Source organism: Oryctolagus cuniculus, chromosome 7 (genome assembly GCF_964237555.1).
Source record: "Oryctolagus cuniculus chromosome 7, mOryCun1.1, whole genome shotgun sequence".
Classification (NCBI taxonomy): Eukaryota; Metazoa; Chordata; class Mammalia; order Lagomorpha; family Leporidae; genus Oryctolagus; species Oryctolagus cuniculus.
Genome location: NC_091438.1, coordinates 155,616,425 through 155,686,342, shown reverse-complemented (window position 1 = coordinate 155,686,342; position 69,918 = coordinate 155,616,425). Strand labels below are relative to the sequence as shown.

General features: G+C 53.8%; 1 protein-coding gene across 2 annotated transcripts; it reads left to right on the top strand.

Moving 5' to 3' along the window:
- Positions 1-34,590: 34,590 nt before the first annotated feature.
- On the top strand, positions 34,591-67,101 carry PDPN (podoplanin). 2 transcript variants are annotated; one of them, XM_008275368.4, is made up of 6 exons: positions 34,591-35,044; positions 57,725-57,861; positions 60,081-60,210; positions 64,218-64,256; positions 64,790-64,895; positions 65,695-67,101. In XM_008275368.4, exons 1-6 carry the CDS (start codon positions 34,975-34,977, stop codon positions 65,699-65,701), a joined length of 489 nt encoding a protein of 162 aa, XP_008273590.2. In that variant the 5' UTR covers positions 34,591-34,974; the 3' UTR covers positions 65,702-67,101. The 2 variants fall into 2 exon arrangements, with proteins under 2 accessions (XP_008273590.2, XP_008273589.2); XM_008275367.4 differs by having other exon boundaries at positions 34,609-35,044; positions 64,790-64,901.
- Positions 67,102-69,918: the final 2,817 nt, after the last annotated feature.

Genomic DNA, 69,918 nt, shown 5'->3' with positions numbered 1-69,918 from the left:
TCCTGCGGCCCGTCCTCCTCTGCCACTGACCGCTGTGCGGCCGGGCCTGGTGGCTCTCAGCGTCTCTTCTCATTGACTCTTGTCTCCAGGCTCTGCCACCCCCCACGTCACGTTCCGTGACCCCGCCATCGTCATCTTCCTGGAAGAGACCTGATTGCTGCCTAAAGCCTGCTAGCGGCCAAGATGTTCACAAAGATGTTCAGCCCGTGGTTATTTACAATGGCCCCAAAATGGAAACAAACAAACAAACAACACAACAGAAACAACCTGAAACCTGCACGCAACGCAATTCTTTGCAGCTCTTAGACAGCTTGCTTACGAGAGCGGCTGACGCTGAAAGTCACGTGATGGAGTGAAAATAAGCCACCTACAGAACCCTGTGGCCGATAGGCACACACAGAAGGAAGGGACATTAACCGAGTTTATCTGTACGTGGGGTTTCACAAGCCAGAGAAAGCCGCTGCCTTCTGCTAACCCACGCCCGCCCGCAGTCGGTCCGCTCACTGACCAGGGAGTTCGGCGTCCGGGGGTCGCATCCGGCTTTGTGCTTGAGACTCCAGTTGAGACGCCCATGACCCACACTAGGGAGCCCGGGGTTTGGCGTCCAGTTCTGGCTCTTGACTCCAACTTCCTGCTAACACCGACTCCAGCAAACAGCAGCATTGGCTCAAGTGCTTGGATTCTCACCACCCATGGGGAGCGCCCGGACTGAGTTCCCAGCTGCACCCTGGCTGCAGCCGTCGCAGGCATCTGGGGCATGAACCAGCAGATGGGATCTCTCTCTCTCTCTCTCTCCCCCTGCCCCCTTCTCAATGATATAGGCAGGCAGATAACATCGAATTTATTAAATTTTAAAGCTTGAGACCACGCCCCTTGTGTGCTCTCACACCCCTACCTGACCTCACCTGGATGCCCACCTGCCAATCAGACTACACAACCACTCCCCTTTGGCGTAGATAAAACGCCTGGAGCTCGGTGGGCCCCTCCTTTTTTTTTTTTTTTTTTGACAGGCAGAGTGGACAGTGAGAGAGAGAGACAGAGAGAAAGGTCTTCCTTTGCAGTTGGTTCACCCTCCAATGGCCGCCGTGGCCGGCGTGCTGCGGCCGGCGCACTGCGCTGATCCGAAGGTAGGAGCCAGGTACTTATCCTGGTCTCCCATGGGGTGCAGGGCCCAAGCACTTGGGCCATCCTCCACTGCACTCCCGGGCCACAGCAGAGAGCTGGCCTGGAAGAGGGGCAACCGGGACAGAATCCGGCGCCCCGACCGGGACTAGAACCCGGTGTGCCGGCGCCGCAAGGCGGAGGATTAGCCTAGTGAGCCGCGGCGCCGGCTGGGCCCCTCCTTTTTTGCGCCCTCGTTGCCCTGCGCCTCGTGGTGCAAGGCCTTCCAGTCTCAGCCCTGCCTCTGTTTCCCTGCCCGCATGCTGGCATGCGGCAGAGAGGTCTGCTCTCTGCCTGTACGGACCCGACTTAGCTTCTAGATCTCTTTCTTCCCTCATTAAAGCCCTCACTTTCCTGTGCATTCCTCTCACTGAATAAATCCTTAAAATCTTACCATGCCTGGTCTACTTGAGCCACTATGCAGAATTCTTCTCTGAATAGGCGGCAAGAACCCACAGGATTATTAACATTAAAAAGTATTAATAAGCAGGACGATATCGTCTCTCCATCTCTCTCTCTCTCTCTCTCTGCTTTGCAAATAAGTTGGAAAAAAAAAAAGATTCCTGTGTCTGGATATGATCTTGGCCTGGGACTTTCCACCTGAACCTCCAACCCTCCCCTCCCCGACCCGGGTTCTCCGGTGCTTGGTCTCCCCGTGAGCGCCCTGGTCACCCATCTGTGCTGACACATCTGTCTCCTGCACAAAACCACGAGCCCGTAAGGAGCGGTGCGCCGGCTCACTGCTGCCAGCAGCCCCAGCACAGCTCCGGCAGGTGCAGTAAGGTCTGCTGCCCTCGTGCCTTAGGGACCCCCACTGTGAGCCAGGGTGCCTGCAGGGCGTCTCCATGGGGTCGGACTCAAAGGAAGGCCACTGTGGAGTCTAAAGTAATTAAAACAGAAATTCAATCTTTGCAGGCACTTCTTGAACCACATTCAAGATCTGAATAACAAGCCACAGCAAAAAAAATTTTTTTTTGACAGGCAGAGTTAGACAGTGAGAGAGAGACAGAGAGAAAGGTCTTCCTTCCGTTGGTTCACCCTCCAATGGCCGCTACGTCCGGCACACTGCACCCATCCAAAGCCCAGAGCCAGGTGCTTCCTCCTGGGTGCAGGGCCCAAGCACTTGGGCCATCCTCCACTGCCCTCCCGGGCCACAGCAGAGAGCTGGGCTGGAAGAGGAGCAACTGGGACAGAATCCGGCGCCCCAACCGGGACTAGAACCCGGTGTGCCGGCGCTGCAGGTAGAGGATTAGCCTAATGAGCTGCGGTGCTGGCCAGCAACTTTTTTTTTTTATTTTAAGATTTATTGATTGATTTGAAAGGCAGAGCCACGGAGAGAGGAAGAGACAGAAGGAGAGACGTCTTCCACCTGCCACGGAGAGAGGAAGAGACAGAAGGAGAGAGGTCTTCCACCTGCTGGTTCACTCCCCGAGTGGCTGCCATGAGCAGGGTGCAGCCAGGCTGAAGCCAGGAGCCAGGAATTCCATCCAGGTCTCCCGTGTGATGGCAGGGACCCAAGCACTTGGGCCGTCTTCTGCAGGGTCTTAGTCCACCCGAACGAGGGTGGACTGGGTCCGAAGAAAGGTAAGTGTGCTGCTCGCCCGTTCCCCAGCCTCCCGATCACGGAGACAGTCAGACGCGGCGGGGAGTCAAGTCAAGCAAGCAAGAACTCGGCTTATTGCGCACATAGCAAAGCCTTTCAAAGCACAAGACTGCAGTTGTCGTCACCTCCCCTGATGCTGCGCAGGCAGTCAGCTTTGGCGGTAGACAACTTCGGATACTGCCCACCTTGCTTCCTTTGGACGCCATCTTTGAATTGCCACGAGTGCCTAATTTCCCTGCAGGTGCCATCTTTGAATTGCCTCCTGTGCCTAATTTCCCCACAGTCTTCCACTGCTTTACCCAGGCACCTTAGCAGGGAGCTGGATCAGAAGTGGAGCAGCCAGTGCCTTTACGGGATGTCATTGTCCCAGTGTTAGCAGGGAGTCAGACATCAGCCTGTGTGTGTAAGAAGCACTAAGGGTACTGACGCCCACAGCAGTCCAGCTTCTGCGTCTCCAAGTCCTGCCCAGACCCTGGAAAGCTCCCAGGAGAATTCGCTCCTCAGGACCAAGCGGGTCACCGGATCTGATAACCCTGGCCCTAAGGGAGGCCCCCCGCTCTGCCCTGTGCCGGCCAGTCTGGGGAGGAATTTGCTGATTCTCACCCAAGGAACCCTTTGGCCAGGGTGTCACAGGCAGGCCTACATGGGCACACACTGTCACTGCGGAGAGCAATTCCACCTGTTTCCGGGATGGTGATTCCTCTCCCTTTCCAAAGCGGTTTCAAGGCTTTCCAGTTCTGTTCGCCTTCTGTGCCGGTATCCCGCCCCATCATGCTGGGCTGAAGAGGAGCACCGCTCACGAAGCTCAGCGACCGGCTCTGGGGGGTGCCGGGTGCTCCCGCAGCCGTCTCTGCCCCTACACTTTTGTTTCTGTCGCTCTCAGCGGTGCTTGCTCCTCAGGTCCCTGTTCGGGAGCCACTGGCCACCGTCAGGGCAGGAGTTCTCAGGGAGACAAAGACAAGAGAGGATGGAAAAGCCAGAGGGATGCTTGCTGAGGGTTAGGAGGAGGCGCCTCCCTCTGCCTTGTCCCGCAGCGTTCACTTCTGCAGTTAGTGCTGGCCATTTCCGCTGACACCAGGCCAGGTTACCGTGTAGCCAAAAGCAGCATCCTCTAAGCCATCTGGTAAGCAAGCTCTTTGAACCTGTTATTTTGCAAGTATAATGTCCACATGCCCTGGAGGCAGAGGGCCTTGTGGGGCTGCTGGTTCTCCACGCAGAGACGCCCAGGTCAGACTGCTCCCATCTCCGCCAGCCTCGGTCCACCGGATCCCAAATGGCGTCGGGCAGAGACGCCATTCACCTAATTTATTAAAGTATATTGTTACAGCTAGTCTATGTCATTATTATTAGTGTCCTATGCCTGATTTACAAATTAAACTTTACATTAGAGATACACATCCAGTAAAGAAAGCATAGCTCAGATAGGACGTGCACCTCCAGTTTCAGGCATCCACTGGGAGTCCTGGAACCCCTCACCTGTGGATGAGGGGAGGGTACCATGTATAGGTGTTCCCTGTAACCTCCCCCCTGGGGCAGCCTTCTCCATCTCTGGGCATCATCATCGTTAGAAAATCTATTTTTGGCCGGCACCGCGGCTCACTAGGCTAATCCTCCGCCCTGCACCCACATAGGAGACCAGGATAAGCACCTGGCTCCTGGCTTCGGATCAGCACAGCACGCCAGCCGCAACGGCCTCTGGGGGGTGAACCAGCGGAAAAGGAAGACCTTTCTCTCTCTCTCTCTCTCTCTCACTATCCGCTCTGCCTGTCCAAAAAAAAAAAAAAAAAGAAAAAGAAAATCTATTTTAAAAATTTATTTATTTGAAAGGCAGAATGAGAGAGAGAGAGAGAGAGAGAATCTTCCATCCACTGATTTCCCAGATGGTCACAACGGCTGGGGCTGGGCCATGCTGCAGTCAGGAGCCTAGAACTCCTTCTGGGTCTCCCACGTGGGTGCAGCGGCCTAGCACTTGGGCCATCTTCCGCTGCTCTTCCAGGTGCATTAGCAGGGAACTGGGTCGGAAGCCCAGCAGCCAGGACTTGAACGAGTGCTCACATGGGATGTCATAGAGGATGCAGGAGTCACAGGTGGTGGCCTAGCCCCGTTAGAAAATTCATAAAGCGATTTCCCTTCCCCTCGTTTATCTTCTGCCTGGAGTTCCAATCTGGTTTTCCTTGAAGTTGTACAAGGCTAGACCCAGTAGTCTCTCCTCTGAGCCCCCGTTCCCTTTCTTTCAAGCACACTTTCTTTTCATGTTCACGAGTGTGGGGTCCCCTCTCCCCTGGCCCCTGAGGACAAAATACCTCCATCCTTCCCTCAGGTGTGTGAGAACAGAAGGGAGACACGTCTGTTCTCTACTAAGAATCACACCTCCCCCCTCCCACCCTGCCCTGGGGGTGGTGCGATGCATAGGACAAGCTCTTAGGAGGTGGGGAGAGGGCGCGCTGCACCGGTGCTTCTGTGAACATCAGACAAATTCTCTAAAAGTTCAAGTGCCATTGATAAGCAGCAAGGGACCTATAGGTTATTTGGGTGCCACGGAATTTTCCACTGAATTTGCTGCAACATATGCTAACCAAAATGCAAGGTTAGTTGCTTATTCATTAAAACATCAAACAACTGGGTTTTTGATTGATCTCCAGGAGGCAGGGAGATTTGAAGAATAAAATGCAGACGGGCGTCTGAGTGGAGAAAATGAATGCAATTCCTCTGGCGGAGAGAAATAAATTGAACATATTTTTCCAAGAAGTGCCAATCCCCCTTCCTCTCCAGGCTTTCAGCATCCTGTTTCTGGGTCTTAAGTATAATTCTTTTTTAAAAGATTTATTTTATTTATTTGAAAGACAGAGTTACATAGAGAGGCAGAGGCAGAGAGAGAGAGAGAGAGGTCTTTCATCTGCTGGTTCACCCCCCAAATGGCCGCAATGGCCAGAGCTAAGCTGATCCAAAGCCAGGAGCCAGGAGCTTGTTCCAGGTCTCCCATGCAGGTGCAGGGGCCCAAGCACTTGGGCCATCTTCTACTGCTTTTCCAGGCCATAGCAGAGAGCTGGATTGGAAGTGGAGCAGCTGGGACTTGAACCGGTGCCCATATGGGACACAGCGCTGCAGGCGCCACAGCGCTGGCCCCAGGCATAATTTATGACAGTTCTGGTGGGTTGTCGCACTTGTTATAAGTTACCCTGATTTAACCTGGGCCCCATAGGGCCTAGAAATGCGCTGTGACCAGCAATCAGCCAGCATAGAAGACGCATAGCACGTGATTCACAAACACTTATGCATTGTGGAATATTCATTATTGTAAATTTCATGTGACCAACTGATCCTCACAGACTGTTTTTGCTTAATTATTGATTTGGTTTTTGCTGAACCCTTGATCTGCAACCCGTCTACAGATGCATTTCAACCACGTCTTGGCAAAACTGGACTTCCGACGGCGGATCACCATCCGATTCAGCAAAGACCTGAGTGAGTTGTTGACCCCGAGTGCAGCCCAACGTGAGTGCTGAGTGAGTCTCCATCTGCAGAATAGACGGGCGGTGAGACACGTGGCCGCTTCATTCATCTGAGCCAGCTACCTTGTGGCTGAATCAGAGGACAGTTATCAAATACTAGCCGAGTCCCTCAGTTTTCAAACACAAAACACCTCCCGGTTCATTGTGAATTCTTTCCTCCATCATTTTCTTTTTTAAAAAGGGGGAGGGGAGGGGGATATGTAGCTTGCGATTTCTAGTATTTTCCAATTGCCATGGTGCAAGCCCTCCCACCACGGTTGATGTCAAGCTACCGCTGTGACTGCCCTGAGCAGGGAGCCAGGAAGAGGCCTGCAGTAGCTCCCCATTTAGCAGGGTTTCTGCTGTCCAGACACAACAGATACAAACAACCGCCAATGCGTAGACAAGGATAAAAGTAGGAAAACTGCTAGGAAATGATGAATTTCGAGTGTTTATTGCATTTTTCCTTCCATCGGTACCACTTTAATGCATATAATTCAGTATCAAACACTTTCATGGTGTTGTACAGTCATCACCGCTGTTTGCTTCTAGAACTTCTTCTTTGTCACCACAAATGGAAACCCCCTACCCCTTAGGCAGAAACACGTGCCCCCTTCCCCCCAGCAACCTCTGGGGTGCTGCATCTGTCTGGATTTGCTTGTTAGAGATGTCACACACATGGAGCCCTCAGTAAGTGGCTTTTGTGTGTGACTTCTTTCCGTGAGCAAGATGTCCCCAAAGTGCACCTGTTTTGCAGCGTGTATCAGAGTTTCATTCCTTTGCACGGCTGAAGAACGTTCCATGAACGGACAGACCACATTTCGTCCAGCTGGTCATCTGTTTGTGGATATTTGGGTTGTTCCTGCCTGTTAGTTCCTGTAAATAATAGTGCAGCTCTGAACAGTCAAGATGACCCTCGTTTTTAGTATAATTCATTTAGTCGTAAGCTTCCGTACTCTGATTTTTAATAACGGCTGTGTTTCCCAACCAGCTTGCAAAATTCCTGACCGTTCAATGACTTTTTTTTTCTTTTTTTGGACAGGCAGAGTGGATAGTGAGAGAGCGAGAGAGAGACAGAGAGAAAGGTCTTCCTTTGCTGTTGGTTCACCCTCCAATGGCTGACGCGGCCGGTGCACTGCGCTGATCCGAAGCCAGGAGCCAGGTGCTTCTCCTGGTCTCCCATGGGGTGCAGGGCCCAAGCACTTGGGCCATCCTACACTACACTCCCTGGCCACAGCAGAGAGCTGGCCTGGAAGAGGAGCAACTGGGACAGAGTCCAGCACTCCGACCGGGACTAGAACCCGGTGTGCTGGCGCCGCAAGGCAGAGGATTAGCCTATTGAGCCGTGGCGCCGGCCCAATCACTGATTTTTATGAGTGGACAGCACTGGCCCCTGCACATCACCAGTTGTCCCCATTTCTACCACTCTAGGCAGATGACAGAGCCTGGAACTTGAATCAGCAGATGCACGATGTAGGGTCCCCGCCACCCCTGCTGCCCTGTGTCATTTGAAGCAAATCGCTGGCCTCCCTCATCCTGGGTCTCAGCTGACAAATCAGGCTCCCGGGTGAGACGAGGCCTGAGCTCCTGGCCAAGCTCCTCCGAGGCCCTGGTGGGTCAACTGGTGAAACAAAGCCCAGTAGCCCCGCCCCCAGCAGCTCAGAGGGCTCAGCTCTGTCCCAGACGGCTTCATGCTGCCATCCCAGAATACCTGAGACCAGATAAGAGAAGTGTTGCTTCCAGTTTTGGGGGCTGCAAGTCCAAGGTTGAGGGGCCCGTATCTGGTGAGGGTCTTCTGGCCATGTGAACTACGCCAGGAGGTGGGAGAGCAAGGGAGCACGTGCACAGGGGAGAGAGAGAGAGAGAGAGGAGAGAGAGGAGAGAGAGAGGGGAGAGAGAGGAGAGAGAGAGAGAGGAGAGAGGGGAGAGAGAGGAGAGAGAGGGGAGAGAGAGAGGAGAGAGAGAGAGGAGAGAGGGGAGAGAGAGGAGAGAGAGGGGAGAGAGAGGAGAGAGAGAGAGAGGAGAGAGGGGAGAGAGAGGAGAGAGAGTGGAGAGAGAGGAGAGAGAGAGAGAGGAGAGAGAGAGAGAGGAGAGAGAGAGAGGAGAGAGAGAGAGAGGAGAGAGAGAGGAGAGAGAGAGAGAGAGGAGAGAGAGAGAGGGGGGAGAGAGGAGAGAGAGAGATGAGAGAGAGAGAGAGGAGAGAGAGGCAAGGAATGAGGCAGGGTCCAGCTCATCCTTCTATCAGGAGCAAACCCCTAGGACGATGTCCCACACTGGTTGAACCGCTGCGGTTTGAGTACTTGTGTCTCAGAACAGAGGCTGGGTCCCCAGACTCTTGTGTTAAAGGCACTACGAGGCTGGGAACTTAATCCAGGCGCAGTGCCCGTGGGGAGGTGATTAGATCAGCCTGAGTCATTAGGCTGAATCCTGGTGGTTTCAGAAAAGGCCACAGAACAGGAAGCAAAGACCAGCACACCTGCTCCCTCTCTCACCGCGTGACGCCCTGGGCCACCCCAGGACCCTGCCTGCAAGAACACCATCCGAGGCCAGAGTAGCGGGGCCTGCCCGACCTTGGGCTCTGCCCCTCCAGAACTGTGGGCCAAAATCAACCTCTTCGCTTTATGAAGTTACCCTGTCTTATGAATTTGGTTATAGTAAAGAAAACTGAATAATGTGAGCATTCATTCATTCATTCATTCATGAGGGTGGCCTCAATCATCTCTCTAAGGCAGGTAGATATCAGATAACATGCTAAGACACCCATGGGGGCTGGCATGGTTGCACAGCGGCTAAAGCTGCAATGCTGGTTCAAGTCTTGGCTGCCGCACTTCAGATCCAGCCCCGTGCTAATGGCCTGGGAAAAGCAGCAGAAGACGGCCCAGGTGTCTGAGCCCCTGTACCTACGTGGGAGACCCGGATGAAGCTCCTGGCTCCTGGCTTCAGCCTGGGGTAGCCCTAGCTGTTGCGGTCATCTGGGGAGTGCACCAGCAGATGGAGATATCTCTCTCTCTATAACTCTGCCTTTCAAATAAATAAATAAATCTTAAAAAAAAAAAAAAAGAAAGAAAGAAAGAGCACCTGTGTCCCACGCTGATGTGCCTGGGTTCTGAGGCTCTGGCTCTGACTCCAGCTTCCGCTAATGCAGACCCTGAGAGGCAGCCATGACGGCTCCAGTGGTGGGGTCCTTACCACCCACATGGGAGACCTGGATGGAGATTCCAGCTCCTGGCTTCCAGCCCCAGCCATTGCTGGCATTTTGGGAGTGAACCAGCAGATGGGATTTCTCCTTGTCTGTTTGTGTGTCTCTATGCATCTCCATTTTTTTATTTTTAATTTTTTGGGAAAAGGTTCCACCTCTCCACACTGTTGCATGAGCTCTGGCAGACACGTTCAGACCGCAGGAAGCACCAGCCTCCCACAGTGCAGGGGCCTTGGTCCCATCCCCGTGCTGGACAAGGCTCCCCCACCCTTCCTCTCTTCTCCCAGCAGTCTTCCTGCTGATGAACTCACCCCTCCCCCATCCTCAGCCACGTGCTTTGGGTGCCTACCTGTCCTTGACCAAAGCCTTGGAGGTCAGGCTCCTCCAGGCTCTTGTTCAACAAGGCCTGGTCCTCGGCCCGGAGCCCAGCCCCTGCCAGCCCAGTTGAGCCAGAATCCCTGACTCTCCTCCTCCTGTCACCCTGGCTCCTCCAGCAAGGGTCCTGTTGTCGGCAGAGCCAGTCTCTCCTTACCCCTGCTGTGTTCTCTTGGGAATTTTCCATCATTCCACCCCCCCCACACACACACGTACTCTGACTAGGAATGCTCATTTCTCTGCAGCTCGATTCACAGTGCCTAAGCTATGGAATCAACCCAAATGTCCATCAACTGAAGACTGGATAAAGAAAGATGGGATATGTACACCACTGAATACTATATAGCAGTTAAAAAAATCAAATCCTGTCATTTGCAAGAAAATGGATGAAACTGGAAGACATGATAGTTAGTGAGATAAGCCAGTCCCAAAAGGACAAATGCTGTATGTTCTCCCTGACCTGTGATAACTAGAAGGTCGTCTGTAGAAGTGAAATTGACACTTGAGATGTGATGACTCTGAACAGCCCTTGTCTCGGCTGTTGAGGAAGTTTCTTTTTCATACTATTTGTTGAACTCTTTGTGTTGAGTTAATCTTATGTGTATAATTGAAAATATATCTTAGTGGCTGGCGCCGTGGCTCAATAGGCTAATCCTCCGCCTGCGGCACCGGCACACCGGGTTCTAGTCCCAGTTGGGGTGCTGGATTCTGTCCCGGTTGCCCCTCTTCCAGGCCAGCTCTCTGCTGTGGCCCGGGAGTGCAGTGGAGGATGGCCCAGGTGCTTGGGCCCTGCACCCCATGGGAGACCAGGAGAAGCACCTGGCTCCTGCCATCGGATCAGCGCGGTGCGCCGGCCGCGGCGGCCATTGGAGGGTGAACCAACGGCAAAGGAGGACCTTTCTCTCTGTCTCTCTCTCTCACTGTCCACTCTGCCTGTCAAAAAAATTTTAAAAAAAGAAAATATATCTTAGTAAAAAATAGAAGTGAGAATGGGAGAGGGAGGAGGAAGAGGGGTGGGAGGGTGAGTATGGTGGGAAGAATCACTATGTTCCTAAAGTTGTATTTATGAAATGTATGAAGCTTGTATACCCTAAAAAAAGGATTCTGGGAAAAAAAAAAACAAATTCCCACTTCTCCTTATCGACTTGGGAATTAAGCCAACAGCTCTTCCTACCACCATCACGGTAGCCCCGATACCGTGATGCTGCCTGAATACAGCCGGCCCAACTGCCTTAACAGGTGTCACGGATGAGTTCACTTTCCTTACCACAACCCACCCCATCGCTAGGTGATCGGGTCAGGCCTGCAGCCATGACCCAGCTGGCTCCAAGAACAGGCAGGCAGGGGACGAGTGTGGGGGCTGCTGAGGACACGCAGCCCCGTCCCCCGCACAGAGACACTGCGGTGTGGTGCTCACGACTTCCAAGGCCACTGTGTGACCGCAGGGAGCAGTCCTTAGGCACCTGTGTGTGCTCAGGGTCCTCCGCAGCGAGAGGCCGTGTGGTCTCAGCACCGTGAGCCAAGCAGGTCCCGCGTTCCCCTTCGGCCACTTGGCAGTGGGAGCTGGGTTTCCTGTCGCTTGCGACTGGAGAGAGAGCCCGCGGCCCACAGCCCCTTCGCTGTGTTGGTACTGTCCCTAGGAGACGTCCTACCGTCAGTGCTCTCCCAACGGAGAGGTCCTGGGGGAAGACACGGGAGTCTCAGAAGAACCACAGGTCAGGTGCACTGTTGGAGTCCAGGTAAGCTCTGGACACCGTGTAGAATAAAAGAAAGTATAATTGTTCTTTGTTCTAAAAATCTCGGGGTGATAAGAGGAGTGGCTCTCGGCTCTTATCGCTCATAACAAGCCCTGTTAGGTCACTCCTGACTACATGCTAACGAGGTGACCTGGAGAAGGACCCCTGGCCAGCCCCTGGGTGGGAGTGGGGGGTCCCCTGCAAGATCAGGTGATGAGTGAGCGGGACTCAGCTGTACCCCGCTGACTTCCCTCTGGGGAAGGGAGTGTTTTTCAAACGGCATCAGGAGGTCCTTCAGAAAGCAGGACTTGCGCACACCTGGATCTGCTGCCCGGGTCTGAACCCCGAGTCAGCCCTCCCGGGCCTCTGGACCAGCCAGCTAGTTCCGTTGTGTCCAGAGAGCCCAGATGTCCAAAGGCTACATGGCTCTCATGTCATGGGCGCTTTTACTACATACATACATTCTCTTATTTTCTTTAATCAGTCGTGCAGCCCTGTTCTTTCTCGACGTCCAACAATAGTTTCCTGCAAAGGGAGTTTCATTGCTTTGTCATAAGCCAGCACTGTGCGCCTGTATGAGCTGCCCCTGCCCCGTCTCCTTCAGAACACTCACCAGTGCTGTCTGAATCTGTGGCTGCTGCTTCACAGTCCCCAAGCCCCCAAGCAACGTTCTTTGACTTTCACAGTCTCAAAGCTCGAGGGATTGATTGGATGATTGGCAGGTGACAACATAGATTGCTGGTAGGTGGGCACGGAAGTGCTGGGAGAAGGCACGGAATCTCCGCCCATTCCCCCCCCCCCAACACCCTTTGCCCCACACATCTCTTCTATTTCCTTCCTGAGTTGTAGCCTTCACAATAAATTGGTAAAAGTAAGTCAAGTGTCTTTCCAAGTTCTGTGAGCCATTTAGCAAACTGTCAATCTTTTTTTTTTAAAGATTTTATTTTATGATTTATTTGAAAGGCAGAGCTACAGAGAGGCAGAGAGAGAGGGAGAGAGAGAGAGAGAGAGGTCTTCCATCTGCTGGTTCACTCCCCAAATGGTCACAATGGCCGGAGCTGAGCCTATCCAAAGCCAGGAGTCAGGAGCTTCTTCCGGGTTTCCCATGCAGGTGCAGGGGCCCAAGGAGATGGGCCATCTTCCACTGCTTTCCCAGGCCATAGCAGAGAGCCAGATCAGAAGTGGAACAGCCGAGACTTGAACCAGCGCCTATAAGGGATGCCGGCACTGCAGGCGGAGGCCTTACCCGCTACGCCACAGCACCGGTCCCGCAAACTGTCGATCTTGTGGAGTGGGTGGTAGGAACCTCCGATTTACGCCAGCTGACCTGAAGTGCAGGCGGTCTGCAACTTTGCCTGGTGTCTGAACTGGGGGACGGTCTTGTGGGACCGGGCCCCTCACTTGCGAGATCGGATGCCTGCTCCAGGCGGCATCAGAAGACAACTGAATTCGCAGACACCCAGGTAGGATCAGAGAAAACGCACAGGAGACACAAAAAAGGGTTCATTACAGTCCTTCCCGTCACTGCTTTCTAATTCACAGTCAAATTAACCAAGTAAAGAGACGTGGAATCAATAACTGAGAGTTTACGATGTGCCCACAATACCAGAAATCAAGATCAAGATCAACATCGTCCCTGGAAGCAGGACTACCTCTGACTTCTCCTCTTCAGGGACCGCCCACGTGAAGGCATCCAGACTCTGAAGTCGCTGAGGCCCCGGCCGGGGAGTCCGCAGGCCCGGTCCTCGTTCCTGCCCTCGTCATTTGCTGGTTGTGTGACAGAGGGAGCCCAGGCCACCCAGGCTCACACGCAGGGGCGCACAGCCCGCAGAGACGGCTGCTGAGGGTGCGCTCCCCCGCTGTGTTGCTGTTACAGAACCTGCAGCTGGTAACTCACAGAGCTAACGGTTTCTTTGGCTCCTGCGTCCGGCAGCTGGAGGGTCCAAACAGCGTGGTGCCAGCCCCCTGGAGAGGGTCCCTCGCTTTGACCCAGCCTGGTGGAGACATGCAAAGGCAACGGGCTGCACGCAGAAGGAGCATGAGGGTCCTAGCTCACGCCCATCCTCCTCATGAGGACGGACTCCTCCACGGCCTAATGACTTTCCCCGGGACCCTGCCTCTCAAGGGTCCCACCCTCTCCACAGCGCCCCCTGGAGGAACAAGCTTCCAGCACACAGACCATGTCAGGACAAACTACCCAAACCATAGCAAGAGGATTCAGCTAAGCCAAGCCAGGGGTGTGTGTCAGTGCCACTCCCTTCTCTCCCTAGTCCCCATCAGCCACTTCATCCCAGGCTCACGAACGGTCCAGGCCCCTTTAGTGAGAATAAGCTTATCAGAAGGGGACAGGAACTCATGGCCTCTTCTGTGGTCATCAGACCAGCTGTCACCCTCGAGGCTTACTGGTGAGGTGCATCTGGACTTTTTTTTTTTTTTTTAATATTTATTTATTTGTTTGAAAGTCAGAGCCACACAGAGAGAAGAGAGGCAGAGAGAGAGAGAGGTCTTCCATCCACCTGTTCACTCCCCAAATGGCCACAATGGCTGGAGCTGCACCGATCCGAAGCCAGGAGTCAGGAGCTTCTTCTGGGTCTCCCACGTGGGTGCAGGGGCCCAAGCACTTGGGCCATCTTCCGCTGCTTTCCCAGGCCACAGCAAGGAGCTGGATTGGAAGTGGATCAGCCGGGACTCGAACCAGCGCCCATATGGGATGCCGGCACTGCAGGTGGTGGCTTCACTCGCTATGCCACAGTGCTGGCCCCTGCCCGCTTCTTTAACCAGCAAATGACCTCAGCAGAGAGGGGATTTTATCCCCTGAAGGGAGGGGAAGGGTGAGGGCATGCCTCGTTGGGAGTGACACCTGACTTACCAACTTCCCATCCTGTGTCTAAGGGCTCACAAGCAGAGGTCTTCCGGGGATCTGGTCTACCTGCCACTCCCAAATGCAAGAGACACACAGACAGAGAAGGCGAATCAGAGAGCCTTCCCTTTAGCTTCATCACAAGCCCTGTTAGAGCAGAAAATTAGTTCTGCCTTGTGACGCTCCATTTCCCGCTGCTGAGCCATGCGGGAGCTGTTGGGAGGTGACACTCGTCTTGCAGTTGTGACTTTCAGTGTCCTGAGTGTAGAACTTAGCGGGGAGTCCTCTGCACAGAATGACAATGCATTTCGGGCGAAAAAAGGCAAAATCACTGCCTTGGAAGCGGGAATGCGTCTGAAGACAAGGCACCTCGCAGCCGAGACGCGCAGGAAAGGTATTTCGAGGCGACTGTCTCTGAGACCCCTACCTGGGGACGGGCAGCTATTTGGCCAAAGGACACTCTTGCCCGACAAGGAGGAGTGAGTGGACAGACACAGAGAGGAGGGCTACACAGCCATTCACCTTGGGGACGAGGCACCTTCCTGAAAAGTTAACTGCAAATTGGAATTTTTACAGCCCAAATCATTGTTTCCATTACTTTTTTTTTTTTTTTTTGACAGGCAGAGTGGACAATGAGAGAGAGAGACAGAGAGAAAGGTCTTCCTTTTTCCATTGGTTCACCCTCCAATGGCCGCTGTGGCCTGTGCACCACGCTGATCCGAAGGCAGGAGCCAGGTGCTTCTCCTGGTCTCCCATGGGGTGCAGGGCCCAAGCACCTGGGCCATCCTCCACTGTACTCCCTGGCCACAGCAGAGAGCTGGCCTGGAAGAGGGGCAACCGGGACAGAATCCGGCGCCCTGACCGGGACTAGAACCCGGTGTGCCAGCGCCGCAAGGCAGAGGATTAGCCTAGTGAGCCACGGCGCCGGCCTCCATTTCTTTCCTCACCAAAACGGGTCCTCTGAATATTCTTGGGCTCCAGGATGTGATTAAGGCCCAGAGGAGGCTGTGGCAGACCTGGGACCATCACCACTTCCGTGGCTGGAGCTGACCACCCTCGTCTGTTAAGAAGCCACCTGGAGAAGAACAGCTGGGGTTATTGCTGTGTAGGGCACAACGGTTCTGATGTGCACGGCCACTTACTGGGTAGCTTCGAAGTCTGGGGTCTGATTTAACTCTCACCACAATCTTGTGAGCTAGCTATTACCTCTATTTTTAATGCAATAGTCAAGTTTAGGGAGATTAAGAGATTTACCCATGCTGTGAACTGGAAGTCGTGCCTTAGCCGGTTTCAGTGAGAAAAGCGACCTAGGCAGGAGGGGGGCTCACAGAAGATAGGGCGCTCCATTCGTTCAGCATCTGGTGAGGGTGGCCACGGTGCAGAGTGGAGCGTGGGCAGAGGGACCCTTTTATAACCAGCCTTCTCGCGAGACCGCCTTCCAAGACACCCCCAGTGACCTACGACCTCCCAGTAGACCCACTTCCTGAATATCAATGACTGGGGCAGATTTCTACCCTAACCCATTAGCCATTGACATTAACCCACTAACCATTAACATAAGCCTTTGGGGGCTAAGTCTTTAACATACGAGCTTTTGGGGGACCTCCAAACTACTATCCAAACCATTACAAGTGGCAAACAACTGAAACCAGGGCCAGCTGGCTGTGTGCTTGGTACCCTGACTCTCCACCCAAACTACCTAATTTAAATGTCTCCACTAAGAAAGCCAGGAAACAGTAGCCCCAGCCACCACCCCCTCACAGCCCCAGTTCCCAGGGGCTCCTTTCTCAAGGATAGGAAACAGTTCCCACTTGGTCGCGTTCACACCTCAGCTCCGGTGCCCCTAGGAAATCTGCTTTTCTAAGGTCAGGGAGGATGAATGGGTGATGAGACAAAGACCCAACCACTCAAACCAAACGAGGGGGGGTAGGGCCGGGGGGAAGCACAGCCCACCAGGAGGGTTAGAGCTCTCAACCGCTGGCCCTGCTAAAGCCTGCACAGTCGAGGCAACCCCCGGGGGTGGGGCCAGCCACTGGCTGCGAAATGATATTTCTCTGTCCGCATTCCTGCTCCCCAGCTGGGTGGAAACCAGCCCCCAAGCTGGCCCCCAAAGCCCCCTCCCGGGATTCACACCCTTGTGTAGTTCCCTCCCGCGCTGTGCCGGGGTGGCCTCTGACACGGCACGTGGCTTCAGCTTTCTGTGACTCTAACAAAACGCCTGCGGCCGGGTAACTTGCAAAGAAAACAGGTTCATTCAGCTCCCACGTCTGGAGGTTTGAGGGCACTGGTTCCTGCTCGGCTCTGCGAAAGGCCTCACGGCAGACAGCACCACACAAGGGAAAGATCAGGGGCCGGCGGTCTGGCGCAGTAGGTGAGCCGCCTCCTGCAATCCGGCATCTCACTTTGGAGCGCCGGTTTGAGCCCTGGCTGCTCCACTTCTGATCCAGCTCCCAGCTAATGCGCCTGGGAAAACAGCCAATGATGACCCAAAGTGCTTGGGCCCCTGCACCCATGTGGGAGACCCGGATGGAGCTCCAGGCTCCTGGCTTCAGCCTGGCTCAGCCCTGGCCATTGCAGCCACTTAGGGGGTGAACCCGGTAGATGGAAGTTTCTCACTCTCTTTCTGCTACTCTGTCTTTCAAACAAACAAAAGTGAAAAAAGAATAAAAGGGAAAGGTGTAGAGTGAGCCGGGAAGCCAGCACACAGGGAGGGGCCAACACTGCCGCAGCCAGGACCGCGCCTCCAGCGCCCGCCCCTCGCTGGAACACAGCACACCCGGACCGCAGCGGGCCAGCTCGGACGTCTCGGCTGTCACACGGGAACAACACCCGCTGGAGGACGCAGCGATTCGCACACATGCTGTCCCCCGCTCGGGGTCCACACCTGGACAGCCGCCACGGTCAAGGTGCTTCAACGGTTCGTGGAAAATGCAGCTGATGAAAAAAAAAAATCTATGCACAAATTCCCAAAAACTTTCACACCGAAATACACCGAACATTGGTTCCATTTATGCACGAACTTGCAGTAGTCTGCTCCCACCCCCACGGGAGCCTTCCACTCCGCTGCCCCGAGAGCGGGTGGCAGAGAAGGATTTCTGGGTAAATCAGCAGCCACTGCTGACACGGATGATGATGGTGGTGACGGCGATGACAGTAGTAATGTCACCCTCTGAACACAGTTTAACCCAGCGTCTCACAGCCAAGCCTTTTCTTTTCTGTGCTGGAGAAACTTCCAGAGAAATTTCAGATGTCAGCAAGACACAAAGCCAGCAGCAGCAGCTGTGCGGTCCCAGCGGCCCCTTGGGCTCTGCTGCCCGATGATTCCCGCGGGAGAGGCGCCCGCCCCGGCTCCAGCCTGCATCTCAGCGGCTCCCCGTGGCACAAGGGGTGCACAAGGCCGAGGTGACGCAGGTGGAGCTGGAACTGCCCCTGGCACCAGACGGCCACCTCCGGGCTTAACTCGCACCCGGTGCCCCTCTGCAGGGACGCGCGACTCCGCCCTCGGCCCAGTTCAGAGCGCCCTGGGTGATACCCCGGGGGGCGCCCACCCAGGGAGAAGCTGCCCCCCACCCTGCCCCGCCACCACCCGCCCCCGCCCTGCCCCGCTGCGCGCCCTACTCCCTGGCAGCCAAGCGCAGGCCGGGTGCTTGGGGATCCCCTGGCAGGGGAAGGCGGGCGCGGCTCCCACGCGCACCTTGGCCTGCCAAAGGAAGCTTTTGCTCCCAAACACCCAGCACCTGTCCTCCTCCTCAGAGGGTAAACAGGAGCCCAGAGAAGGCAGCAGCTGGCGCGGGAGCCAGGGCACCCAAGCTGCCCCCGCCACCGCCGTGCACCCCGCACCCGCCCGGTCTCCGGGCGCCCCCTCGTGGCCGGGCGCGGGCATTGCACAGGCGTGTCGCCCAGGATGGAAGAAAGAAGGGACCCGGGCGGAGCTCCAGTCTGCAGGCCAGGAGGGCGTGCCGCGGGCCTCTCGGGCTGCTGGCCTCCGTCCGCCCGGGCTGTTATTGATCATCCCAGGGTTGGCAGAATGCTCAGTAGCCGGCCGCGGCCCCGAGGACCAGGCCGTGAGCCCTTAGAGTCCCGGCGTGGTCCCCTCACTGCGCCGCTGGGTGTGCTCGGTGCGTGGGTGAAAGCGTGGAACCAGCACGTCCCTGGCCGCGAAGCGCGTGATGCATGCCCAGTGAGTGCAGCGCTGGGTGTCCGTGGCGAGGGCAGCCCCGGGGAAGGGCTTAGACACCCCGCGAGTGCGAGCAGAGCCCGCCCTGAAGGGGGACCAGTTGTCCCCAGCGGCCTCAGCCCGCGCCCGCGCGTTCAGTCTCGCCCCGTACGTGTGGTTCTTCGGTGGCCTTTGAGATTCAGGGCGGCTGCACCAGCCACAATCGGATTTGCTCTTTTGTAAACTTCGCTGGGGCTTTCCTGCTGTCTTCTCCCAGTCCCAGGTAGGGCGGGCTGGGGGCATGAGGGGCGTGTCTGCCAGCACCTCCCCGGAGCTGGTGCCAAGGTGGACCAGCACCCCGGGGAGCCGCTGACCGGGTGCGCCCGCACTGGGTCCTCACGACCCTGTTACCAGGTGGATGCCACGGTGCGCACCTACCGCATCTGGTGTGTGTGTGGTGGGGGGGCACTGAGGTAGAGGAGCCGCTCCGTTCCTGCAGGAGGAAGAGCTGGCAAAGCCGGCATGCAAGCTCAGCTGTGCCCATGGGTGCTCAGACGCCAGCAGGGTGGAGTCCAGCGGGTGTCACAGCCCCAGCCCTGCCCGCCCCTGGAGTTGTGTGAAGCTGGTCGTGCCCTCCCCTCCCCTCTGGGGCGCAGGAGTAACAGAGAAACAATCTGTCTCCATTAGCAGTTGCCACCAAATGTATCATCCCACCAGGCAGTGGTGCACAGTGACAGATACTTATTGTCCCCTGGTCTTTGAGGATGGAGGCTCTGGGGGCGGAGTAGGTGTGTGACGGGGACGCAGGGTCCCCTACAAGGTTGCAGTGAGGGTGAGAGCCGGAGCTCTCAAGGCCCCAGGGAGGCTGCAGGGCTCAGTGCTAAGCTCACCCGCAAGGCCCTGCGTGGGCTTCTCCCTGGGGCTGCTCAGGGTTTGGTTGTGGCTTTCCTGGAGCAAGGAAAGAGAGCGCTAGGGTAGGACATCCGATCACTTTTGCCATAAGCTTACTTGCAGACCGCCCCAGCACAAGGTGGCAGCCCTGATGTGAGGACACGGAAACCAGGAGACCAGGATCCCTGGGTGCCCCTTCGGAGGCTGCCGGTTGCACAGAGAGAGTAGTTGGAAAGCTGGAGAACTGAGAGATGCTGCGTCAGAGGAGGTACCACAGGGTGTGTGTGGCCACAGGGGCTTCTTAGTACATCCTCCGTGAAGTAGACCCACCAGCCCCTGGTCACACGTGGGGCTGCCGAGCCACAGCTCCCTGGAGGGGGCAGCGGGCTGGGTCATTTCAAAGCGCGGGGCAGGAAAGGATGCACCCTGAGGATGAGGCATTCTGCAAAGAGCAGGGGCACAGCCAGGCGCTCGGGGCCACCGGCCCCAACTGCCCCGCCCACGCTGGTCCTGTGCCCCGAGACTGGGACTGTTCCTTCTGCAAACTCGCCCCATGTGAACTTCCGGCCAGGAGCAGAGTTCTCCGTGCATCATCCCCGGCCCCACCTACTCTGCTTGACCACTTCCTGCTGCATCTGACGGGCTATTTTATAGACACCGTGGGCAAGAGCCATTGCTCATCAATGCTGGCATCCCCGGAACCTAGCAGGTGCCCGCCATGCCGTGTCATCACCATCACGACCGTGACCATCACCACCACCCTCCTCCTTCGCCATCACCGGGTGCTGAGCAGTCCTGACTCCTTCCCACGTGAGTTCCCGCTCTGTGGCAGGTGCAACTCCCATCCCCGCTGCAGGGGGTAGCAGGAGCTAGCACATCTGTGGACACACAGGCAGCAGGTGGCAGGGGTGGCTCCGAAGCCAGCCGGTCTGCCACCACAGCCTGGCTTTGCCAGCCCATGCTGTAAAGGCTGTGCAGTAAATATTCGTGGAAACAGACGTATCCAACAGCAGCTACTGACTTCTGAGAGCAGACAAAGCTCTGGAGAGATGCTGATCCTCACAGGGCTTTTCTGGCTCTCAGGGATGAACTGAAGGTTGAACAAGGGAAATCTTGGTAAATAGAGAATTAGTCTCCCAAAGCAGGAGCCTGGGACAGGAAGCCACTTCCTTTCCAGCTCACAGTTTCTCCTTGCCCCCAGTGGCTTTCCCAGACGCAGCCTGCAGGATGAAAACGAGGGCTGAGGGCTGTGGGGTCCTTGCCCAGCCGGCATAGGGAGAGCCTTGATCCCCTCAGCCGTGGTCAGTGCTGACAGCTCGGTGGCTCCAAGCACCAAAATGGGGATGGGTTCACACTGTGCTTCCCAGACACAGAACTGCAGAGTTGCTTATTCATGGGAGGGATGCAAAGCTAGAAGACTGCCATTTAGGGTGCACTCAGGTTGTTGGTTCGTCTGGAAGCCACAGCCCACTTACATCACGTCACCCGAGCTGTGTCCGGCTGGTGAGGCCAACTCATTTTAGTGTCCAAACCCAACTAGAGGTTGGTGACCCCTGCCACCTGAGCGCCAGGTTATGTGTCGGGCTCACAGCAGAGGTTCTCGAGGATACAAGGTGTCGTGGAGACATGGAGAGATGAGGTGACACAAGGGGACAAAGAGGCCTAGGGGAGCACTAGCTGAGCGGAAGCTGGATGTGTCAGCAGGAGCCGTCTTCCATCCCGGGGTGTGGTGCACACCACGGAGGGACGGAGGGGCGGACGGATGATCGCAGAAGTGGGCGGGGGGGGGTGGCTGTGGCCACAAAGCTTCTGGAGTCGTTGGCAGGAGGGAGGAGCACGAGCTGCACTGGGAAGGCAGCTCTGACCCGGCTCAGGGGGTGTGAGCAGCCGGGGGCTCACGGACAGCTGTTCCCCACCCGTCAGTCCCACGAGTTTGGCGATATCCGACGGTAACCTGTTCTGTGCTTCATCTAACCGCTTCCTTGCATGGAGTCATTTTTTGTGTAGATGCTGATTCCTCGCTGGTGGAAATGTCCTGTGACAGAGGTAATGGAAACCCAGCGCCATTCGCTCTAAAAGGCCGTGAGCGTGGAGTAGGGACACCATTAACAGGTGGGCGCTACTCCTCTTCCCATCCAACCTCCTGCCAATGCACCTGGGAAAGCAGAAGATGGCCCAAGTACTTGGGTCTCTGCCATTCAAATGGGAGACCCGGGTGGACAGCCTGGCTCCTGGCCTCAGCCTGGTCCAGACCTGGCTGTTGCAGCCATTTGGGAGTGAACCAGCAGATGGAAGACCTCTCTCTCCCTCTCTGTCTCTTCCTCTTTCTCTGTTGCTCCATCTTTCAAACAAATAAACTTTGGAAGGAAGGAAGGAAGAAAAGGAATGAATGAAATAAAAAAGAAAAGAAATGAAATGAAACAAGACCATTTGGTTTGCAAAAAGATAAGTCCGAAGTCCTTGGAACCATTTTAAATTTCAGGAAGGCACACCAAAAAGGGATTAGTAAGAATGATTAAACAACTCCTAATTTGCCTTTTATTCTTTGACTTAGAGGCACTTTGTTCCATTGGATATTCTCAAAAATGATTGGAAAAATAAACACACTTCTCATTTCAAGAGATTTTTGCTGATGTATTTAAATAAATTGATTTCCTCTCATCACCTGCTTTATATTTATTTTCACAAAAACCCATGGAGCTGCAAATCCAGTTCATTAAATTAATGGAAAATCTCTCCCACGACACCTGATTTTTCAAGCCAGTCCTCTTTATCACATCAACCAGACGAGACTTTCTTTGTTAAGAGTCTAACTGTATGTTTAATTCAAAATAACAGGCTGCGGCATCTCTCCTAAGAAGTCTGGCACACTAGCTGGATCAGGCCGGGAGCCTAGGCTGTGATTTGTCTCCTGTTTGAAACAAGGGGCTGCCACCTTCCCCTCACTTGGGTCTCCCCGAACTCTCCCTTGGCAGCAATGCCTCTGAGTCAGGAGTCAGGGGGAGGGCATTTGGCATAACAGCCAAGACCCCACCTGGGACGCCTGCGACCCCCATCACGGTGCCTGGGGGTTGAGTCCTGGCCCTGCTCCTCACCCCAGCTTCCTGCTAATGCACCTCCTGGGGGCCAGCAGGTACTCGCCCAAGTATTTGGGTCCCAGATTCCCATGTGAGAGACAAGTGCTTGGGCCCCTGTATCCACGCAGGAGACCTGGAAGAACTTCCTGGCTCCTAGTTTTAGCCTGACCTAGCCCTGGCTGTTGCAGGTGAATAGCCAGTGGATAGAAGTTCTTGTCTATCTCTGTCTCTGTATCTCTGCTATTCATTTATTATTTATTTAGATTTATTCATTTGGGGCTGGTGCTGTGGTATAGCAGGTGAAGTTGCCGCCTGCAGTGCATCCTGGTATGGGCACCGGTTTGAGACCCAGCTGTTCCACTTCCCATATGGCTCCCTGCTACGGCCTGAGAAAGCAGCAAAAGACAGCCTGAGTGCTTAGGCCCCTGCACCCATGTGGGAGACCCAGAAGAAGCTCCTGGCTCCTGGCTTCAGATCAGCCCAGCTCCGGCCGTTGTGGCCATTTGGGGAGTGAACTATTGGATGCAAGATCTTTCTCTCTCTGCCTCTCTGTAACTCTGCCTTTCAAATAAATAAATAATTTTTTTAAAAAAAGATTTATTCATTTATTTGAAGGTCAAAGTTATAGAGAGAGAAGGAGGGAGGGAGCGAGAGAGAGAGAAAGAGAGAGAGATCTGTTGGCTCACTTCCCAGATGGCTACAATGGCCAGGGCTGGGTCAGGCCAAAGCCAGGAGCCAGGAAGTTCTTCCAGGCCTCCTGCGTGGATACAGGGGCCCAAGCACTTGGACTATTCTCAACTGCTTTCCCAGGCACATTTGCAGGGAGATGGATTAGAAGTGGAGCAGCCGGGACTCAAACCGGCTCCCACATGGGATGCTAGAGCTGCATCTGATGGCTTTACCCACTACACCACAGCGCCAGCCCCTCTCTCTGCCTTTTAAATAGAAAAATGCAAAGAAATAAAAATTTTGAAAAAAAAAAGAAAGAAAAAAGGGCGTCAGGATGTGCTAGAGGCCAAGCCGTGGAATTAAAATTGCTGTCACCCTTGCTGTGGGAATGAGGGCTCAGCCCCCGGACCACGATGCCCCAAATCTAAAATCAGGCTTCACAGCCACTGGAAATGGCCCCCAGCCAGGCCTGCGGGGCTCTGTGGGCGGGAGGCTGCACACACACCGGGTTCTACCCTGCTCTTTACAGGCCGCAGGTTCTCATCCCTTACACAAGGCCCCCGGGGTAGGATTAGGGTGGCTAAGACCGCCCTCTGCAGCCATGTGGAAGAATGGCAGGGAGGGGCCGCGGCTGTGGCCGGGAAGTTTAAGGCCCCATCTGTGGTGCAGCCATCCTACCTATATGGGCGCCTGTTGGAGTCCCGGCTGCTCCACTTCCGATCCAGCTCCCCACGTTAGCGTTAGCGCCTGGGAAAGCAGTGGAAGATGGCCCAAGTACTTGGATCTCTGCCATTCGTGTGGGAGACCAGGACGGAGCTCCAGGCTACTGGCTTCAGCCTGGCCCCGCCCTGGCCATTGCAGCAGATGGAAGACCTCTCTCTCTAGCTCTCTCTCTCTCTGTCTCTCCCTCTCTGGAACTCTGACTTTCAAATAAATAAATAAATCTTTTTAAAAATAAAGAAAATGTTATGAAAAAGAAAAGAACAGCCAGGAAGGGGAGTAGATGCATGGGAGAAGAGGAACGCGCGTTAGCTAAGAGTCCGACATTGCTGCCCTCCAAGGTCTCCTGCTTCTGTGTGCCCTGGGGCCAACGCTGCGCCCGGGCTGGGGGGCTGGGCACCCAGCCTCTGGCTCCTTAGTTTCCTTCCCTTTCCTTCTTTCCTTCCTTCCTTCCTTCTTCCTTCCTTCCTTCCTTCCTCTTTCTTTCTTTCTTTCTTTCTTTCTCTCTCTCTCTCTCTCTCTCTCTCTCTCTCTCTTTCTTTCTTTCTTTCTTTCTTTCTTTCTTTCTTTCTTTCTTTCTTTCTTTCTTTCTTTCTTTCTTTCTTTCTTTCTTTCTTTCTTAGATTTGTTTATTTATTTGAAAGGCAGAGCTACAGAGAGGCAGAGGCAGATAGAGAGAGGTCTCCATCTGCTGGTTCACTCCCCAAATGGCAGCAATGGCTGGAGCTGAACTGATCTGCTCTGATTTGAAGCCAGGAGCTTCTTCTGGGTCTCCCATTTGGGTGCAGGGGCCCAAACACTTGGGCCATCTTCCATTGCTTTCTCAGGCCATGAGTAGGGAGCTGGATCGGAAGAGGAGCAGCCGGGACAGGAACCGCTCCGCAGGTGGAGGCTTAGCCTACTACGCCACAGCGCCAGCCCCCCAGCTCACCTTTTCGCTCCTGCATCTACCCTCCATCTAGTCCTGAGAAGCAGGGGCCTGCTCCCCACCTCCTCCCCCCACCCCCCAACGCTGCTGGGCACACAGCGCACGGCTCGGGAGACAGCTGCTGGAGGAAACCATCCCTGAAGGTCACTCCCCGCCGTGAGTGCCAGGAACAAACCCTGGCTCCCTGCTCAGCTATAGCTGGCCGGCCGCGGTCTCCAAGGTCACCTCCCGCCAGCTCCCCTGTGCCGCTTGTGTCTGCACCAGCGTCAACCAGGCTGCTCCAACGCAAGGGGAGGCCCTGTCCGCTGCATCACGCTGTCCCCCAGCTCGGGGCCGCTGGAGGGCTGGGCTCTGGCAATGGGACTGCAACACAAAAGCTGGTTTCTTCCAGCCTCCTGCGCTTTTAAGCCTTTTTTTTTTCCTGTTTGCCTGTCATGGCCAAGCCCACCTCCTGGCCAAGGCTGAGGTCTGAATATTTGAATGTTGATTCCTGAACAAGGATGAAAGCAGATCTGGAGGCCGCAACCGGAGATTCCCAAACACCAGCAACTCCAGAAAATTCCACAGGGATTGCTCCCATCGGAGGGAGTCAGGGCTCCACCCGTGGGCCTTGCGGCTGTGTCTCTGGGGAGGGAGGGAGAGAGAGGGCACCAGGCCGCGGTGGCTGCGGCCACCCTCAGCAGGGGCGGGAGTGGGCAGAGGGAGGGGCGAAGGTCGGATGCTGCAGCCTCCCGCACACGGCGCCGCCTCCGGGGTGGCCTCCGCCAGGACACGCGGAGACCGTCCCAGCACCCTGGACACGGGGAGGGCCGGGGTCGCTGTCCTCACAGCCAGCGCCGCCTCTATGCTTCCTGCACGCAGCCGCAGCCTCCCGCACCACCGACCCGTGTTTTGGGCGGAGCTGTCCCTGCCCAGGGCTCCCCGGACCCTTGAAAGGGGCTTTCTGCGAGCGTGGGTCTGAGGGGGGAAAGACGGCCCCCTCCCAGGGGTTTCTAACAGCAAACAACCGGACCCTGTGCGCCCGGCGCTGTAAAATAATCCGTGACCCTTTCTGCCCAAACGGTCGGAGAGACCCTGAACCCAGGGTGACCCAGCGGTTCTGCCAGCTGGGCCTCCGGTTGGGTTCTAGGAGGATCCTAAAAAAATAAGCAACTTACAGACGGCGGCCTGAGGGCGCTGCTTTTGTATTTCTTCAGAGCAGCGTGAAGCCAACAGTGATCAACGTGGGGCTTATAAAACGCGGTTCGTTCTCCTGGGGTGTGCGGGGCTCCCCTGTCCCCCTGCAGACTTCCCTGCAGTGACACAGAGCAGGGAGCCACAGGTGCCCAGAGCTGACCGCTCCCTGTAGCTTTGAATTAAACACTGAAAACTTTTTAAAAATTATTTATTTACTTTAAAGATTTATTTATTTGAGAGTCAGAGTTACACAGAGAGAAGAGAGGCAGAGAGAGAGACAAACAGAGAGAGAGAGAGAGAGAGAGAGAGAGAGAGGTCTTCCATCCAATGGTTCACTCCCCAATTGGCCGCAACAGTCGGAGCTGTGCCAATCCAAGGCCAGGAGCCAGGAGCTTCCTCCGGGTCTCCCATGTGGGCGCACCTTCTACTGCCTTCCCAGGCCATAGCAGAGAGCTAGATTGGAAGTGGAGCAGCTGGGTCTTGAACTGGCGCCTATATGGGATGCCGGCGCTTCAGGCCAGGGTGTTAACCCGCTGTGCCACGGCGCCGGCCCCTATTTATTTGTTTATCTATTTAGTATGTTACCTTTGTTTTTAAAAAAGATTTATTTACTTATTTGAAAAAAGTTACAGAGAGTGAGAGGCAGAGGTGCAGAGAGAGAGAGAGAGATCGTCTATCGGCTGGGAATGACAGGGAGCCAAGCCCTCGGGCCGTCCTCTGCTGCTTCCCCAGGTGCATTAGCAAGGAGCTGGATTGTAAGCAGAGCAGCTGGGACTGGAACAGGTGCTCTGATAGGGATGCCGGCCCGGCACTGCAGGTGGCTGCTTAACCCGCTGTGCCACAATACCGGCCCAGAAAGTGGTACTTTTGACCCCTCATCAGTTCCTACTCTGGGCAGAATAGTGGTTCCTAGAGACCAGGAGGGGAGGGACAAGGAAGGGGTGGGGTGGAGGCAGGGATGGCAGAGACAAGTTAACAGGTGCAAAGCTGCAGGCAGACGGGAGTAAGTTCTGGCGTTCCATTGCGCAGAGAGGGGGATTAGCCCAAACCACACTGAATAGTTTAATTCGAAAGTGGCCAGAAGAGAGGATTTTGAATGTTCTCATCACAAAAAAAAAGGTACATGTTTGAGACGATGCATATCCTAAATAAAGGCAGTGGAGACACGGTGTAGAAATGCATCAGGGGTCGGTGCCGCGGCTCACTAGGCTAATCCTCCGCCTTGCGGCACCGGCATACCGGGTTCTAGTCCTGGTCGGGGTGCTGGATTCTGTCCCAGTTGCCCCTCTTCCAGGCCAGCTCTCTGCTGTGGCCCGGGAGTGCAGTGGAGGATGGCCCAAGTGCTTGGGCCCTGCACCCCATGGGAGACCAGGAGAAGCACCTGGCTCCTGCCATAGGATCAGCGCGGTGCGCCGGCCGTGGCGGCCATTGGAGGGTGAACCAACGGAAAAAGGAAGACCTTTCTCTCTGTCTCTCTCTCTCTCACTGTCCACTCTGCCTGTCAAAAAAGAAAAGAAAAGAAATGCATCAGAACATCAGTCACACGGTACCTCGTGAACGGGTGCTGCTATTCTCCATCAAAGAAAGGAAGGGAGTGGCCAGCTTGCAGGACAGAGGCTGGGGCACCACGGGCGATGCCCCACCCCACATGGACGCACCGTTCCAGTCCTGGCTGCTCTGCCTCGGATCCAGCTCTGGGAAAGCAGTGCATGATGGGTCACGTGCCTGGGCCTCTGCCACCTGGTGGGAGACCTGGATGGAGGTCCAGGCGCCCGGCTTCTGCCTGGACCAGCCACCTGGCGAGTGAACCAACGGATGGAAGATCTCTCTCACCCTCTCTCTTGTCCATTGGCTCCTTTACAAATAAGCAAATAATCTTAAAAAAAAATAGGAAGAATGGGAGGGAGGTGAGAGAAAGAGAAAGAAAAGAAACAGCCTTGCTCTCAGGGCAGGGAGCCAGGCTCATCCACCATAGCTGGAATGTGTCTCCCGTGTGGGTAGCTCACTTCCGCCATTCATGTGTTGAAGGTATTTGGAGGCGGGGTCTTTGGGATGTAGTTAAGGTTGGAGGAGGTCGCTTGGGTGCACACAGCCACGCCTGTGCAGGGGCTGGGAGGGGTGCTGAGACCTGGAGCCACACTGGCAGGGCTTGGTGCAGCCGCTCCTCCCCCGTCGTCCCGTTCTGCTCTGCCCAGCCACAGGCTCCGAGGCCCACCACGAAGTGCTCTGGGCTTCCTCTAAGGACGGGTCCTCCAGCAGAGCAGAGCAAGCCGCAGGGCGCAGAGCCAGAGGCAGAGGCTGCTGGCACGGGCGCCTGGGCACTCGGTCGGCCGCCATCACCATGGAGCCCCAGGCTCTGGGGGGTCCTGCTGTCCTACAGGAGGGCAGTGAGACGCTGTGGCCAGGGACACACAGGACTTGCCTGTAACTGCCGCAGGGCAGGGATGAGGCAGCCCTAGTGCTGGGAGGAGACCCAGTCCGGCAGGGCAGCAGGGCCAGGGCAGCGCACACAGGTTCCACACAAGAGAGCCAGTGGGGACGCCTGCATATTCCTAAGTTTTCTCCTCAAACGCTGGGAGGTGGCCGCCCCTCTGCAACCATCCTCTCCCTTCCCCAAAAGAACACGCGCCCTGGTTCATCCCAAACCCTAAGAACATTTTTTGGCGTGCAAAATAAAATCCCTTTCATCTCAGGGTGTGTGAACCTGCCTTTCCCTGTTTGCCTGCCTCTGGACTGCTAAGTGCAGAGCTCAGCCACGCTGGGGTGCTGTGAATAACAAGGGGTCCGGGGTGGCCCTCGCCAGCACGGGGCACCAGCGTCACGTGCCCCCTTGGCAGTGCGGGGAGACGGACACAGCATCACTTCGTGGAAGCCTGGGACACATCCCAGCTGGAGAACGCTCCATAGCATAACTGTCCTGTGGTCCCTGTAATGCATCGGGCTTGGGAAAGACACGGATCAAAGCTGTGGACTGGCACCTTTTGGCCACGCGACCGCCGAACGCAACGTGAGGCCTGGAGGATATTCCGAAAAGAAGTCTGTAGAGGACATCATTGGACAGCTGTCAGAATGTGCATGTGAACTTGGACTAGACAATAGCACTGTTTCCACATCAAACCTCCTGACTCTGGGGCAGGCATTGGGTGCAGCAGTTAGAATGTTGCTTGGGATCCCTGACTCCAGGTTCCTGCTCTGCTTCTAAACCCAGTTTCCTGCTACTGTGCGCTCTGGGAGGCAGCAGGTGATGGCTCTAGTCCTTGGACCCCTGCCACCCACATTGGAAACCCAGACTGAGTTCTGTGGTCAGGCTGTTGTGGGCATTTGGGGAGTGAACTAGAGGATGGAAGATCTCTCTCTCTCTCTCTCTCTCTGTCTGTCTCTCTCTCTCTGCCGACTTTGATACTCCTGCTGTGGCTATAAAGGAGAATGTCATTGAACTTAGAGAATTGACATCCAAGAAATTAGGACTGGAGGGCATAACATCTCCACGATCCTCGGCTAACTGAGAATCAGACTGATTTGCGCCGCATGTGGCGTAAATGCAGAGATGGCTGAAGCAGACATCACCAGGAAGGGAAACGCACAGCAGGCGGTACGTGGGGTAAAGAGTGCACGGAGCTCTCCCGGTGTTTCTGAAAACTCGAGATTGCACCAAACGAGTGACACAAGGATACCTGAACGTAGGACAGCTTTTCTGCTTTCCTGTTTTCCATAATGAATGCTATTTTTATAATGAGAAATTAATACATGCTGATTGATTTTAGCAAAAATATCTGGGGACAGACATCTGACCCAGCAGTTACGCTGCCCCTCAGGACACCTGCACTCCATATTGGAATGCTTGCTGGGCGTCTTGGCTGCTCCGCTTCTGCTCCAGCTTCCTGCCGATGCACACCCTGGGAAGCAGCAGGTGATGGCTCAAGCACTTGGGTCCCTGCCACCCACCTTGGGGACTGGGATGGAGTCAGGGCTCTTGGCTTCAGCCTGGCCCAGCCCTGGCTTTTGCAGGTATTTGGGGAGTGAACCAGCAGATGGGAGATCTTTGTCTGTCTCTTTCAAATAAAATAAAAATACATTCATAACAAATTTTAAAGAGCATATCTGTTAGTAATGCTGATTCTTTGAAGTGTTGCTGCGAAGTTTTCCAGGTCTGTGAAAAAAATTCCAAGATATGGGGCTGGCGCTGTGGTGCAGCAGGTTAATGTGTGGGCATGCAGCGCTGGAATCCCCTATGGGCACCGGTTCGAGTCCCGGCTTACTCCACTTCTGATCCAGCTACCTGCTAAAGTGCTTGGAAAAGCGGCTGAGGATGGCCCAAGTCCTTGGGCCCCTGCACCCACATGGGAGGCTGGGAAGAAGCTCTTGGCTTCCAGCTTCTGATGGGCACAGCTCCGGCAGTTGTGGCCATTTGGGGAGTGAACTAGCAGATGGAAGACCTCTCTCTCTCTCTCTCTCTCTCTCTCTGTCTCTGTCTCTGTCTCTACCTCTCTCTATAACTCTGTCTTTCAAATAGATAAAATAAGCCTTTAAAAGAATTCCCAGATGTATGGATTAAAATTCATAAACAAAATCTTTTAATTTGTATTAATATAAAGAGAACAGATTTCATAGGTACAGCTCTAGAATGATAACCATATTTCCCTTCTTCCCCCTCCCTCCTTCAATCCCCCTCCTTCTTTCCTTCCTTTTTTTTTTCTTTAATTTTTGCAAAGACATAATTTCAAACCCTTCTATAATCACAGGCTTAATTCACCACTAACCATAATATTTGAGAAGTAAAAAGTAGGAGACCACAGTTCCACAGGAGTATAAACAAAGGCTAAAAACAACAATCAAATCACAAGGTGTCTGTTTCATTCCTCCACATTTTTTGTATTCTGTGTTAACATTTCAGAGAAAACATAGGATCTTTGTCTTTTTGGGACTGGCTGGTTTCACTAAGCATAACGGTTTCCAGTTGAACCTGTTTTGTTGCAAGACAGGGTTTAACTCTTTTCCATGTGTTCTACCTCCTGCTAAACATAGTTTTTTAGGGAGTGGCATTACGGTGCATGCCGGCATCCATATCTGAGCGCCAGTTCAAGTCGTGGCTACTTTGTTCCAATCCAGCTCCCTGCTAATGCACCTGGGAAAGCAGCGGAAGAGGGCCCAAGTGCTTGAGGCCACTGCACCCACATGGAAGACCAGGATGGAGTTCCCAGCAAGCACCTGGGGAGTGAACCAGTGGAGGAGAGTTCGATCTCTCTGTCACTCTGCCTTCTAAATCAATAAATAAATATTTTAAAAATCCTGTTTATGATGAAAAATAATTGGTATCTAGTTTTCCAAAATTCTTTCAGGAGGTTTATAAGCAAAATTGTGTGCAGCCTCTGGAATGGGACATGAGATAGCCTGACTGACTACAGGAGGGGCAGGGGGCCTCCAGGAGACCCCTGGGAGAGCAACAGGTACCTTGGTGAATAGAGAAAGCCAGGTCAGAGATCCCGGGCAGCTCCCTGTTCATGGCACAGCAGCAGGCACTAGTCCCTGGCTGGAATGGGATAACTCAGTTTCCCAGAGTGGGCACCTGGGGCCCGAGGGATGGGACAGGGAAAAGGAATGGAGAGAACTCTCAGGAACACGCCCCAAGGGGAGGGCTGGACCAGCAGAGGACCTGCGGTGTGAGTGCCTGTGTGCCGGGCCAGCTGGGTTTCCCAAGCTCAAGAGCAGCCAGCTCCACTGGAACCTTGCAAAGGACTTGTGCCACGGACGCTGGCACTGGCCGAGTGACCAGGAGGCCGCAGGTGGGCAGCAGAGGCTGGGAGCCAGAAACAGCCACAGAGCGAGTGCAGTGGTGATGATCCTGGCTGTGCATCAAGCCTCCTCCCCCAGGAGAAGGAACACCCCCATTTCAAAGAAGCAGAAACCGAGGCTGCCATGGAGCTGGGGTTTGGTTCCCGATACCCAGACTCTTTCCAGCAAAGCAAGGTGCAGAGAGAGAATTGCGCCCGGTACAGCGCCACCCCCCACCCACAGGCTCATCTTATTCCTGCCGAACACACCTGGGTCCCAGCTCCCATCTCCAAGAGTGTGACTGACTGGGGGCCACAGAGCTGCTCTTGCTCTCCGAGACTCAGCTGGGGACTGCAGCTCTGCTGGCTGCTCCCAGAGGCCTCAAGGAACACAGGAGACAGGGGAGACCCCAGCACCCACTCTCCAGCACCCCTCAGGGTGGAGGGTCCCATCTGGATGCTCTCGCTGTTTCTCACTCCACAGCTTGCCCCCCCCCAAAAAAAAGCCCCCCACCCCCCGCAAAAGCGATTTACAAACCTGTCCGGCCAAACCCTTACCCAAAGCACACCGGGGGGCACATGGCTCCACTCCTCTCCGCTGTGGAACTCCGCACAGTTCATCTGGCCTCTAAAATGGGTTCTCAGGGGCCGGCGCCGTGGCTCACTTGGTCAATCCTCTGCCTGCGGCGCCGGCATCCCATATGGGCGCCGGGTTCTAGTCCTGGTTGTTCCTCTTCTAGTCCAGCTCTCTGCTGTGGCCCGGGAAGGCAGTGGAGGATGGCCCAAGTGCTTGGGCCCCTACACCCACATGGGAGACCAGGAGGAAGCACCTGGCTCCTGGCTTCGGATCAGCACAGCTCCGGCTGTAGTGGCCATCTGGGGAGTGAACCAACAGAAGGAAGACCTTTCTCTCTATCTCTGTCTCTCACTGTCTATGACTCTACCTGTCAGATAAATGTAAAATAAAATAGGTTCTCAGTGTGGGGGCCCAGGGCCAGCAGCATCAGCATCTCCTGGGAACTTAGAAATGCAAATTCCCAGGCCCCAGCCCAGATCTGATGACTCAGCACCTCAGCCCCTGGTGAACCTGCCTCCTTGTGGGTGGCCTGAGGGTCGCCTGCGGGGGTGTAGGGGCAGCACTCGCTGCAAGGTGAAGGCCCCTGTGGGCTCTCCCAGCTCTGCCTCTCCCCACCCGGGCAGGATCTCAGCTTCGGGCCCCCTGTGTTTCCCTGCGTCTCCGTTAGCCCAGGCCTGCGTCCTTCCTGAGTCTCGGCTCGAACTATACTGCCACGGCCTGCATTTCCCTCTCCATCTGCTGTTTGCCTTGTCCAGGGAGCAGGCTTCTTCCCTCTGGACTTTGGGCTCCCCTGCCGGGCCCAGCCACTCTCCCTGGAGAGTGTCAGGGTGGCCAGCAGCACCCAGACCCTGTCCCCGTGCCCGGATCCTAGACTACATCCATTCCCTCCTACTGCTCCTATTCATTCCCACACCTGAAGGTCAGGTGAGCCACCTTTTAGAATCTAGACAACCCCTCTGGGAGGCAGGGAGAGGGTGGGTCTCTGGGAATCCTAGCTCCGGACATTCCCCTAAATGGGCGGCTGCTTTTAACCCCTTCTCTCCCCCAGCTTGGTGGCATTGTTTCCAGGTGCAGGTGGGCCACCTTCTACCTTCTTCTTCCTGTGGCCTTGGGGGTGGCTTGCATCTCTCCCTATCTAACAGGAGGACAGACAAGGCCAGTTCTGTCCTGCAGAGACAATACAAGGTGTGTCACTCAGGAAAGCCTGTGCCCCCTCCCTAGCCATTGTTTTCCCAACTTTCAGGGCTCAGCTCTGATCCCATAGGCTCAGGACTCTGGGGCAATGTTTAAGCCCTGCAGAATCTGCCTGCTCAGACCCCCATCCCCACCCCGAACCTGCCTGCTAATCACCCCTCCCCCCCAGAGACTCTTGCTGAGAAGGGCCAGTGACACCTGTTTAAAATAGGAATTCCCCAAGGGTCAGATCCAGTGGTCTGGGGTGCAAACTCCAGGATCTGAGCTTCTAGAATCTTCTAGAACAAGTTCCCTGAGTGATTCTTAGGACAAAGTAAATGTGGTGTCAAAGATAACAAGCTGAAAACAACCCATTTTCATGGCCTCCTACCCCTCAGTGGAGCTTGGGGCTTTCAGTCTCTGGTTCATTGGCTGAATGGCAGCTGATCATCCAGGGGTGGGGCAGAGACCACTCCCCAAATTGTGGTTCTTCAAAAAAATATTTAAGTCCAACACTCCTGTCGCTGTTGCCTGAGGTCAAAGCAAGGCCCCTTCAAGGAGCAAAATGGCCATTGCAGGATCCACCTCCAGGGTTAAAAAGGGCGTAGGAGGGAGCTGGACGTGGAGCCACCTGTGCCTGGCCCCAGCCTCACAGCGCCCCACTCCCAGCTCGGCTCGGGAGACGTGGATGGAGCTTAGCTTATTTCCCAAAACCAAGGCTCCTGACCTCTCCTCTGGCCAGCTCTTGGGGCCCTTCCGGCCCGGGGTCCCCTAGACAAGGGCGCGATTGACCAGCGTGAATCGCCTCGGGCCCACCCAGTTGACAGCCAAGAAAAAACATTTTTTTAAACCATCAGATTCAATATTTATAAAGGAATAGTGCCAGGCTTGGTTCTAACAGTCCTGACCACACAAGAAAGCGATCACTTCTCGCTCCAGCCCTAACAAGACCTTGCGCCTGCCTCTTCAAAACAGAATCATAAATATAGCAAAAAAGCACACAAGTCTGAGAGCACACCCGCTCCCCAGGCTGCTGGCGCACAGCGTAGAAACCCGCGCGGCCCCGCAGCTGGTGCGCTGTAACTTTAAACCTGGCGGGGGGTTCGCGGCTTACGCGCCGGCCAAAGAGCGCCCGAGGGCGGTCCTAGCGCCGGGGCTGAGACCACCTTACCGCCGCCCGGCTCCCCGCCCTCGGCTGGAGGCATAAATGCTGACTGCGCTGCCCACGTCGCCAGCTGCGAAGTTCGCCGTCCGACCGCCTTGCGCCCGGGCACCGTGGCGCGCTGGGTCTCTCGCTCCCTGCGCCCCTCCAGGCTGGACGTGGCCATCTCCCCAGGGACTCTTCCAGCCCCTCTCCCAGCCCCTGCGCGCGCGACGACTGCGGCTCCAAGCGCACGAGTGAAGCGGCGAGATGTGGAAGGCGCGCATTCTGCTGCTGCTCCTGGGCAGTGCAGGGCTCTGGGCGCCGGCGGCGGCGGGAGGTAAGCGGACTGCGGGTGGAGACGAGCGGGGAGACCCGCAGCAGGCACGGGGCCTGGCCCTGGAGGTTGCCCGAGGGGCAACGCGGGGGAGCCCGAGGCTGTGCTTGCGTGCGCCCTGGAGGAGCAGCGGCAGCGGCTGAGCGTGGTGGCGGGAGGAGCCCTGGAATCCGCGGGTAGCCAGGGTGGGCAGCGAGGGAGCCTCCCTCCGAGCCAGCTCCCTAGCGTGGGGGTCGGGGGAGCCTTCCTCAGTGCGCCCGGGCGGCTGGCTTTCCTCACTGGCAGGTGACGCAGAGATGCGCGTGATCCCGGGGGAAGTTTGTCCCGTGGAATCAGGCGGGACACTCAGCAGGGTTGGGGCGGGCTGGGGGTTGCCCCGGGACCATGGCCTTAGCGTCCCCTTGGAGCAGGCTGGGGGTGCCACCCCGGTTGGGGGGCGTTTTAGCGGCCTGTGCCAGGGAGCATACTTGTGAACGGAGGTTGAAGTGAGCTGGGGGCTGCGTGTTGAACTTGGCCAACAAGGTTAGTGGCTGAATTAGTGACTCCTTAGGCTTTAAATGGCTGTGGCCCAAAGATGGGGGGCACTGCTGGCCTCTTGTCCACACCTTGCCCTCCCTGAGGGTCCCTTCTTCCTTCTTCTCACTCCGGGCCCATTTCTGCTCCGTTGCTGCCTTGGGCCACCCCCCCACCCCCCACCCCGAACTTATGTCAATATCTTGTTTTCTTGGATGTTTAATCTGCTTCCCCAGGCACGTCTCGCCTCGGGGTGCCCACGGCCGCCTGCGCACATAGTAGTTGCTCACTGAATGTGGGTTGGGGGACTTGTAAGTGGACCAACTGGCGTGTGATCTCTGGGGCTGAGGATCCAGAGGAATCCTTGCAGAGGGAGGGGCTTGTAGGCAGGACAGACCCAACGTAGGCACCCATAATTGTACACGGGAAAATCACACGGAGGGCAGGGCAGTCCTAAGCGGGCACCTCTCTTTGGAGAGCCCAGCAGCTATTCGGGGCAGTCCTATCTTTGGAAGTTCTCCCGCCACCAGGAAGCAGACGGGGCTGGGTTTCCGCTGTACTTCCGTGGTGCCCAGACAGGGTGCACGGGACACCACTTTGTGTGCCCCAGAGCAAGGTGAGGGCTTCCCTCCCCCCCCCATCCTCCCCCACCTGAGCCAGGTGCCTCCCAGGACAGACAGCTGATGGCTAAGCCACATCCTCTGTCACCCAGAGAGAGAGCGCCTGGCTGTCATTATCTTAAGCCAGCTCTGGAGTGTCAGTCAGTCTGGGAGGGGGCTGCATCCAGCCTGTCTGAACAAGCAGCCGCTTTGGGGCTGAGACCTTCTCGGGCTAGCTGGGGCCCAGCCGAGGGGCTGCAGATGAGGGGCTGCAGACAGGGGTCTGCAGGGTTTTTGTCTGAGGACAATGAGTGCCACAACTTGAATGGGGATGAATAACTTCATTGAGCTCAGCCGGATTGTTGCAGGCTGGCCTGGGGGTGATCATGGTCATGCATTTCACTGCACTTCTCTGGGATCCTCCGCCGTACAGGGTGTCCCTCACTAGAGCTCTAGTCTAATTTGCTTTTATAATCCGGCCCCGTGTGCCATCTCTCTGGATCTTCCAGGCTCCAAAAGCAGATCTGTTGTGCACCCATCTGGCGTTTGCCCCACCCTCACCCTGAACTTTCCCCCACATCGCGTCCTCCCGGGCCCCTCCCGTCGGTCCATTTATTTTTGTGGAATTCTGCAAGCTGTTGCTTGCCGCTGGCCCACATGTGATTTTCCGGCACCAATCTGGCCAGCATTAATCATGTGGCAGGCAAATTTCCCTGTGATTTCCCTGAGATCCTTGCCAGTTTTCGAGGCCCTGAAATCTTCATGAGCTGCTAGGAGTTTTTGTTGTACTTTGGGTCTTTAATACAGATCCACTCTGTTAGAGACTTGGTGAGGGGCCCTATTCATTGCTCTGGTGTGTAAGAACCAAATGGCATTCAGTAGAAAAGCACATTTTAAGAAGTGTGTCCAAGCATGAGGAGGCTGAGACTAGACGGAGCCAGCAGGAATCCACTCCCTCCTTTCTCTGAAGTGAGCAGCACAGGGGTGCCTCTGTACCCGAGGATGAGAGTGACCCCTCGCGCCTTGGCGGGACAGTGGGTGGCCCAGCCAAGGAGAAAGGACGTCACCACCTCCCTCCCCTCCCCGTGCGCCAGCAACGGCAGGAACTGCCTCATTTCACCGTCGCAAGACCCGTGAATTATATGCCATTATTTCAGGACGTGCCAGAACTGGGGTTCCTAAACAGTTCAGACTCCAACATCAAGCCCTTGTTACTACGTTACTCTGATTTGGGGGTGGGGGGTGGGAGGCAAGATGCCAATCAAGACACCTGCGTCGCATGTTAGAGTACCTGGGCTCCATACCTGGCTCTGGTTCCTGCCAACACAGCTCCTGGGATGCAAGGGTGATGGCCCAAGTGCTTGGGTTCCTCTACCCACACGGGAGATGCAATCCTGGGTCCCCTCTCTGGCTAAGATTGGGGGTTGTTGCAGGCATTTGGAGAGTCCCCCCCCCCCATGTATGTGTGTCTCATTTTTTGTCTATCTCTCAAGTAATTAAGCAAATAAGTAACTTAAAAAACACAAGTTGAACCTGAAATTAAAGGTGAACCTCACTTTAAGCCCCTTAGACAAGAAAGCAAGAACTTTCTAAAGTCATTAAAATCCCAGAGTGAGGGTTTGGTGCTGTGGTTAAGATGGCGGTCGGACGCCCACATCCCTGGTCTGGGCTCTGGCTGCTCCGCTTCTGCTCCAGCTGCCTGCTAACGTGCACCCTGGGAGGCAGCTGGTGATGGCGCCAGTGCTTGGGCCCCTGCCACCAACGTGGGAGACCCAGGTTGGTTTTTGGGCTCCTGAGCTCAGCCTCACCCAGCCCTGCCTGTCGTGGGCATGTGGGCAATGAACCAGTGAATGGAAAATTTATCTCCATTTGTCTCTCTGCCTTTCAAGGAAAACAAAAATAATGATTAGGAACAAGAAAGAAAACCCCTTGTGTTAAATACACCTTCATGTTGCTTGAAGAATGAAATGGTCATAGCACATTAAAGTTGGGTTCATGTATTCATTCTGCAAACAGCCAGCACCCTCAGATGTGGCTGGATGCAGGATCCTTCTCCCTTGAGGGAGGCGCACCTAAGGTTGGGAAGCACACTCCGCAGTCCACTGCCTGTGCTTTAAATTCCAGGGGCCTGTCTGAATATTTGTCATATTTCTGGCATCTGAGAGCGGGCCTGCCAGGTTGCAGCTTGCCGGAGTCATCCTGGGGAGGACAAGGGGGGAGAGAGAGGACTCCATCCCCGCTACCTAAGTCTGAATGGGACCCTACAAGGAAGCCTGGCTGTGCCCCCCAGGTCCCCAATGATTGGAGTGCAGGAGGGACTTGGCCAAGTGGACAGTGACTTGAGATTCATCTTACGGGGCTGGCGCTGTGGCGTAGCGGGTTAAGCAGCTGCCTGCGATGCCCTGCCCCAAGGAGAGGCTTGTCTGGAGCCTAGAAAGGAGGAGGAAGGGCACAAGGGGTTGTTAAGTCCGCCCTACCCAAGGAATTCCTTTACCTGACAAATATTTGTCGAGTACCTGCTGTGTGAGTCAGGCAGCGGGGAGCCAGCGCAGAGCAAGTGAGAGAGATGTGCTCTGCGGGGCCCGAGCACCCTGGTCTCACTCAGTGTGACCCCGCCGTGAGTCAGGGGCCTCATTCCTACACAGTCTGAAGTGTGTCCCGCCCTGCTTCCCTCCTTGGGTGCGGCGACCTCCCAGCATCCCAGGTGTCTCACACCCAACAAGGACATGCCCTGGACAGCAAAAATGCACCTGAAGCACTAGAAAGCCACTTCCCACGGTAAGTGAAGTATTTGCTCCCCGGCCGCTTGTGAGTTGGGTTAATGTGGAGCAGTTTTGTCTGAGCTGGATTGCCCCACAGGAGTGAATGTGACTAAGGCTATGGATGGGTGATGTTAACAGCAGCAACCCAGCACTGACAGTTTACGGCGTGCCCACAGCTCACTGGCTCTGTTTCAGCCAATCCGTACGACAAAGCCACGAGGCAGGAACCATTCGTGAATTATGGAAACGTTTCTAAGAGCCCCAGTAACATACATGCAGACACGGAGCCGGTCAATGGCAATGGTGACAGCAACAGCGAGACTTGAACATGGGCTGCTCAGCCCCAGAGCCCGCGCCGAGCGAGCAGCGGGAGCCCGGGGTCAGGGCTACTGGGGACACCCGGGAAACCTTAGTTGGTTCCTTCAAGGGTCTTATGGCAGCAGCAGCCACTTATCATTCTCACAGACATAATTTTCTTTGGTTGGATGATTTTTGCTATATATGCTATGTTTTCTTAAAGACTTTTTTTTTTAATTTGAAGGAATTAGAGGGAGAAGGAGAGAGTGAGAGAAAAAAGAGAGAGATATCTTTCATTCACTGGTTCATTCCCCAGATGGCCACAACGGCTGAGGCCAGGCCAGGGCCAAAGCCAGGAACCAGGAGCTTCTTTTGGGTCTCCCATGTGGGTGCAGGGGCCCAAGGACTTGGGCCATCACCCACTGCTTTCCCAAGATCATTAACAGGGAGCTGGATGGGAAGCGGAGTAGTCGGGACTCCCATACAGGCTGCCGGTGCTGCAGGTGGCGGCTTTATCCGCTACGCCACGGCACCATCACCATGTAAGTATTGATTATGGCTGTGCCCAATGCCGGGAAGACAGAGTGAAAGGATGTTCTCCCTGTCTTAGTGCTTAGGAGCCCGTGTGTTACTAAGAATGTTGAGAGTTGGGGATGGGGGATGGAGCGAGGATGGCTAATGGGGACAGGGGATGCCGCTGGTTAGGACCAGTGACTTCTGTCCTGTAGCTCAGTACGATAGCTGTGGTCAACAGCCATTCATTGTGTAGGTAGAGTAACTAGTGGAGAGGACCTGGAATGTTCCCACACCAGAAATAAATGATGCGATGGACGTGCTAATCACCCTGATCTGGTCATTACATGCTGTATACGTGTGTTATATCACATGGTACCCCACTCGGATGTACCGTTACTATGTGTCGAAAATGCAGGTGGACAAGGAAACTGTATGTCCAAATCACCTGTGGGCAGGTCCTGTGCCTGTTGCTGGGAGCTGGGAGGGGGTGGAGACTCCGTGGCTGCAAGGAGCCAGGCGAAGCCTCGTGGGGGAAGATGTGGTCAGTCTTGGCGGTGGACAATGGTGAGTTTTGGGCAAGGAGGCAGAGGAGGGCTTTCCGGGCAGCAGGAGGTGCTGAAGCAAACGCGTGATGATACTTGACTGGCCTGGGTGTCGCGCGGGAGGAGGTGTGGGCATTGAGGTCTGAGGAGTGTGGGGAAGGCTGCTGGAGTCGGGGTGGAGTGGGCACTGGCAGGCGGCGGGGGAGACACGTGAGTCCACGTGGCGGGAAAGGCAGACTTTTTTTTTTTTTTTAAGATTTATTTTATGTATTTGAGAGGTAGAGTTACAGAGAGAGGGAGAGACAGAGAGAGAGGTCTTCCATCTGCTAGTTCGTTCCCCGAATGGCCTCAACAGCTGGAGCTGGGCCGATCAGAAGCCAGGAGCTGGGAGCTTCTTCCAGGTCTCCCACGTGGGTGCAGGGGCCCAAGCACTTGGGCCGTCTTCTACTGCTTTCCCAGGCCATTAGCAGAGAGCTGTATGGGAAGTGGAGCAGCTGGGACTTGAACCAGTGCCCATATGGGATGCTGGCACGGCAGGCTGAGGCTTGTGGTACTGTGCCACAGCGCTGGCCCCCAGACCTATGTTTTTTTTCCTTATAGTCAGTAATAGAGATTGGGAGTAGGATGGGCCGAGGATAGTGGTTGTCCAAAGTGGATGAAGAGGGAACCATGGAAAGTTGGATCAAATTGTGGGGCCAGTCTCAGAGCAGGTGGGACATCAGGAAGTGAAGAGGCAAAGGGTAGTGACCACAGGAAGAGGGGGGATCAGAGTTTGGGGAATAAGGTAGTGACCACAGGAAGTGTGGGGGGGATCACAGTTCGGGGAATAAGAGCCAGCAAGGTTGGCACTCTATATTTCCTGATTTCCTGTTATTCTTCCCTCACTTCCTCATTTTTTTAAATAAATTTTTTTCTTTTTTAAAAGATTTATTTATTTGGAAGGCAAAGTTACAGAGAGGCAGAGGCAGAGACAGAGAGGTCTTCCATCCGCTGGTTCACTCCCCAGATGGCAGCAACGGCCGGAGCTGAGCCGACCCGAAGCCAGGAGCTTCTTCCCGGTCTCCCACATGGGTGCAGGGGCCCACGGACTTGGTCCATTTTCCACTGCCTTCCCAGGCCAAAGCAGAGAGCTGGATTGGAAGTGGAGCAGCCGGGACTTGAACTGGCGCCCTATGTGATGCTGACACTGCAGGTGGCGGCTTTACTTGCTATGCCACAGCGGCTGGCTCCTTCCTTCCTTCCTTCCTTCCTTCCTTCCTTCCTTCCTTCCTTCCTTCCTTCCTTCCTTCCAAGATTTACACAGAGAGAGAATGAGAGGCAGAGAGAGAGAGGTCTTCCATCTGCTGGTTCACTCCCCAATTGGCCACAGTGGATAGAGCTGGGCTGATCCGAAGCCAGGAGTCAGGAGCTTCTTCTGGTCTCCCACGCAGGTGCAGGGGCCCAAGGACGTGGGCCATCTTCTACTGCTCTCCCAGGCCATAGCAGAGAGCTGGATCGGAAATGGAGCAGCCAGGACTTGAATCGGTGCCCATAGGGGATGCCACTGCTGCAGGTGGTGACTTCACCCGCTACTCCACAGCGCCGGCCCCAGCCCTGCCTCATTTCTTATTAGTTTCCTCTTACAACGCTCATTGCTCTATTACAATTTTTATTGATATATAACTTACATACTATAAAATGAACCCTTTTAATATAAACAATTTAGCATTTTAATATAGTCACAGAATTATGCAGCCATTACCACTATCAGTTTTAAAACATTTTTAAAAAAGATTTATGTATTTATTTGAAAATCAGAGCTACAGAGGGAGGGAGGGGGGAGGGAGGAAAAGAGGGAGAGGGAGAGAGAGAGAGAAACATATCAAGATATCTTCTATCTGCTGGTTTATTCCCCAGATGGCTGCAACGACCTGGTGTAGGGCAGGCCGAAGCCAGGAGCCAAGAGCTTCATCTGGGTCTCCCATGTGGGGTGGCAGAGGCCCAAGTTCTTGGATCATCCTCTGTTTTTCCAGGCGCATTAACAAGGAGCTGGATTGGAAGTGGAGCAGCTGGGACACAAATGGGATGGGCACCTATGGGATGCTGGCGTCTTGGGGGCAGCCACAGTGCCAGCCCCTAATTTCAGAACATTTTTAGTAACTCCCTCCCCCAAAGCCCCAAGTCATCAGCAGTCACTCCCCTCTCCCCCTCGATGCAGCCCCTGACCACCACTGCTCCACTTGCTGTGCCTGGGGATTTGCTAGTCTCGCTGTCTCGTTTCAGTGAACTCATACGAGGTGTGACTGCTTGGGTCTTTGGTTTTGCACGGTGTTTGTCAGTGCATCTGTGGTGGGTGGCAGAGCTGCGTTCTTTCTGTGGCTGAGTATTAGCCCATTATCTGGATCATTTTGCTCTCCCGTTCACCCATTGGTAGACAGGTTATTTCCGCTTTGGGGCTATTACCAATAATTCTGTGAAAGTCAGACGCAAGGCTTTGTGTTTTCACTTGTCTCAGTCCAGTGAGGACTCTTTGAAGAACCTCCTGCTGTTGTCCAGAGTGGCTGCACCACTTACACTCTCGCCAACAGTGCATGGTGTTCCCATTTCTCTACACTCTTGCCAATGCCTGTTTTCTCTGTGTGTATTTGTGTATGTGTGTGTTACAATAGTAGGCATCTTGGGCCGGCGCCGTGGCTCACTAGACTAATCCTCCACCTTGCGGTGCCGGCACACCGGGTTCTAGTCCCGGTCTGGGCACCGGATTCTGTCCCGGTTGCCCCTCTTCCAGGCCAGCTCTCTGCTGTGGCCCGGGAGTGCAGTGGAGGATGGCCCAGGTGCTTGGGCCCTGCACCCCATGGGAGACCAGGAGAAGCACCTGGCTCCTGCCTTCTGATCAGCACAGAGTGCCGGCCGCAGCGCTCCGGCCGCGGCGGCCATTGGAGGGTGAACCAACGGCAAAGGAAGGCCTTTCTCTCTCTCTCTCTCACTGTCCACTCTGCCTGTAAAAAAAAAAAAAAAAATAGTAGGCATCTTAAGAGGATCAAGTAGCTTTGATTTGCATTTCCTGCTGGTGAATTACGTGGGACGTCTTTTCCTATGCTGTTTGGCCAGTTGTGTGTCTTTAAGAAATGTCTGTTGAAATCCTTTGCCTTTTGATTTTTTAAAAATTTTAAAATTTTTTGACAGGTGGAGTGGACAGTGAGAGAGAGACAGAGAGAAAGGTCTTCCTTTTCAGTTGGTTCACCCCTCAATGGCCGCTGCGACCGGCACGCTGTGGCCGGCGCACCGCGCTGATCTGAAGCCAGAAGCCAGGTGCTTCTCCTGGTCTCCCATGGGGTGCAGGGCCCAAGCACTTGGGCCATCCTCCACTGCACTCCCGGGCCACAGCAGAGAGCTGGACTGGAAGAGGGGCAACCAGGACAGAATCCAGCGCCCCGACTGGGACTATAACCCCAGGTGCCGGTGCCACAGACGGAGGATTAGCCTAGTGAGCTGTGGCACTAGCCTCCTTTGCCCTTTTAAAAAGTGGGTTATCCATTTATTGTTGACTGAAAGCATTCTTTATATATTCTAGATACTTTCAGATATATGAATTGGAAGCATATCTCCTGCTCTGTGCATTGCATTGGTTGTCTTTGAAATTTCTTGGCAGAGTCCATTACAGTACAAACTTTAAAAATGCAAGAGTCCTGTTTTTGTTGTTGTTGTTGTTGTTGTTGTAATTGTTCATATTGTTGGTGTCATATCTAGGAAGCCATTGCCTGGATTAGATTGTAAAAATCTGCTCTTCTTTTTTTTTAGATTTTTTTTTTTATTTGAAAGGAAGAGTTACAGAGAGAGAGAGAGAGAAGGGCGGGGGGATCTTCCATCCGCTGGTTCCCTCCCCTAATGGCTGCAAGGGCTGGAGATGGGCCTATCTAAAGCCAGGAGATAGGAGCTTCTTCTGGGTCTCCCATGTGGGTGCGGGGGCCCAGGGACGTGGGCCATCCTCCACTGCTTTCCAGGACCATAGCAGAGAGCTGGATTGGAAGCTGAGCAGCCAGGACTTGAACCTATGCCCACATGGGATGCCGGCACTGCAGACGGTGGCTTTACCTGCTACGCCACAGTGCCGGCCCTAAAGATCTGGCTCTATGCTGGACAGTTTTAGCTCTGACAAACAGCTCTTTGATTCATTTGGAGTTTATTTTTATGTATGCTGTGCAGGGCGAGTGCCTCCATTCTTTAGAATTCTGGGTGGAGTTCCAGTCTCTGTCCATTTGTCCCAGCACCATTTATTGAGAAGATAACTCTTTCCCTACCAAATCATCTTGGAACCTTTGCCAAAAGTCAAGTAGTCATAACTGGGTAGGTTTCTTTCTGGATCCTCAGTTCTGTTCCATTGATCCATAGCTTGTCTTTGTGCTAGTACCGCTAGTACCACAATCTCGATTACCATAGCTTTGCAGTTCGTTGCACTCTCTTAGGTCTTTCTCTTTTTTTCCATTTATGTAAAAAGCAGAGGTTCACTCACCAGATGCCCGCAGCAGCTGGGGCTGGGTGTGGGCAAGGTTGAAACCAGGAGCCAGCAGCTCTGTCTGGGTTTCTCAAGTGAGTGACAGGGACCCAAGTGCTTGAGCCATCCTCTGCACGGACGGGAAGCTGGAGTCAGGAAGAGATTCGAACCTGGGGCTCTGGTGCGGGATGTGAGTGTCCAAGCCCTGCGCTGACCACACCCTGCTTTGGCCGATGTCAGGACTGTTTAGTCTGTTCTCATCACCGGGCTTTCCTGGCTCGCATACTCCTCTTGTCCCTTACAGACAGAGCGTGTAAACGAGCGTGTAATAGGTCCACAGTGAGCATTTGGCAGGAAGAGGAGGGAGGAAGAAGGATGACCCAGGAAGGCAGGTGATGGAGATGCAAAAGCCGGGTGGCAGGGGTCAGAGGTTCCTGAGCTGGGTGAGCATCCATGTGCTGTTTGGGACTCAGTGAGCCCAGCTGATACTGTGGCCTCCAGTTAGAGCCCTCTGAGTCCCTGGGGGAATCCTGCACTAACAACAGAGGCGCATCCTGGAGGTGACGTTTACTGCCTGAGTTTCCCACATATCAGAACAAAAGGACTCAATATTTTCAAATTGCTCTTCCTAAATTTTCTCTATTAAAAAAAAAAAAAAAAACACAAGAATAAAAGAACAGGTGCCGGCGCCATGGCTCACTAGACTAATCCTCCGCCTTGCGGCGCCGGCACACCGGGTTCTAGTCCCGGTCGGGGCGCCGGATTCTGTCCTGGTTGCTCCTCTTCCAGGCCAGCTCTCTGCTGTGGCCCGGGAGTGCAGTGGAGGATGGCCCAAGTACTTGGGCCCTGCACCCCATGGGAGACCAGGAGAAGTACCTGGCTCCTGGCTTCAGATCAGTGCGGTGCGCTGGCCGCGGTGGCCATTGAGGGGTGAACCAACTGAAAAGGAAGACCTTTCTCTCTGTGTCTTTCTCTCACTGTCCACTCTGCCTGTCAAAAAAAAAAAAAAAAAAAGAAAAGAAAAGAAAAAAGAAAAAGAAAAAAAAAGAATAAAAGAACAAAGGGAAGAGTGAAAGACACCTTCTTAGCCAGTACCAATTATCTTTTTTAAAAAAAATCTTCCTAGGCACTCGCCAAGCTCCCAAAGCAGGCTGAGGCTCAAGGCCTAGGGCAGCTAGTGGAAACACCCACATTCTCCACATTCCTGCAGGCCTCTGCCCTCCTGGGCTCTCAGTGGGGGCTGTCTGGGCTGCAGGGGGGACCGCGGGGGACAGCGTGGTCTGAGTCCAAGGGGCTTCTCTTTCCACTCCTGCAAAACCAGGGCCTGCTCAGCTGACCGCTCCGAGTGAGTCAGAAGCTCAGGTGTCCGTTCCGTTTCTGAGAGATGGCGAGTGCCTCCCGCTATCCCACTACCCCACAGAGGTGCTCCGGTCCGGGGCGGCGCTTCCAGAGCAGGTGTTTTGTAAGAAACCATCCTCCCTGGAAGGTAGCCCCAGCCGAATTCCAGAAGAGTTACTACAGAGATGTGATTCCCGTCTGCAAAACTGTGAGCCCACTTCCTCTTTCACGGAAAGTTCTGCTCTTGGTCAAAGCCAGACATCTCCCCAGGTTGAGCAATCTTGGTTTGGAGCTGGACCAACCCCTCCTGTCTGTGCTGGGGGCCGGACGGGTGAGCTGACTCACTCCCTGGAGCCTGAAAAGTCTGGTGGTGTTCATCTGTTCATCTGGCCAGCGGAAGCATGCAGGTGGCTGAGCCATCGCTGTGGAGTAGGATGCTGGCTGGTGCCAGGCAGGAACTCAAGTAGAGAGAAACTTAGCAGATGCCAAGGGTTCTCAACCCTGCACTGGCTCAGGGGAGAGGGCTCTGAAGGGAGGGGATTGTTCCTGGCCGTCCAGGTTCTGTAAGCTTTGCATGGGCAGTGGTGCAGTTGAAAGGTGAACCTTCAGGATGAACCCTTGGGAGCCCAGCCTCAGGCTCCTGCAGAAGCCACCACTACGGCGGCCTCACTCCACTCCAGTCCTTTGTGCAAGGACCAAGAAGGAGATGGGCAAGGGTGACCCGTACATGGGAAGGCTGTGTTCAACACACACGTGGCAGGGAGCCTGAGTACAAGGGTCTGCTCGAGCCCTGCCCCGTCCCTGTGTGGCCACCTGCATGCCACGTGGACAGCGCAGTTGGAGGAGGCTGTTGGCCTGCAAGACTCTAGTCAAGATCAGAGCAAGTGTGTGGCGCCGTGTTTGCTCATTCTCGGCTGTGTTCAACACATCGTGGCTGTTACGACGGCTCAGCTCCTGGAGAGTTGTGGGAGTAAATGCAGACATTTGTCAAGGGCCCACGGGAGGTCTCAGGCCCTTTCCCCTACAAGGGGGAAAGAGCATGGATCTGACTGGAGCCTGCTGTCATCTTGTGGCTCTAACGTCCTGTTCTTTCCACCTGCCAGTGACTTAACATGACTGCTGCCCACTGAAGTGGAAATGGAGTCCCCTGGCCCCCTGGGCCCCTTCTTTCTCTCTCCCATGTGCAGCTGCAGAGTCTCCGAATGCTGCCTTCAACTGTGACAGAACCCTGAGAAAATGTGAGGGCACCGTGCCTCCCCCGCTGAGACCAGGGGGTGCCGTGAGTCCCAGTCAATGCAAAGGGTTTCTTGTGACATCGGCAGAGGAGCTGGGGACAGTTGTCTGACCCCCCTCCGCATAGCCAGGCACGTCCTAAATGCGGACAGCGTGCGGTCAGATTTCATTTCCTCGATGAACTCAGCCCAACGTGCAGCAGGACCTGCCCCAGTGAGTGGACAACCCGCTGCGTGTTGGACATCGGATGCAGGGCAGCAAAAGTAAAGTCACCCTCAAAGGGATACTGTTCTGTCTTCAGCCACGCGTTCCCTTTCATTAGGGGGAGATATTTAACAAACTTTGGGATGATGCCCAGTGGATGGTGGCAGGAAATTTATAATCCTTGGAGTAACTCAAGAGAAATGCCCTACATGGCTGTAAATGTACGTATACCATCAGTCACTCAACAAACATCTGTTAACTAGGTTCCAAGAATGTGGGCCAGTGCAGGCTTCAGACGGCCTGGTGCTGCCTGCAGGACAATGAAATGAATGTGGGTGCCCAGGGCAGCGGGGCAAAGTCATCTGGGGCTTGTGTAGATTATTCCTGGGCTGCCTAGAGTTTCCAGGGCCAAACTTTGGCCAGTGAGCGATCTGCTAGGATCTGTGGAAGGAGTGAAGGAAGAAAAAACTGCTGGCCACAGGGGTGATTATGTGACCACACCCAGCACCTGCCGGAAGTTGAGGGCACACAGCTCTGGGTTAGGAAGTTGGTTTTTGGAGAGTGTGCAAAGGAGCTGTGGAACCTCAGAGGTCACTGGCTGCATTGGTGTTCCAGAGAGAGGCCGCAGCACAGGGTTGGGAGGGGGCCAGCCTGGGGGAAGCAGAGGTGGGGCCCCTCTGAGTGGCCTCCTGGGAACTCAGCACACAGCTCTGAATGGCCGTGCAGGCTAACCCAGTGCCTCCGTGACCATAGCAGGCGGGAGAAAATGCTGGAGGTTGGTCCCCTTTTGCAGCGGTGTGGGTGCCGCAAGCTTCTGGGCCTGGTTTTGAAAGCTGATGAAAAAAATAATACATTAAACCTGCGTTTGTGCAAAGGAACAGAAGTGGGGTTTTGTTTTCCTAATAGACATTTGGTGTTGCCTTCAGTTTATCTCAGATGTAATTGGGAATCAGGGTCCTAAAATTAATTATTAGTTATCCTGCTGCCTGTCCTCTTAGGGAACCCACAACTTCCTGGGATGACATAGACAAAAAGCCCTTTCTGCCTCTCAGTGAGCGCAAAAGTCATTCCAAGGCTATTTCGTCATCCGTCTTCAAAGGCATATTTGTGCATTTAGGCGCGGGAGCAGCCCAAAATGTTAGAAAACACCGGGCAACATGAAAGAGCTCCTTAATCTGTTGCCTAACCACTGATTTTCTTTGAAAACCCTGAGGGTTTATAACTTCTTTATTTTTAAAAGCAACACTGGCGTTTCAGGGTGCAACACAGTGGAAACTACTCCAGCTGTCGGCGCTGGAGCTGTGGTCAGCAGAAACAGGAGTGGAAGGAAGCAGGTGGAAGTTCTGTGTATTTAGTTATCGATTTTAATTTATTTGAAAGGCAGTGTTACCGAGGCAGAGGGAGATACACAGAAAGAAGGAGCGCTGGTTCACTCCCCAAATGTTCCAAAGAGCCGGGGCTGGGTCAGGCCAAAGCTGGGCCCCTGGGGCTCCATCTGAGTCTCCCGTGGGTAGCCGGGGTCCAAGCACTTGGGCCATCTTCCACTGCGTTGCCAGGCGCATCAGCAGGGAGCTGGATTGGAAATGGAGCAACCGGGGACATGAACTGGTACCTATCTGGGATGCCGGGACCGTAGGTGGCAGCTTAACTTGTTGCGCCACAATGACGACCCCTGGTGGAAGTTCTTTGCCCACACTTTATACCGAGTGCTTTTGTGAATACCGCAACGAAACGGGATGGCCCTGCTTCTCACGGAGGAACACTGCTTTATCCAGTAGATCCGTTCCTACCTGAGTACCGCTCATCAGCAGGGCTGTAGCTGACAGTGAAAGGAATTCCCGGCTCTGGGGTGGTGCTGTTGGTTCTGATAGGCAGTAGTAAAGCTTCCCGGCCACGACCTGTCCAGTTCTGCCCCTGCCCACTGCCTCTAGTGTGGTGTAAGGACCGCCCTGTCTCACGTGGACAGCAGAAACCGCCCGGGTGGTCTCTCTGCTTCTGTCCCGTCCTGACACCTTGCCCTTGCTGGACACTCTTCGTCCACGTGGCTACTGGGGCTGCAGGCGGTCCTGAATCTCTGCCACCCAGTCCCTGACCTCCTCTCTGACTGTTCTTCGCACTCGAGCCGCACGGGCTGCCCTCCCCAGCTTGCCAAGCCCCTGTGGGGAGGTCGGCAGCTCTTCACCCGCCTGGAGCCCACCAACAACTCACTGAGTGCCTTCGACGTGCTGGTGGCTTAGGCAGCAGAGGGCATGGGGTCCAAATGGCCTTCACGGAGCTTCTGTTCTAGTGGGGCGGACTGAGGTGGGTGGGAAGGACCGGGGATGTGTGTGGAGGGCACCGGTGTCTCGGTTAAGTGGGCAGCCCTGGGAAGGCCTGTAGCAGAGCCCTGAAGCGTTCTGTTCATGGTTTCCTAGCTGTGAGCCCACCCTGCCCCCAGCACTCAAGTCCATGGGTGGAGACCTTGCCTTGGCAAAGGCGCCCATTCAGCCTTCTGTATCGATGTTGCCCCACCCTCAGGGTCACCCAACTCTGGGTCAAAAATACTTGGGAAAAACCATGGTGGAGTGCACAGGATAACAGCTCTTTCCACAGTGGTAGGTATCACAAGTAATCCAACAGGCTGGGCGTAGGCTGTGTGCAAACATTGCACCATGTTGCATGTTGCAGATTTGATTTGAGGGATCCACGGGATTTGAGCATCCATGGGTTTTGGTGTCCACAGGTGGTCCTGGAACCACCTGTCCCCCAGGTATTGGTTTGCTGGGGGTGGGAGTGGGACAGATGACTGCACATCCTTTAAAAGCAAATCACAGCCTCCTTCTCGATGGCCATTGTCTGACAGTTTCCCGTTGTTCCTAGAAGGGGACACACTTGAGGACGTTGGAATTGGGGGTTGGGAGGATTCTAAAAAGAAGGGTGTCCCAAGAGGAGGTGTGATGCCAGCGGAAGCAGCTGTTTCTGACAGCCAAGAGTATGATTGACAGCTAGGTGGGGATAAGCTCGGGAGGCAGAGGAGAGAGAGCATCAGGGCCCAGTGAGGGAAGCAGCAGGTGTTTTAGCTAGAAGGGCACATCCCGGAGGAGCAGAGATGCCCGTGGCCCTGTGCGGGTCGCTTTGTGTCCGTCTCGGGCCAGGTGCACTTGTGCTGACATTGGTAAGGATGGGGAAGAAGACCGGATGCAGCACTCGCGCAGGAAGGGGCATCGCTACCGCGGAGATGGTGCTTAACTCGGGACTGCCGTCGCGGAGAGAGATTGCGTCCAGCTCTGGATGCAGGATCACGTGGGGATTTGTAGCGAGGGGCAGAGAGGGACTCAGTGGGTGACAACGGCCGGAGGTAAGGGGAGCAGTCTGCAGTGGCCAGCTGCTGCAGCCGGGCCTTGTGTTAGAAGGGAAGTTGTCTCGATGCGACTGAAGCATTGGAAAAAGAGGACTTCTGGGGACGATTGATTAATCTCTTGGAGGAAATCAAGTTATATTCCTGTTTTACATAATGCCTCAAAGTAAACACAGACAAGAGGAATAGCAAGTGCAAGTGCAAGACCCTCAGGACGTGCGGGCCAAAGTTTGTGTCACCTGGAGGAAGGTTGGTGAACAGCCCCCCCCCCCCCCCCCAGCACCTGCCCAAGCAGGTGAATGAAGGCTGGGCCTTCATTTGCAAATGAAAGAAGCCTTAACTCCAACAATCTGAAACCCTGACTTGTCGCTCCCTGTCTTCGTGGGGGAACGACACAGGACCCTGCATTGTTCTTCTGTCTGCTCGGCCCTCCCCGGGTTTGCTGCTGGTTCTTCCCGGGTTGGCTACTATCCCTTCCACCTCCGTGGAAGGGCGGTTCCCCCTGCCACATTCCCCACTTCCGCGGGGGAGCGGCACACCGCCGGCCGGCTCTCTCGGGGACTGCACAGGTGTTCCCCTTAGGTGTTCCCCTTAGATGTTCCTGGTGCATGCCGTCTCTCTCCTCCTTTATAGTCCTCCTCCGCCAATCCCAACTCGGCTGCCCACACGCCAAGTACGCTACTCTCCTCCAATCAGGAGCGAGTCCTACAGTTTATTGGCTGAACTGGAGGCACCTGTGTAGAAGCTGTTTTCTTCTCCCAGCGCCATATTGTGGGAGAGCAGATGCATAGAATAAGTCTTAATTCCAGTAACTCAGTCTAGTCCGGATTGTTCCCCACACTGACTGTCCCCTCACCTGAGACTTTTGAGCACCAAGGTGTCACTGCAGGTGGAAAATCCCCCTCCTGACCGACCTCGAGTGAGGGTGCGCGAGGGACCGCGTTTGGACTCCGCTGGTTACAATGCCCACGTCCCACATCAGGGCCTGGGTTTGGACGTTGGTGACTCCAGCTGCCTGCTGGAGCGCACCCTGGGAGGCAGCAGGCCCTGGCTCGAGTACCGGGGTCCTAGCCACCCATGGGGAAGACGCTGGATTGAGTTCGCAGGTTTCTGCTCTGTCCTGGCCCAGCCCAGCTCTTGCAGGCATTTAGGGAGTGAACCAGCAGATTAAGAACTCTCTCTACCCACCCCCCTCTCTTTTTCTCAAAAACAAGTGTATAGGGGGCTGGTGCTGTGGCGTAGTGGGTAAAGTCGCTACGTTAAGTGCCAGCGTCCCATATAGGTGCCGGTTCGAGTCCTGGCTGCTCCACTTTCAACCCAGTTTTCTGGTGTGGCCTGGGAAAGCACTGGAAGATGACCCAATTGCTTAGGCTCTTTCTACGCACATGGCAGCCTAGTATGGAGTTCTTGGCTCCTGCTTTTGCCTGACCCAGCCCTGGCCGTGGCAGCTGTTTGGAGAGTGAACCAGCAGATGGAACATCTGTCTGCGTCCCTCCCTCCCTGTTTCCCTTGCTCCCTGACTCTTTCTTTCTTTCTTTCTTTCTTTCTTTCTTTCTTTCTTTCTTTCTTTCTTTCTTTCTTTCTTTCTTTCGACAGGCAGAGTTAGAGAGGTCTGCCTTCTGTTGGTTCACCCCCCAAATGGCCGCTACTGCCGGCGCGCTGAGCCAATCCGAAGCCAGGAGCCAGGAGCTTCCTCCTGGTCTCCCATGGGGTGCAGGGCCCAAGCACCTGGGCCATCCTCCACTGCACTCCCTGGCCACAGCAGAGAGCTGGCCTGGAAGAGGGGCAACCTGGACAGCATCCGGCACCCCGACCGGGACTAGAACCCGGTGTGCCGGCGCTGTTAGGTGGAGTATTAGCTTAGTGAGCCGTGGTGCCGGCCGCTGCCTTTCAAATCAGTGAATCTTTAAAATAAACAAAAGCAAACAAAGCAAAGAACTATCTGCAGCATCTAGTCCAAAGAATTTATTCCTAAGGTATTAAAAGTGCTTCAAAAACTGTAAGAAGGAATACCATAATGCCCCCCCAAAACCACCAAAATCCCATTAACCAACAGACAGATGGGACAACTCACCACCACAAGTCAGAGGTATAGATAAAGCCAAATGATTAAACACTTATTCCAAAGATTTTCATTAAGAATGTGAGACTGTTACAATGTAATAATGGCCTGATGTAAAGTTGTCTCTGAATTCTAAAATTTTTTTTTTTTTTTTTTTTGACAGGCAGAGTGGACAGTGAGAGAGAGACAGAGAGAGAAAGGTCTTCCTTTGCCGTTGGATCACCCTCCAATGGCCGCCGCTGCAGCCGGCGCACCGCGCTGATCCGATGGCAGGAGCCAGGATCCAGGTGCTTTTCCTGGTCTCCCATGGGGTGCAGGGCCCAAGCACCTGGGCCATCCTCCACTGCACTCCCTGGCCATAGCAGAGAGCTGGCCTGGAAGAGGGGCAACCGGGACAGAATCCGGCGCCCCAACCGGGACTAGAACCCGGTGTGCCGGCGCCGCATGGTGGAGGATTAGCCTATTGAGCCACGGCGCCGGCTATGAATTCTAAAATTTTTTAAAAAGTTTTATTTATTTTTTTTGAAAGTCAGTTTCAGAGAGAAAAGAGAAAGGGAGAGAGAGAGAGAGAGAGAGAGAGAGAGATCTTCCGTCTGCTGCTTCACTCCTCAGACAGCTGCAACAGCCAGGGCTGGGCTGGGCTGGGCTGAAGCCAGGAGCCAGGAGCTTCTTCCAGGTCTCCCACGCGGGTGCAGGGTCCCAAGCGCTTGGACCATCTTCCGCTGCTTTCCCAGGCCATAGCAGAGAGCTGGATTGGAAGTGGACTCGAACCAGTGCCCATGTGGGATGCCCGCATTGCAGGGGACAGCTTTACCCACTATGGCACAATGCTGGCCCCTAAAATATGTTTTAAGAAATGTCACCCATAAATGTGGTTAATCTAGGGTGATATCTTTAGAGATACTAGACTTTATTGTGAAAAAAATTTAATTAGCACTTTCACATAAATAAGCATTGCTTAAATTCTTACTTTTTTCCCAAAACTAAGAATGGCAAAGTGAAATGGACTTATCCAGTCGACTTCTCATAGGTAGTATAAACTTTGGCCTAACTTTTTCAAGAATAACAACAACAAAATATTCCAAAGCAAATGGATGGGTTGCCACTGACGTGTTTGGAAACTTCCATTGGTTCGTGTGCTGGCTGAAGCTGGGTGTGGCCGGAAAAGGTGTTCAAGTGACCATGAGGGTCCATCGCCCCAGAACTGACCCTCCTGGCCAGCCTGTGAGCGTTGACCCATGACGTAGGCTCATCTTTAGGCCTCTGTGTGTGTGTGTGTGTGCATGAGTGCGCTTCTCTGTATGTGTCTACACACACACACACACACACACATACACGTCTTCAGACACAGGAGCGTGACGTCATGCTTCACATTTCTCAAGTTAAATAAAAAGGATGTCAGACACTGGCTGCAAAACTCAGCCTCTGGCCTAACAGCAATTCTCCACCCGGCCAACCTTGGGCCAAGATGGGAAGCGGGGGTAATTGTGTTAGAGATCAGCTTTCCCAGGGAGCAGAAAGAATGCAGGGGATGGGAGACAAAGCCCTGCGTCTGAATGCTGCTGTCATTCATAAAAACGCCCTTTGTCCATTCAGAGCCGGTGTAGTGCTGGGCTGGGGGTCTGGGCCAGCAAAGAAGGAGACAGAAATTTTATCAGGTCAGCTTTCAGTGAGCTGAGTGTTCCGTGAAAGAACCCAGACCAACTGCACTCAGTACCTGATTTTTTTTTTTTCCCATCAAGGGTTGTTGAAGTGGAGTTTCCATGTAATAAGTGGTTTTGCAGAGCAGCCCCAAACACACTTAAAGGTGGATGCTTTCATCACCAAGTTCAAATGAGGGGAAGGAAAGGGACTGGGCAGTTGGTTTTTTAACAGGGACGACGAGGGAGCTTCCAGAAGTTCATGGAAAGATGGAATTCAAGGGTCCGTTTATTTTTATGTGAATCATTGTGAAATCTTCCAAAAGTTCATAGAGAATGTATGTTATAAGAAAACTATGTATGGATTTTAACAGTTTTTACTCAAAATCTTTTTAAGAAGACTTTTTGTTTTTGAAAGGGAGTAACAGAGAGAGAGAGTCCATCCGCTGTTCACTTCCCAAATGCCTGCAACAGCTGGGGCTGGGCCGACTGGAGCCAGGAGCCAGGAGCTCCCTCCAGGTCTCCCTTGTGGGTGGCGGAGACCCAGCCTCTTGGGCTGTCACCTTGGCCTCCCCCGGTGCACATTAGCAGAAATCTGGCCCAAGCAAAGGTCAAGCCCAGGCCCTCCAGCATGGGACGCAGGCACCCCAAGGTGTCTTGTCTGCTGTACCAAACACCCACCCCTCCACGAGCTTTTTCAAGTACCCTGGTACTTGCCAGGCAAAATTAGATGTTTCCCTTGAGCTCCACAATTAAATTAAACAGCTGCCCAGAACAGAGTCCTCGTTCTTTGTGGGAGCCAGTCAGAACTTCAGTCCCCACCCCCACAGGTGGCCAGGAGGGGAGGCAAACCCTGTATTTGCATGCACCCCTTTTCTCCCAGATAAAAAAAATCAATGCACGTGCCTAAGCAGCGCCTCCACAGCCTTTGCTCGGCAGCTGGATTCGGGTTTGAGATGGAAAGAGGCGGCGCACAGAACAAACAAACAGCCTCTTGGGGCTTCCTCCCTCTGAGCATCAGCGAAGACGTTATGATCAAATATTTAGTAACCGGGCCTTTGGATGCGTTGTCTCAGCAGGCAGGAAGTGAGGGGTTTTAAGGCGAGGGCGGGCCCTCCTTGGAGCACTGCCTGGGTGCGAGCAAACAGCTGCTTGTTGGCTTTCCGGGCAGCCCCTCCCTCCGGGCAGCCCCTCCCTCCTGTTCCTGGCGTGCCGTGACTTGCTTACTTTGCAGCTGTAGTTAGTCACGGAATTTCCAGAGCCCCCGGAGTGTGGGGAGGAAGCCATGGCCAGTGAGTCAGATTTCTGACTCGTGGAGAGGGTTATTGGGTGTTAGGAGACGGTGCTTGGACGCAGCCGTGACGAGTTCGGATCATTGCGACAGAGGCTGGGGAGGGCACGGGCGCTGTCCCCTCTCTCCCTGCCCTAGTTCATTGTTGCTCTAACAGAATACGTATGGCTGCGTAATTGATAAAGAAGAGAGGTTTATCTGGCCCTGGGATGGGGAGGTGGGGACATCCGCGGGGCGAGGGCCCTCTTGCTGCATCGTGGTGGTGGATGGAGGGCGACCCAGGGAGAGCAGAGCTGGTGCACACACGTGGGTCTCTTCCTCTTCCTATGAGGCCACGAATGCCAGCAAGGGGGCCCCGCCCTCGGGACCTCATCTGGCCCTTATCATCTCCCAGAGATGTGTATCATCCACCCGTGAGTATGTGGATTCGAATTCCAGCACACGAAATCTACAAGAGACTTTCAGACCTCATGCTCCCTGGTGGTGGGACTCGGCGTGCTCCCCCAGTCCAGCAATCCCATGCTCCACTGGGAGCCACCCAGTCATTCATCCAGATGTGAATACAGGCAAGCCAGGGGCAGCGAGGTGCCTTAATAGAGCCCCCCCCCTTTTCTTTAAGATCTTATTTATTTGAGAAGTAGAGTCACAGACAGAGAGAGAGGTCTTCCATCACTGGTTCACTCCCCAAATGGCCACAATGGCCAGAACTGAACTGATCTGAAGCCAGGAGCCAGGAGCTTCTTCCGGGTCTCCCATATGGGTGCAGGGCTCAAGGACCTGGGCCATCTTCCAGTGCTTTCCCAGGCCATAGCAGAGAGCTGGATTGGAAGAGGAGCAGCCGGTACACGAACCAGCGCCCGTATGGAATGCTGGTGCCGCAGGCAGAGACGTAGCGCACTACGCCACAGCGCCGGCCTCTTCCTAGAGCTCTTGATGCACTGGGTGTTCTCTTGTCTCAGTACCTGTAAGTACCTGGCTGCCCCTCTGTAGACAACGACTCTCGCTGTAGAAGAAGAGGTTCCCTACCCATGAGGTCTGGGGTCAGAACAACGATTCCAACCATGCCAGTGGACAGTGGTCCCAGAATCGGATGGAGAGAAGGCTGGATTTTAGTAAGACGGGGCTGGGCGTTTGGTGGAGCAGTGAAGGTGCTGTTTGGGACTCTGCCTTCCGTACGGGAGGCCAAGGTTGAGTCATGGTTCTGTTTCTCCAGTCTGGCTTTCTCCTTATGTGTACTCTGGGAGGGAGGCAGCAGGTGTCCCTGCCTCCCATGTAGGAGACTCTGATGGAGCTCTTGGCTCCTGGCTTTGACCTGCCTCAGCCCTGGCTATTGCAAATCTTTGGAGAGTGAACCAGAGGATGGGGGATCTCTCTCTCTCTCTCTGTATTTCAAACAAATTAAATAAATATATAAATCCAAAGTAATAGATGGAGACTCACTTTGGGACTCTGACTCAGTAGGTTTGCAGGGAGCCTGGAAATTGGTTTGTTGGGAAATCTTTCCAGGTGACTGTTACGTAGTGCCCAGGCCCACATGATACTCCGCTGCAGGAAATCCTTGCATGAGATAGCACCAGAAAAATAGAAGAATCTGGTTCTTTATTGAAAAGGATGTGCACTCCCCGCCCCACCCTGCCTCATACCGGGGGACCCCAGGGAGGGACAGGCTACCTCTGCTTTCTGTGTCTCCATCTTCCTTGGCTTTGTGGTGGATTCAACCAGGCCAATGCCAGAGGGGCCTGGAGGAGGATGGTTTGATTCGTGGCCCAAAATAAAACAGAACAAAGACAAAAGCCCTTGAACTGATGGTAGCTGGCCGCTTAGGTCTGCGCCACACAGTTTTCCAAAAGTCCTTACTCCGTCTTTCTTCTCTAGCCGTCACGTCCCTGCCGGAAGACGAGGTTGTGACTCCGGGTGTGGACGGTGGCACGGGACTCACAGGGGTAGAAGATAATGTGGTGACCAGAGGCGCCAGGGAAGATCACTCAGAGCCTCACGGTGTCACAGCTCTGGTGAGTGTCCCGGGAAGAGAGGAATTTGCCCCACAGGCACAGACCACGCACAAGGGTATTGTGTGAACGAACAATGTGCGTTCGTGTGTGGAATCAGCATGAGCCACCACTCGAAGGCGTAAGTGCGAGGCTCGCAACAAGAACTACTTCCCGGTGTCATCCAGTTCGCAGGTCGCTAGCGTGCTGGTCTCAGGTGATTTGAGAGCCTAGGCCGGGGCCTCTCAGACTGGTGAGGAATGAGGTTCTTCCAATGAGTTAAAAGTCATTTTTCAATACAGTAAAAGTCTCCTTGGATGTTGCAGCGATGTCGTTGCTGTAAAAGTTTCTAACCACGTGTTCTGAGTGTCTTTACAATGTATTTATTTGAGTTTATTTGAAAGGCAGAGTCACAGGAGAGACAGAAGCAGATCTTCCATCTGCTGATTCTCTCCCCCAAACCGCTGCCAAGGTCTGGGCTGCACCAGGTCAAAGCCAGCCGCGAGGAGCTCCAGCTGGGTCTCCCACGTGGGTGGCAGGGGCCCAGGTACTCAGACCTTCTCCTGCTGTTTTCCCAGGCCCATTAGCAGAGTAGCCAGGACGGAAACCGGCACTGCCTTATGAGATGCCAGCAGTGCCAGTGGTGGCTGAACACCTGTGCCCCAGGGCCAGCATGCGGGGTTCTCCATTTCTTATCTCCCTGTAGACCAGTAGCCAACATGGAGTAAACTGATCCCCAGGCCACATGGGTGTCCACTGTGCAGATTCTCACTGGACGTACTCCTAGCCCAATGAACGGTAGCTAACGCCTACGTCTTTAACTTGTATCACTGGGATTCCCAGGGCTTGGAACTTGCTGCCAGCAAGGCACACACTCCTCAGCACGTCTTTAACATTGCAATAAACAGGAAACGTGAAATTTCCCATCTTCAGGAAAAGATGCTGGTTGAGGTCTTGCATCCCACCAGCGGGGCCTGGGCTCTGATGCAGCTTCCTGCTGCTGCGGATGCTGGGAGGCCTTGGTCACGGCTCCGGGACTTGGGCTCCTGCCACCCAGGAGTGAGACGCCTGGAGTGGGTTCCAGGCTCCCAGCTTGGGCCCCTGGCGGTTGTGGGAATCTGTGGAGTGAACCAGTGGCTAGGAGCTCTCTCTTTGTGTCTGTTTCTCTCTCTTTCTGCCTCTTAAATGATTTTTTTAAATTACCACCTGAGCCATTTTTAAGGATGTAGTCAGTAGTGTTAAGTATATCCCCTTTTTCGTCTTGCAGAATGGAAACTTCCCACCTACTGAGCACTGACACCCCAATCCTCCCAGCCCCAAGCACCCACCATTCTGCTTCACTATGAATTTGACTACTCTGGGTACCCTAGACGTGGGATCATACGCAGTTTTTATACTTCTTCTTTTTTTTTTTTTTTTGACAGGCAGAGTGGACAGTGTGAGAGAGAGACAGAGAGAAAGGTCTTCCTTTGCCGTTGGTTCACCCTCCAATGGCCACTGCGGCCGGCGCACCGCGCTGATCCGAAGCCAGGAGCCAGGTGCTTCTCCTGGTCTCCCATGGGGTTCAGGGCCCAAGCACTTGGGCCATCCTCCACTGCACTCCTGGGCCACAGCAGAGAGCTGGATTGGAAGTGGAGCAGCTGGGACTTGAACCAGCACCCATATAAGATGCCAGCACTGCAGGCGGTGACTTTACCCTCTACGCCACAGCAATGGCCCCGGTTTTATTCCTGTCTCCACCCTTGTTTCTTTTTGTTTGTTTCCTTGTTTCCACTTTCAATTTCTCCATTAAATACTTGACATATTTATGCCACTGTAAACACTTTCCTGTTATAAGGCAGGGTGTATATATATATATATTAAGATTTTATTTACTTATTTGAGAGGTAGAGTTATACACAGAGAGAGAGAGAGAGAGAGAGAGAGAGAAAGGTCTTCCATCCACTGATTTACTCCCTAAATGGCTGCAACGGCTGGAGCTGGGCTGATCCGAAGCCAGGAGCTTCCTCCAGGTCTCCCGGGTGGGTGTGGGGGCCAAGCACTTGGGTCATCTTCTAGTGCCTTCCCAGGCCATAGCAGAGAGCTGGATCAGAAGAGGAGTCAGGGCACGAACTGGCACCCGTATGGGATGCCGGTGCTGCAGGCAGAGGCATAGCCCACTATGCCGCAGCACTGGCCTCTAGGGTATGTATTTAACACATCAGGCTTGGCTTTCTATTTTGCCTCATTTGCATCTCCCTTAGGTGCCAACAAATGCAGAGAGTGTTACAAGCCATCACTTCGAGGATCACTCATTCCTGCACAGCACAGTCCCTGCCCATAAAGAGAGCCAGAAACCAACGACCCCAAATGCGGCTACGAGTCGGTCCATGGGTAAGAAACCATTTGTGTCAATAGGGGCTGATTGACTCATGCATAATTGGTGCATTCCAGAAGCTGATGAATAGATGTGATATCATCAACAGAGAACTCTGGAGCGCCGAGAGGGAGTTCTGATGGAGCAGATTCAGAATTAAATTTATTGGGCTGCTGAACATTTCTCTCCACCTTGAGAGAGAACCAGTGATAATGCTCCTATAAGGGCAAGTGAAGTAGCTACTGATTTGCATTGTTGACCCTAAGCTGGTGTAGTGCTGCTCTAAGAACTTGGTGTTGACAACCAAGGTTGCGAAACTCAGTCAACCTATGTACATCTTTTTTTTTTTTTAATATTTATTTATTTGAGAGCTGGGGTTACAGAAAGAGGGACAGAGAGAAAAGTCTTCCATCCGCTGGTTCACTCCCCAAATCAGATGCCCACAACGGCCAGAACTGGGCTGATACAAAGCCAGGAGCCAAGAGCTTCTTCTGGGTCTCCCACACAGATGCAGGGGCCCAGGCACTTGGGCCACTATCTACTGTTTTCCCAGGCCATAGCAGAGAGTTGGATTGGAAGAGGGGCAGCCAGGACTCGAACCTGCGCCCATATGGGATGCTGGTGCTGCAGGCAGAGGCTTAGCCCACGACACCACAGCACTAGCCCCGTACCTATGTAAATCTTAACAGATTCTAGGCTAATAGTTACCATCTTCCATTGGATTCATGTCCATACACATGGAACAAGGGTCTGCTCTGAGCCAGTCTTGCCAGGATTTGGGGTTGTACCTGGGATTCTCAGTTGGCACCTGCTGTGTGTGAACGGAACACCTGGAAGGCAAGCGCGGGAGGAGACCTTTGTGTCTTTGCCATCACTGTGGTGTTTAAACCATCACGGATGAGAATGAGGAGCAGTCCTGAGAGTTGCCAGGGGCAGGGGAGGGAAGATTGAGGGGTTTGTGTTGAATAGGCACAGAGTGGAAATTTGGTAAGCCTCAAGCGGTTCTGTAGACGGATGCTGGTAATGAACTGTATGCTGAAAATGGTTAATTTAGCAAATTTCATATTCGCTGTGCATCACCACGATCTTTTGAAAGTTTCATTAAGTGCTTTGAAGTAAACCCGAACGCTTGCTGCAAGCGGTTAAAGGAAAGATTAACATTTGGACATCAGAGAGAGCCAATGGGGTAATGCAAGAAAGACGAATCAGCGGAAGTGGCCGTTGGAGAGCTTTTCAACATTTTTAAGAATCGCTCCTTTGAATGGGGTTGACAACTAATCAGCAGCAGAAATGAGAAGTTCCGTGTTGAGACCATTTCTGTCGTGATAGACGCCTCTCTTCCAGCAAAAGCAAATTCTTGCTTGCCTGGGACATCCTCTTTTCTGCCTTCCTTCTCCTGCCCCACCCTGTCAGAAACAGCGCCACCCTGAGGCGCATCCGCGTTACTTCTCATAATCTCACGATGATTTCATGCGTGAGTTAAAGTCAGTTACAAGCAGTCAGTGTTTTCAGAGGGCATTTGATTGGGGCAGCAGATGGCTGCTTTTCCCTTGGCACGCCCAGGGTTGTTCACACGTATGACCCATGTTCACGGTCACGGTCAGCGTAATTGGGAGTGAGCTGTAGAGGACAGAACCGAGAAGCTCGGAATTCCTACCAAAGTTTCCCCAACTCACTCTATTTTTGGTCATCTGTTTCTTATGCAATGGTGTCTCTGGTGAAGACAGTGCTGTGCTGTGTGTCTGACGCTGGCAGCCCCCGTGTTAGGACATGGTCAGCACGCGACTGGCCCATCCCTGCCAGTAGCTGACTTCCAAGGATGACATTTTGGGCGTTGACTCGATGATGCCTTCGTCTGGGAGGGCTCCGCGCCTGCAGTCTCCCAGCTGTTTTCCAGGATGGGATAGCACGGGCAGCGTGAGGCTCCCGAGCCAGTGAGGGTCTGGGACCGTGAGCTCAACTCACGCAGGAAGAGCTGTGACCTGGGGCCCCACCCAAGGCCCTCTTGAGAAGGCGCCTGTTTACAGGAGAGTCTCGGCACAAAGCTTGTTTCAAACCCAACCTCCAGGAAAATCAAGCATCTTTTAGATGATACTTGGGCTAATTTTACCTTTGGTTAGAAAAATGTTTGAACATACGGGATATTTTGTAAACCGCGAGCCAAGATTTTAGGGAAATCTTGACTGATTATTCTTTCTCTCTAATTTCTCATGAGATCAAAGCATTTTGACTTTTTCCCCATCTGCAAACTAGGAAAACAACCACCTTTCATTGGAGTTAAGAACTCAGTTATAAAGAGATTGTTGGGAAAAACAAAACAAAATGCCTTTGGGTTTTGTTGTTGTTGTTGTTGTTTAAAGATTTATTTGAAAGGCAGAGTCACAGAGAGAGGGAGAGATAAAGAGAGATCTTCCATCCACTGGTTCACTCCCCAAATGGTACCAGTGGCTAGAGGTGGGCTAATCCAAAGCCAGGAGCCAAGAGCTTCCTCTGGGTCTCCCACTTGGGTGCAGGCGCCCAAGGACTTGGACCATCTTTTGCTGCTTTCCCAGCCACATCAGCAGGAAGCTGGATTGGAAGTGGAGCAGCCGAGACTTGAACCAGTGTCCTTATGAGATGGTGATACAGATGGCAGCTTTACCTGCTACACCACAGGACCGGCCCCAACACCTTTATTTTAAAACAGGAATTATGTAAACTTTCCCAAAAGAACCTCGTAATGGAGAATATTCACATTGTAGCTACTGGACTAGGTTTGACCATGACAGAGACCCTAGAACAAGAGTGATATAAATAGGGGCTGGCGCTGTGGCGTAGCGGGAAAAGCCTGCAGTGCTGGCATCCCATATGGGCACCAGTTCAAGTCCCGGCTGCTCCACTTCTGATCCAGCTCTCTGCTATGGCCTGGGAAAGCAGTAGAAGATGGCCCAAGTCCTTGGGCCCCTGCACCTGCATGGGAGACCTGAAAGAAGCTCCTGGATCCTGGCTTTGGATTGGCTCAGCTCTAGCCATTGTGGCCATCTGGGGAGTGAACCAGCTGATGGAAGACCTCTCACTCTCTCTCTCTCTCTCTGCCCCTGCCTCTCTGTAACCCTGCATTTCAAACAAATAAACAAATCTTCAAAAAAAAAGTTTTATAAGTGAAAATGCCATATTCTTCCATTCAGTTTTCTGGGCGGATTGCTGCTCTCTGACATTGGATTTTGCTACCAAACAGGAATCAGGGAACAGAAACCGAGAGGTGCATCACAGTCCTGGTCCCCTTTCCCCAAACTGAAGCATTGTTCTCAGTGAGCAGAGGCCTTCATCATGGTCTCTGACTTTTCCATGATTTTTTAAAAAAGATTTATTTATTTATTTGAAAGTCAGAGATAGAAGGAGAGGCCTTCCATCCACTGGTTCACTCCCCAGTTGGTTGCCATGACTGGAGCTGCACTGATCCAGAGCTGGGATCCAGGAGCTTCTTCCGGGTCTCCCACACAGGTGCAGGGACCCAAGCACTTGGGCCATCTTCTGCTGCTTTCCCAGGCCACAGCAGAGAGCTGGATCAGAAGAAGAGCAGCTGGGACTTGAACCGGCGCCCGTATTGGATGCCAGCACTGCAGGTGGTGGCTTTACCTGCTATGCCACGCCGGCTCCTCCAAGATCTTGGCGTTGGGCTAGGAGCCCACAGCTCAGAATTCCCTTGCTGCCTTAACCGCTGAAACATTTGAATCATTCGTTTAGGACATCTGTGTTTTCTTGGCTCTGCTTTCTAACTTGGGTGAGGAAAAGTACATAATAATACAGAAGTGCTGTGGACCCATAGTGGGGAAGAAGCCCTCATAAATGTGATAATAGTAGCTATAAAGTCAGTTTCATGTCAGAGCCTGCTTATGAATTCCTTCCAGTTTATTTAGGAAATTATCTTTTTTCGCTTGTGTTTAGTCACTTTCCACTTAGGGTAAATTCATCTTTTGCCAGTTGTTAAATTATAGTTATTAAATCCTAATAATTCCATATCATTACATCTCTCTCTTTACAGAGAAAGCGGGTGAAGAGCCAGACACAACCATTGAGAAAGGTGGGTTAGAGTTTGCTGTCAAAATATTCTTATGGGAGTTGAAAAATGTTTTTCTTTGATCTTGGCGGTGAATTCCACTCTTTCCTAGATTGTAGTCAGCGAGAGCAGAATAGAAATCTCCCGAGAATACATTTCGGGGAATTCCCTGTGTTGGAAAATAAATAAACCACAAACGAATATATTCCCTTAATGACAGATGTGGAGAATGGCCTCCTATCACAACTTATTGTCATTGAGGATGAATTTAGAAGCCAATTGAATAGCGGTATACGAACATTACCCAATAATTAACCGTGAAGCTGGTGCGAGTGTTATGCTTGATAGATCTGAGACCCCGAAATCTTTCCATTCAGGAGGTGGGATTTATCCAGTCCAGGATTTCTCTTCTTGTAAGTCAGCTTCCGCTGGATACAGGCAGAACAACTTGGAAGGCTGTTGTGTACAGTGGGGCAGTGGCATTGTTTAGGTGTCTCGTTTTATTGCAGGTGCATTTTTAATCTGGGACTCATGCTTTTTTGTCCCTTTTCCTTCAGGTGGTTTGGCGACAGTGACGCTGGTTGGAATCATAGTTGGGGTCTTACTAGCCATCGGCTTCGTGGGTGGGATCGTCATCGTCGTTGTGCGGAAAATGTCGGGAAGGTACTCGTAAGTAAATAACTTACGCCCACGTGACAGGTCCCCGAAGGCCATTGCGTCTGGAGCACAGACCCTTGGACCTCTCTGTAAAGGTCACGTTCAAGAGCCTCCTAGCTCTGCAAGTGGGGCATCAGAAGTTTCCCCAGAACAGATGTTGGCTTAGACCTTGTAAGGTTCCAAAACAGAGTCAGAGCCAGAGATGGCTCATAAGTTGACTTCTGTTGAGATCTGACCAAATATAATCTTAATTTTCCAACTAACTGAACTTGAAAGAAAACCCAAACCAAGTTTTAACTTGAACCTAATCGCCCTGCCTCCAGCCATCACAGCTGCGTGGTTATTGGCAAAGCACCTGTCATGGAGCCAAGACCCCGTTCTCAGGAAGAATCCCGCGGGGCATGGGACCTTCCTCACCCGAATCTCTCCTTACACATGGTTCTGTTCACCTGGCATTGCCTTCAGATGAGGGCAAGGAATTCTCTCTCCTTATTGAACATCTTTAAGGATTCAGATATTCAAGTTCATGGTCGGAGGGCAGCCTTCCTGGTTTCTACTGAGGAGATGATACATCTGACAGCCGATGCACAGGTTGGGGGTGGGGCGGGGTTGATGATCTGTCATGTTCAGAAATGCCCGGGGCTCTGATTCTGGCTGGATGAGGACTGAACGTGGAGGAGGAATGAGAGGAGAGGGGCACAGGGCCCCAGGATGGGAAGATGCGGAGAAATGGACAATAGGAACCGTGACTCATGGGGCCAGCGAGAGACGTGAGCAGCTGTCGCCTGTTGCTTTGTTTTCACAGGCCCTGAAGAGCTGAAAGGCCGTGCCCTCCTGACAACCTGCTGAAAACAGAGTTCCTGACGCCCCCCGTCCCCGAGCTCGCGGGAGAAGATGAGCCGCAGAAAACTCCACGGCGACCCCTCTGCCTGCCAGAAACGACCGAAGAAAGGAAAAGTCGCACACGACTCGGCTCCCTCCTCTAAGCATTTGCCTTTTGAAATTTTTTTAAACGTAATTAAAAAAAAAAAAAAAGTTGATAGAAAAGACAACATGCATAGGAAACGGAGCAAAACTATGTGAACTACTGAGTGCTGAGGCCATGTCCCCCAGTCCGTGTTAGAGGCTGTCATCGCGTCTGCGCTCTGCTGTTGTGAAATGCGGAGGAATGGTCCCATGTTCATACCAGGAGGGTGCTCGGGCCGGTGCTGCTGAGCTGGTGGAGTGCGCTCGCTCCAGGCTGCACGGGTCTGGTTTTGATTTTTTTTTTTTTTAAAGCCTGATTGAGTGTGTGAATAATCAAGTAGAAAATCTAAACTTGGATGCTGTGAGCAACGGTCCAGATGATTTATCAGAGGCATCCATTTCCGACCGTAAACAGGAAGTCCGCACTCTGGGGGAGAAGGCGCGTGGGTTCTCAGAGCAAGGCCACCAGGCGGCCTCCGGGCCAGCGTTGACTTGATCAGATGAGCTCCTGTCTGTGCCCCGGCTTCCCTCGGGCGGTGGGGAGCGGAGTGAAGGCAGCAGCCTCCTCTCTTGCCATGGTGCTCGTCCTGCGGATGGGCTGTCTGGCTCTGGAATATGGAGACCTCGGCCCCATGGGGTCGGAGGCTCCCGTGTCCCAGAAACCAAGAGTCGTGTTGGCCGCCAAGCAAAAAGAGATCCTGTGTGTGCCTCTGGCGTGGAAATAGAAGCCGCCGGCTTGTTAGCATTTTCTGTCTGCCCCCAGGGAAAGAGAAGGCGAGAAAGACATAATCGTATGCCATAGGAAGGTACTGCAAAAAGGTTTTAGAAAAATGGAATTAAAAGATGAGTGTAGTGCAAAAAAAAATTTGAGATTCATGAGTGGTATTTGGATAATACGCATTTTCCAGGAAATGTATGAAGACCTTGCCTGTCAATTTAAATAAAAAAAGTCCGGGTTCGACACCTGGACGTCAGCCGATAGAGAGAAGGCGCCTTGGAAGAGCTTCACATTTCCATCACCTGCCGTCTGCTCATTCCGATTCTTGAACAGGAGTGAGGAATACTGTCCGTTTCTCCCTCCCTATCCCCCCGCCCCCGCCACGGTGGACAACAGCAGCCCGCCCTGAGTCACACACTGGACTCGGTGCCTGCTGGAACAGGACTCTGGGTTTCTTGGTCACATCTGTGTTGGTGTGCAATGCAGTGTAGACATGTTTTCAAATAAAACAGATGCTTGTGTAAAGAATGAGTCAGACCTTTGATTGGAGGTCTCTCCGGCGTCTGGGGCACACTTGAGAGCGTCTCGGGGTGAGATTATAACTTGTGTAAACACACGTCTGCTGACCTGCCCGAGTGCGAGTTAGAAGCGACCACAGGGGCTTCACCCGCGGAAAGGCAGGCAGCCGCACCCCCCAGCCGGCCGCGGGGCTGAAGGTCAAGCAGAACAGGTGGGGAGACCAGCGGTGCCTGCAAGGTTGTGCTGGGCTCTGGGCTTCTCATGACTGAGGAGGGGAGCCAGGCGGGGTGGGGGGGCACCTGCCAGTCTTGCACCTGCCAGTCCTCCTGCTTGAGGCTTGGCTACCCAAGACCAGAAGGAAATAACCCCTGGGAGGTTGGCTCCAAGTGCCTCAGGGCCTGGGGGGCAGCCTGTGGCCTAGAATTCCTTTGTGGGAGGCCCCCTGCCCTGCCCAGCCCCACCTCACTGCTGCAGGGGGTTCCCATTGTTTGCCCAGTTCCCCTCCCTGCCATCCCTGTCCCCACCAAGAAAGGTCGGGCACTAGGAGCAGATAAGCAGTTAGCAGTGTGCCTTCCTCAACATAAGTACATGTGGGGTATTCCTTATCCAAAATGCTTGGGACCCCAGAAATGTTTCCAGCTTTTTTTCCCTCCCCTTCCCTCCCCTTCCCTCCCCTCCCCTCCCCTCCCCTCCCCTCCCCTCTCTTTTCCCCTCCCCTCTCCTCCTCCCCCCCTCCCTCCTTCTCCCTCCTCCTCCCTCCCCCTCCCTCCTCCCTCCTCCCTCCTCTCTCCTCCCTCCTCCCTCCTCTCTCCTCTCCCTCTTTAATATTTACATAGACTTTACTGGTTGAGTTCTGGTCCAAAAATCTGAAGTCCAAATGCTCCAAAATCAAACTGTGCTAACACGATACATTTCAGAGTTCAGGTGCTTTTCTTTCTTTTCTTTCCTTTTTTTTTTTTTTTTTAAATGTATTTGAAAGGCAGAGTGTGATGCAGAGAGGTAGAGAGAGGTCTTCCACCTGCTGGTTTACTCCCCAAATGGCTACCACAGTCAGGGCTGGGCTAGGCTGAAGCCAGGAGCCAGAAACTCCATCCAGATCTCTCACGTATAGAGCAGGGGCCCAAGCACTTGAGCCACTGCGTCCCAGGCATCTTAGCAGGAAGCTGGATCAGGAGGGGAGCAGCCGGGACGTGAACAGGCACTCCAGTGGGGGACGCTGGCATCCCAAGGGGCAGTTTAACTTGCTGCCCCAGATACCTGCCAGGATTTCAGGTTGATTCGAGATGTCTCACCTGTGCCCGTGCAGACGCGGAGCCTGCTGAATCGCCAGCAGTCAGGACCGTTTCACCAGCTGCGAGGGCGACGCCCTGGTCCCTTTGGGCTCCTGGGCCCCGGTAACTCAGGTGAGTCATTTCCCTTCTTGGGGCTCCGGCTTCTCCCTAAGAACCCCCGTGAGACAGTTCAGAGAGCATCCTGTGGAAAACAAGCCGCGTCTGCCCAGACGTAAAGAGGTGTGTCAAGTCCAAGTTCATGTTCCACTCCGCCCCTCCCCCGGAGATGATTAGAAACCACCAGAGCTGCCGAGGGTACCAGGACTAGGGGAGCTGTCTCCAGCCACGTCTCCATCAGGAACAGCCAGGCCCTGGGCAGTGCTGGAGTCATTCGCCCTGACTTAACGCCTTGCTTTTTTTTGTATATATATACAGAAGATCAATTTTTATATATATATATATATATATATACAGAAGATCAATTTAGCATACATTAAGTAAAGATTTCAACAGTTTGCACCCACACAGAAACACAAAGTGTAAAATACTATTTGAGTACTAGTTATAGCATTAATTAAACACCTAAGAGTAATTGTGTATTAATTACAGAGTTCAACCAATAGTTTCAAGTAGAACATAAAAAATACTAAAAGGGTAAAGTATTAAGTTCTTTTTTTTATTTTTCTTTTTTTTTTGTTTGTTATATAGTTTTTTTTTATTTAATAAATGTGAATTTACAAAGCGCAACTTTTGTATTGTTGTGGCTCCCCCCCCCAACCTCCCTCCCTCCCGTGGGCCTCCCCTCTCCCACTCCCTCTCCCATCCCGCCCTTCATCGAGTTTCATTTTCAATCACCTTCATATACTGAAGATCAACTTAGTATATACTAAACAAGGATTTCAACAGGCTGCACTCACACAACCGCACAAGGTATAGGGTATTGTTCGACTAGTAGTGTTGTTTTTAAGTTTCATAGTAGAACATATTAAGGACAGAGATCCTACGTGGGGAGCATGTACCCAGTGACTCCCGTTGTTGATTTAACAGTTGAAAGCCTTGCTTTTAAAGCTTGTTTTTCCCCTCTCAACCTGAGAGGACCATTCTGAACCAGGGCTTAGCCCTGCCTCCTGCGCCACCGTCAGGAGTTGCTTTGGAACACTTAATCCCTCCCGCCCCGTTTTGGCTTTAGTTCCTGTATATTCTGTATTCAGGGCTTGTGGCTGCAGGGTTCTGAGTCCAGCTTTCCCCATTGCAGGTGAGAGAGAGGGAAGAATTTCCCCCAAATAAGAGCACGCAGGCGTGGACAAGGGCCCTCTGGTGCCAGGCGTTGGAGGCCTGCTGCCTGAGACTCTGCCTCTCTCTGCTCTTTCTAAAGCTTCGACTCCACTGGAAATCAGGGTAGATCCTCGGGTTTTCAACTGAATAAAAAGAAAGGCTGCGATTGTGGGTGTCGGTGCAGAATCAATTTAAGGTTTTTTTTTTTTTTTTAAGATGTATTTATTTACTTGAGAGGCAGAGTTACAGACAGGGTGAGAGAGAGAGAGAGAGAGAGAGA

Coding starts and splice junctions, on each gene's coding strand:
- PDPN (XM_008275367.4), top strand. CDS start 34,975: ATGTGGAAGGCGCGCATTCTGCTGCTGCTCCTGGGCAGTGCAGGGCTC. Junction 35,045..57,724: donor GGCGCCGGCGGCGGCGGGAG/GTAAGCGGACTG, acceptor TTTCTTCTCTAG/CCGTCACGTCCCTGCCGGAA. Junction 64,257..64,789: donor AGACACAACCATTGAGAAAG/GTGGGTTAGAGT, acceptor CTTTTCCTTCAG/GTGGTTTGGCGACAGTGACG.